Source organism: Salminus brasiliensis, chromosome 15, assembly GCF_030463535.1.
Source record: "Salminus brasiliensis chromosome 15, fSalBra1.hap2, whole genome shotgun sequence".
NCBI lineage: Eukaryota > Metazoa > Chordata > Actinopteri > Characiformes > Bryconidae > Salminus > Salminus brasiliensis.
Genome location: NC_132892.1, coordinates 28,169,126 through 28,232,523, shown reverse-complemented (window position 1 = coordinate 28,232,523; position 63,398 = coordinate 28,169,126). Strand labels below are relative to the sequence as shown.

General features: G+C 40.7%; 1 protein-coding gene across 2 annotated transcripts; it reads right to left on the bottom strand.

Moving 5' to 3' along the window:
• Positions 1 to 3,045: 3,045 nt before the first annotated feature.
• Positions 3,046 to 47,275, bottom strand: itga6b (integrin, alpha 6b). 2 transcript variants are annotated; one of them, XM_072656614.1, is made up of 26 exons: positions 46,989 to 47,275; positions 25,404 to 25,531; positions 24,612 to 24,691; positions 24,198 to 24,459; positions 23,031 to 23,162; positions 19,843 to 20,056; positions 19,072 to 19,265; positions 18,531 to 18,625; positions 17,583 to 17,710; positions 16,802 to 16,891; positions 16,658 to 16,719; positions 15,220 to 15,389; positions 14,819 to 14,959; positions 14,389 to 14,504; positions 13,749 to 13,905; positions 12,413 to 12,496; positions 12,248 to 12,327; positions 11,906 to 11,980; positions 10,687 to 10,789; positions 10,144 to 10,320; positions 9,277 to 9,378; positions 8,730 to 8,840; positions 8,535 to 8,633; positions 7,395 to 7,520; positions 7,148 to 7,258; positions 4,315 to 4,405 (listed from the first exon to the last, which is right to left on the bottom strand). In XM_072656614.1, the coding sequence occupies exons 1-25, from the start codon at positions 47,159 to 47,161 to the stop codon at positions 7,184 to 7,186; spliced, it is 3,174 nt and encodes a 1,057-aa protein (XP_072512715.1). In that variant the 5' UTR covers positions 47,162 to 47,275; the 3' UTR covers positions 4,315 to 4,405; positions 7,148 to 7,183. The 2 variants fall into 2 exon arrangements, with proteins under 2 accessions (XP_072512714.1, XP_072512715.1); XM_072656613.1 differs by lacking the exon at positions 7,148 to 7,258 and having other exon boundaries at positions 3,046 to 4,405; positions 46,989 to 47,273.
• Positions 47,276 to 63,398: the final 16,123 nt, after the last annotated feature.

Genomic DNA, 63,398 nt, shown 5'->3' with positions numbered 1-63,398 from the left:
CCCCAAAATTACAAATTCAAGACACTCAAGAAATGATATAGTAAAAAAGTTTCCTCTTTATTGTTTCTTGTTAACAATCGATTTATACTTTCATCATAAAAAGGTGCTAACTTGCTTCAAAGCTCGTCATTTTACAGTGAAACCTACAAAGGATGATCTGTGTGAATGAATGAATGAATGAATAAAAATGTCTAACAAACCAAACCCTGCCTTTTTTGTCTTTTTTCATATATAGAAAATTTGTATTTTTACTTTATTTTTTATTTTTATGTATTTTCAGCAGCCATCCACCAATTTTCATGGCATCATGGCATTTGTCAGAGCGCCTTAGAATTTCACCTCCTATATCTAGAACATTAAAGGTGCAGGTATTTGTCACTGTACAGTGTACACTGCACAGCGAAATGTGTCCTCCGCATTTAACCCATCTGTGGTAGTGAACACACTCACACACACTAGTGCACTAGGGGCAGTGAGTACACACACACCCAGAGCGGTGGGCAGCCAACTCCAGCGCCCGGGGAGCAGAGAGGGTAAAGGGCCTTGCTCAAGGGCCCAACAGTGGCAGCTGGGCCAAGCCCGGGAATCGAACCCACAACCCTGTTATCGATATCCGGGTGCTCTAACCGCTGCCCCTTTGCCACCACTGCCCCTTTCTCACCCAATGACTAGAGTGATTGGTGTAGTGTGGTGTGTTTGACCGGGCAGAGAAATCAAACACCAGTACAGCATCTGAAAGGCAGTGGTGATGCAACTACCAACTACATCTAGTGGTAATCTTAAGGGGTCCAAGCACCATATTCCATCCATGCTCACATTTCTCCAGCCTTTATCCACATTTATGGCATCATCTGCTAATAACATCCTTCTTGTTTAAGGGGTGGGTGAACCCCGACTACAACATTAGGAGTCTCACCCAAGGACTAGAGTGATTGGTATAGTGTGGTGTGTCTGGAGCTCAGCAGCTAGTCAGTAAGGCTAGCTTAGCGAGGGGCTACAGCTCCAAAACCATGAACAACTTTAACTCAGCGTCCTGGCCTTCCAGCAGCAGTTGCTCGATCAGCGCCTATCAGAGCAGTTTGACGATGATGGATGTAAAGCTGTGCAGTGTTCACTTTGTCACCCTGTGAGCAAATCAAACGCTGTATTTGATAAGTCTGCGGTTTTAAAATAAGGCCTACAGAAGCACCATATTGCTTCCATGTTCATATTTTGCAAATACGGCAAAGCTGGGATTCAAACCCAGGATGTTTTGAGCCACCTAAAATATCTTGACATATCTATGACAAATTCAAGACACTCAAGAAAGGATATAGTAAAAACATAACAACGTTCAATTTTAGTTGAAAACAGGTGATGTCAAAACCTAATGTTTTCCAGATGTTGAATTTTAGTTGGAAATCAAAGTTACATATCTTCCAAATACCAACATTGGGTTGACCTCAAGCTCCAACATTAGACGGACGTAAAATTTTAGTTGAAAATCTAAGTCACATATCCGTCAAAAACCAACATTGGATTAACATCACGCTTCTCTGGTAGCAGACGCTGGGTTTTGATCATCACATTTCACAACTACACGCTGATATTTTACATTAACATGAAGTTGGCGTGTGATGTTTGGAAGATGTTGGATTTGGTTACTCAACTCAACTGATTTGGTTGTTTTGTGGTTTTAAAATAAGGCCTACAGAAGCACCATATTGCTTCCATGTTCTATTTTGCAAATGCAGCAAAGCTGAGATTCAAACCTACAATGTTTTGAGCCACCTAAAAAAATATGAGTAGATTCCCCCCAAAATTACAAATTCAAGACACTCAAGAAATGATATAGTAAAAAAGTTTCCTCTTTATTGTTTCTTGTTAACAATCGATTTAGGAATGAATTCAGGTCAAGGTCAGGGTGAGTTAGTTTTTTTTTACCTGCAGTAAATCTGTCAGTATCAGTCACGTTAAAGGGGAGTTTGATTGTTGAAGTTTCTTCATAGTTTTAAAAAGATGTAAACAACTTCTTCAGGGTGGTTTTCAGTCAGAGTTGTTTACAGTGGTGTTTTTAAATTCATTTATTCATGCAATTTAATGTCAGGAAGATGTCAGATGTTGAATATTAGTTACAAACAGTTGATGTCAAAACCTAATGTTTTCCAGACGTTAAATTTTAATTGGAAAGTCACATATCCGTCAAAACCAACATTGGATTAACATCATGCTTTACTGGTAGCAGACGCTGGGTTTTGATCATCGCAAATCACAACTACATGTTGATATTTTACCTTAACATGAAGTTGGAGTGTGATGTTTGGAAGATGTTGGATTTTTGTTACTCAACTCAACTGATTTGGTCATTCTGCGGTTTTAAAATAAGGCCTATAAGAAGCACCATATTGCTTCCATGTTCTATTTTGCAAATACGGCAAAGCTGGGATTCAAACCCAAGATGTTTTAAGCCACCTAAACAATTTTCCAAAGTGTGTTTTCTGGACCACATCAGATTTAGGAATGAATTCAAGTCAAAGTCAAGTTTTTTCTTTGTTTTGTTTTTTTACCTGCAGTAAATATGTTAGTATCAGTATGGTTTTCAGTCAGAGTTGTTCACAGTGGTGTTTTTAACTACATTTATTCATGCAATTTAATGTCAGGAAGACGTCAGACGTTGAATTTTAGTTGAAAACAGGTGATGTCAAAACCTAATGTTTTCCAGATGTTGAATTTTAGTTGGAAATCAAAGTCACATATCTCAAAATATATCAAAAAACAACATTAGATTAACATCTTAATTAACTTCTCTGGTAGCAGACGCTGGGTTTTATTCATCACATTCTCAGATCTCAGATCATCTTCCAAACATGGCATGTGATGTTTGGAAGATGCTGGATTTTGGGTACTCAACTCAACTGATTTGGTCGTTTTGTGGTTTTAAAATAAGACCTACAGAAGCATCATATTGCTTCCATGTTCATATTTTGAAAATGCGGCAAAGCTGGGATTCAAACCCAGGATGTTTTGAGCCACCTAAAAAAAAAACCTCAAGAAATGATAAATAGTAAAAAAAAAAATTCTCTTTATTGTTTCTTGTTAACAATGAACTTTTTTCCAAAGTTTGTTTGCTGGACCACATCAGATTTAGGAATGAATTCATGTCCAAGTCAAGGTGAGTTTTCCAGTGTTACTATTTCCCCCAATCCACAGCAGTTCATTTGAAAAATCCTAATCACGCCCCTCGCTATCTGTTCTGTAACAACAACATTTCCCACCATGTTTGTGGGCCAATATGTCTGAAACTCCTTTTTTCGTTTGTCATAATATCCACTTGTATTTATATAAAAAAAACACAGGAATGTAAATACATAATACTTTCATCATAAAAAGGTGCTAACTTGCTTCAAAGCTCGTCATTTTACAGTGAAACCTACAAAGGATGATCTGTGTGAATGAATGAATGAATGAATCAATGAATGAATGACTCAGTGAGTGAACAAATGAATGGATGACCTACATGACAGAAATCCTGCAGCTGTGTGTGCCGTTGAAGTATTCAGCTACGTGAAACTGACATCTGTACCAATCTTCACAATTCATTAAAAACTAACTTACAAAACAAGCACTCGGAAGTATGTAACATTAAAAAAACCCACAAATATTTACATTCAACCAAACAGTCCTAAGAAAATGTCAAAAAAAAAAAGAAAGTCAAAGGATGGAGACAGTTTTAGATACCTTGCATAGACCCACAGTCTTTAAAACATCATTTAAAAAAAAGGCACGAAGACTCTTTGGCCTGTTTGCATGACCACGACCCAGTCTCAGAATAAATAGACACTCCTTTGAAGCATGATCAAGTATATACACAACATATGGGAACGACTGGAATGTAATGAAATGCACTAAATCAGGGTGGGAAGACCTGTGTAGCGTGAGCTGGACCACTGAAGCAGAATAGCAATTTGGAGTTAAGATGATTACTAAATCATTTCTGCCAATTTCACCCCCTATTTGAAACCCGTCCCTCAATGCAGAAGGTGCAAGGACCTTAATTTCCATGGCTTTTTACAGTTCCTTTCATTACATCTCTGTGATATTTACACATTTGGACGTTCAGGTGTGTGCAAACATGAAGCACCATGAAGCACCACCCGTGGTCGCAGGGAAGGTGTCTTTGGCTTGTGTTTAAGTTTTGTGTTGGTTGTTTTCTAAAGCAGGTTAGCGAATCATTCGTGTTAGCAGCCACTGTAGCAGAAGGCTAGGAGTAGCTTTCGTTCTCAGTCCAAGATGTCATCCACTGTTTCTTCTCCAGCGGCTGCGGTTGCTCTTTGCCAGGTGTGTTCACTCGCTCTTCCCTCTTTATCCGTACGGCGCTGTAACTCGGCACGCTGTCGTCATATTTGGAACGTTTAAAAAATCCACACTGAGGGCAAAAATGACAGGGATTAATATTTACATTAGCCAAACTGGACAAAGGTTACTAGACTTACTAGACCAGTGCTTCCCAGTCCAGTCCACAGTTTTCCCCTGTATCCAAGCGCTCGGCACAACTGGGGGTGCACAGTATGTTGGTTTGTTGATAAATGGGAAGGTTTAGTTATGATAATATTAATATTAAGAACTCATGTGGATCTGATACAGCCAATAATTATATCTGTACAATAACTGACCATCCCATCCTCCACAACACACCAACTGCTGTTAGATTGGACAAGCTTTACAGAGTGTTAACAGAGTCTAACGGGTCACACTGTTGGGGCAGATCAGCTGGTCATGTAATCATGCTAATGTTAGCATGGTGACAGCATGCAAACTGCCTAGTCCAGCTCGTAGCACAGCATTAAATTAAACTTCCAGTAAACTGAAAACTCATGAAGCGCCACAAAGCGGCTCTGAATAAACATTTTAGAGGTTAGATTAGAATTTCCATGGAAGATGAAATGGTAGTGTTGATGTTTTGTAAAGCTTGACCAGCCTGGCAACAGTTGTTATTAATAAATTTAGGGAACGTTTCATGAGGAAACATGGCTAGGTCGACTATCACGTCTGATTTGACTTATCATGCCTGTGTAAAACAAATAAATTACCCATGTTTATGGTTTTTACCTGCAGTAACTCTGTCAGTATCGGACACATTTAAGGGAATTTGATTGTCGAAGTTTCTCTATAATTAAAAAAGGTCTAAACATGGTCATTCAGAGTGGTTTTGTAGTGGCATTTCAAAAATACATGTGTGAGGAAGACGTCAGGCAGAAGTTGAATTTTAGTTAAAAATAAAAAAACGCTTGATGTCAAAACCTAATAATTTACAGACTTTGAATTTTGGTAGAAAATCAAAGTTACATACCTTCCAAAAACCAACACTGACCTCGAGCGCCAACATTAGACAAACGTCAGACTTTGGAAATCAACGTTACATTTCCATCTAACGCTGTATTTGGTGGTTTTGCGGTTTTAAAATAAGGCCTATAGAAGCACCATATTGCTTCCATGTTCATATTTTGCAAATGCAGCAAAGCTGGGAATCAAACCCAGGATGTTTAGAGCCACCTAAAAAATTATCAGTAATTAAATTACAAATTCTAGACACTCAAGAAATGATACATAGTAAAAATAAAAAAACAATATATATATATATATATATATATATATATATATATATATATATATATATATATAGTAAAATAAATCTTGTTAACAATAAACTTTTTTTCACAGTGGTGTTTTTAACTACATTTATTCATGCAATTTAATGTCAGGAAGACGTCAGACGTTGAATTGTAGTTGAAAACAGGTGATGTCAAAACCTAATGTTTTCCAGATGTTGAATTTTAGTTGGAAATCAAAGTTACATATCTTCCAAAAACCAACACTGGGTTGACCTCGAGTGCCCACGTTAGACAAACGTCAGACTTTGGTTGGAAATCAACGTTACATATTCATCTAAAACCAACATTGAATTGACATCACGCTTCAACATTAGCAGACGTTGGGTTTTGATCGTTGGCATGTGACGTTTTGAAGATGTGGGGTTTTGGTTACTTAACATCACAACTTGTCTATCAAATGTCATCACTGATCTATGTCAAACTGGCATTGTGCTGACATTCCAATTTTTGTTTAGGCACATTAAGTGTGTTGACGTTGGTGGCCAGCTCTATCCAGGAGTTCTATCTCCATTTTTGCTGTTTCTCTTTTTGACATAATGTGCATATGGCAGTTGTTCTTTACATTGCTTCTGAATGTAATAAGTGGACCAATAGAAATGCTCCAAATGACTTATATGTAATGAATCATTTTTTCTTCAATTAAAAGTTAAGAAGGTTTTTATATTCTGCAGTAAAGTTGCCATTTTGGAGACACAAGGTTTTGTGTGACGGTGACAATAAATGACATCATGAGTCATAAATACTACAATAAATGGCCACATTTCTGCTGTATTCATGCTGACCCGCGTCAGTAAGTTTCCATCTCATACCCAAGCCACTCTGAATGACCGTGCAGCACCTTTCCCTTAAAGGCATCAAATGATGTTGTTGTTTTAACCTGGAAATTCTGAATCAGTGCATCTCTACTACTGAATGTTCTTGACTGAAGCTGGGATCATTCTGGGACTCTCTGGGACTGGACCAAACTGGAAAACACTGCGTAAGACCAGTACAAAAAATGTAAACACAGGAATGGTATGTGTACAGCGTGCTAGGCCAGGCAAAAGAGTAACAAGCAGCATTGTTTTCCCCCAAAAGGCAGAAACCTGTCACAGAAAAGAACTGAATGTGGAAAATGGAGCATGCCCAGAAAGCGAAAGTTAGACATGTGCCTGTAAAGGTCCAAGCAAGCTGAAAGGAGCTGCAGTTTTCCCCCAAATCAAGCTTAATGGCTTACAGTCACCATCATGTACACATACCCGAAAGCCTTACAAGAGGAAACAGGACAAATTCATGTATGTAAACCATTTACCCTCTGCAGCGACACCATACATGAAAGGTTTGCGTATCTCGTTAGCATTCTAAACAAGGAAGCGGCCCACCATTGGCCCACCATCTTCCCCAGATCTAGGCAATGCAAGACAGCGTGATGTCCCAGGCTGGAGCGAGTTAGCGAAGGCTAAACCGACTCCCCATGCTAGCTCTGAGCACCCATAAAGCTCGAGTGGATCTATTACCCGGCTTTTGTTTTCTGTGTCTCATTGTCTCTCTCTCTACGCATCAGAAGTCAGTCTCTCTTTCTCAGGCTCGTTTTTGGGGTCTTTGTCGTTTTTGCCGAAGAAACCGCACTAGAAGAAGTAGAGTCGTTTGGATTTCTTGCAAACAAGCCACGTAGACCACATCATGGCATATGACATTAGTGATTGATTTAAGGTATAAACAAGGGCGGTCCTGATAGAATGACCGCGGATGACTTTGTTTTACCTTCCAGAGCAGGAAGATGAGTAATCCCAGCAGAAGCAGCCCCAGTAAGATAGCCACCAGGATGATCCACCACGGTAAGCCTGCATACTGCGCGGCCTTGCGTCCTGGAAACACGGTCACTCGTACCTAATTCAGACGGACAAACACAAACAGAATAATTTGTTTGTAGAATTAGAACGCAGACGCATTCATTCAGCAAAACCTCCCAACCCTGTGTGCTCAGCACTTTGTCAGACCCCTTTTACCAAGCTTTTGTAGTCATCTAGGAGTGGCCTTTCGTTCTTGTTTGGGGGATTTTCACCCATTCCCCCTTGCAGAAGGTTCTTGAGCATGCAATGATCCTTTGAGCTCTATCCAGAGATTTTCAACGACATGTGAGGGCCATGGCTAAACTCTCAGCTTGTATGTTTATGGTCATTATCCTGCTGCAGAAGCTCATGTTCTGTTCATCTACAGCTGATTTACTGACTGTGTGGAGCTTGCTTCCAGAATTTGTTGCCGTTTAATTGGCACTGGCTGCAACATAAGCCTGAAGCATGACTGATCCACCCTGTGCTTAACAGTTGGAGAGGTGTTCTTTTCATGAAATTCTGCACCGCTTCATCAGTCCTCAGGACTTGTTTCCAGAACCATTAGGCCTGTTTAGATGTTTCATTGACAACTTCTAAAGCTGAATTTTGTGGTGAGGACGCAAGTTCAGAAAATAAACCCCTGGAATGGAGTTTGACTGCAGACATGACAATTCTGGCACATTTTAACACTAAACTGCTATGGATTTTTTTTTATATAGTTCAAGTATGCAAATTCACTATATATACACATATATACTGTATATGCCTCCATAACGGTACATAGTGTTTGGACCCCCAGGACTGACACTTAATTTATCATGACAGATTCTGTGTGTATGTTGCCCTAGAGTACTTTTTCATGTTTGTTTTTTTATTATCTTTTTAAGCTTAATCCCTGTCTGGGAATCCTGCCCAAGGGGTCCAAAAGTGTGTGGACACCTGCCTGTCTAATGTTTTCTTCTGACATTAAGGCTGTTAGCATAGACAGTCCATTCTACCTTCTACATTTTACTGCAGTAACAGATGTTTACCTATTATCGGAGGCATGGTAATTATCGAAGGCACTCACCTGTGTGTCTTCATTTCTGAGAACTACGTTTTTAGGTGCAGAGGACAGACTGAGCGATGCTTTCACCAGGATGTCCACGTAATTGAGATCGGAGAAGTCCTGTCAGAAGCAACAGCAGTGTTTTACACACTCTTATTTTAAGTCTGAGCACAATGATTGATTACGTGAAGCATTAATGCCTAATAAAACCCCCACCTCCAGGAAGGTGCTGTTCCAGAGACGAGCCTTCAGCGCTATAACAGCGTTACTGTCCAGTCCCTGAAGAGGACACATAAACTGCACGCAATTCGCCCCATCGCCACACGACTGCGAAAACACAGGAGAGACAGCTGTTTAAAATCAGTGGACCTGGAACAGACGGCTGTGTTAAATGTAGAAATACACAAGAGCTGCTTTTCGAAGCCTAGACAGCATTTCTCGGCTGCTACTGTTTCAAAGTGAAGGACCCTTCATATAGAGCCCAGAAATGCAGCCTACATTCGAGCGTTTTGGAGGAAGTATCCTTCCCTGCCCTTGGTTACTCACAGATAGAGATCTGCATATACACAGATAGAGATCAAGCATTACAGCGCCGGAAAGAAAGAACAGGCAGCACAGAGAAAGTGGTGGGAAACGAAGCCTCAGGCTGCTAAGAAGTAGTTTTCATAGGACAGTCCTACCGAGGACCCTCCGTGCCTCAGCTGCAGCCTAGGCTTTGAAACACAGCTTAGCTGCTCAAAAACAAACGTATACCCAGACTTACCAGAACTTTGGATTTCCTCTTGTCAGTGAAAAGGGAGTATTTGGGTTGATCTGAGCTGGAATCCTGTCCGACTTCCCGTTTGGGTCTTGTCAGTGAGGATTCCTGACGGATAAATAAAGCAAAAAGTACTTAATGCAGCATTAGGTGAGAACTGGGATTTATTTGCTCGTGGGCTCCCTCTATGGGAGAGAGGGGGGGTACTTTTGTACTTTTATGTTTGTGGACACCCCTTCTAATCAGTGCATTTAGGTACTTTAAGTGGCACCTTAATCTGCTGACACAGATTTGCAAATGCACACACATGCACACAGCTTGCCAAGTCCACATAGAGAACTACTGCCAACAGAATAGGACTCTCTGGAGTAGATACGCATGGACCTATTGGCACCATGCTGCCTAATGCCAGGAGTGGGCTAGAGGGGTACAAAGCCCCCCAGCATTGAACTGTAGAGCAGTGGAAGAACTGTGTTCTCTGGAATGATGGTGGTGCTCCATCCAACACTTTTGGGATGAGTTAGGGAGATTTGGGGATGGTGATCATCCAACATACTAATGCTCTCATCAATAAATGCAATCAAATCCTCACAGCAACACTCCTCAAAATTCTAGTAGAAAGCCTTCTTCCATGGACAGTAGAGACATTTACTCCAACAAAAGCAGGATCAACTCTTTAACACCCTTGATTTTGGACAAAACAATAAACGGTGCAAGTGTCCCAATACTTTTGTCCACACACTTTCATACACTTTTTCGTTTACATTACTATCCTGACTGCTGTGCTGGGTTTTGGAATCAGGTATATGAAGTACGATACAGAGTGTTCAGTGTTTTTGAACAGATGAAGAAAGGACTCTGAGGTGTGTGTACCGGTTGGAGTTTGAGGGTGTTGACTTCGTGTGTACTGCCGCAGCCGATCTTCTCCACTCCGGTACTGCTGATCTTCATCAGGTACAGCAGCCACTTTTTCGAGTCTGTGCTCTTGGGCCACTGGATGTTCAGGAACGCTGTGCCGAACGACTTCAGGGGCTTTCCCAGGTTTATGACCTTTAAGAAGAGCCAGAGTTAGTCTATTACTGACACAAGGACAGTGACGCACAGTGTCAATGATGCAAAGCACCAGAAGTGACTTGTGTACAAACAGCAAACAGCTCTCCCTTGTGGAGAATCTCTAGCTTGCTACACCAAAGTGAGTGAGTTAATGAGTTGCAAGTCAGGTACATGAGAGGCTTCCCACTTAAAACAGTGGTAGGCAACCATATTACAATACATTCAGAGACTCTGAGAGGCTGTTCACACCCTGCGTTGACATGTAATTTTGGTAAATTAGCTACTGATAAAGTACCATTATATGACCTACTCTGCTGATACAACACATGTGTGTGTGTTCGCATAATATCACAATCTATTCACCCTGAATTCATAGTCGATCTGGCTGCCCACTTCAGACTCTGTCTTCATAGCACTCTCTCCTTTGACCTGACCAGTGAATTCCAGCTGAGACGGCTTCGCCACCCTGAAGACAAACCAACAGATCCGTTTAACATTTCACATGAAACTTTAATACCTTCATTAATAAATTCAATTATAATCTCTGGAATCTCTTGTTCTAATAATTAATGCTGTTGCAGTTGTATCTAATGACCTAAGGGGGTGTAAAAGAGTTAACAAAAGGTAAATGATAATAATAATAATACTGCACACATCTGTTCAGTCATTTCTTGTTATATGTCTTGATATTTGGAATACTGGATGGAATATTTTGGATATTATTTGTACTATAACTTTATTCATAATGAGATTTTAATGCAAAATAAATAACAACAAAAAACCCTAAACAAAAATGTTAATAAAAGGTATTTGCACAAGAGCACAGACTGGGTGTCAGAAAGCAAAAATGGAATTCCTGTAAAGAAGAAGGTTTTGCTCATATACAGGTGCGATGAGGTGAGATTTGGGGTTTCATTAGTTGTCAGGTATAACCATCAAAATAAAAAGAAATAAACACTTGAAATATATCAGTCTGTGTGTAATGAATGAACATAATATACAAGTTTCACTTTTTGAATGGAATTACTGAAATAAATCAACTTTTTCATGATATTCTAATTCTAATATTCTAATTTTATGACAAGCACCTGTATATATAATATGTGCTATATATATATATATATATATATATATATATATATATATATATATATATATATATATACATAATGTGTGTATACATGCATGGCCAATGGCCAAAATTAGTGTAAATCAGTGTGGTGTTAATGAATGTTTTAGATTTAATTAATCGTCTTAATGCTTAAAACTCCACAAGCTAACCTGCCAATAACCTGGCTTTCTGATTGGGTGCTGTCCTTTTGAATTAACTTCTGATTGGTTAAAAGCATTAACAACATTAACAATATTATATTACAAATAATATTAATATTATTTAACATTAATATTACAAATAACAATATTATAAACTGTAAATACTGCCCTAGTTACGCAAGGCCTGGATTCTGTCAGTCCAGTTTAACAGTCTACTGTGAGGTCCCTGGTCACTGCTAACTGGAAAGACATGAGTCTCGTATCCACAGAGATACTGTGTGTAGATGCATGCAAGACATGAGTAACTCACCCTGAGACGGACAACAACAGCTCAACTAAAACATTAGCCTTCTTTGTTATGCTCAGTGGTGGTTGATCACTTGTCCTGCAACACACACACACACATACACACACATTAAGTTATCACATGCTGTCACTGTAAGAAAACAAATTGCTTTGAAGTTAAATGGATCATGAAAAGTTATCATGTTTTCGTTTTAGATTTATTTCATTTTGAGGTTTATTCACAGCATTTATGAGGTTTAGACTCAATATGCAAATGTGTGCATGGTTGTGACATCACAAATACAATGATTTCAAAACAATAAGATGATTTTCCATAATATGGACCAGAAATAAAAAACACACGTACGTTTTGAGCTGGAGATTTACCGCCACTTCAGTTATGTCTAATGAGATTCCACCAGTGCTCAAAATGATGTAGAACGTCACCTGTAGTGTTCAGAACACAGCATTGGAACGGATCTGCAGATTGGCCACATTTCCAAAAGCATTAGCTGAGTTATGGCTGCCTTACCTCTGCGTCTTTTTTGAAAGGATTCCCCAGCTCGCACTCGGCTTGAGAGCCATTTTGATTGGCCACACAGATGACCTGTTTGTCCTGCAGACGAAGAAGGATGATGTAATGTGTGCTGAAGAGATAATAACAGTATTCTTGCATAGAGTCTGTAAACGACAGCGAGCCCTGGTGTACAGTAAATATGCAGAAACTGCAGAGAAGCAGGCAGCTTTTATCTCCGTTTATTCATTTTTTTCTTTTTGTTACTTTGATAAGAACTTATTTTCACAATAAATAAATTCATGTACTGTAGTTCTTCATGGGCAAACCTCAGAATACACACTATGAGACTAGGAGCCAGATTACCCTTTGGAACTTAGTTTACATTTGAAGACCTATTTAATATCTACTTATTATTCAGTAGCTGCTATAAATGATTCAAAGACTGCTATAAAGTATGCTGTTACTGACAGAAATGATTCAGTAACTGCTATAAATGATTCAGTAACTGCTACAAATGATTCAGAGACTGCTGTGAGTGATTCAGAAACTACGGTTAATGATTCAGTAACTGCTATGAAAGATTTAAAGACTGTTGTGAGTGATTCAGAAACTACTGTAAATGATTCAGTTACTGTTATAAATGAGTCAGTAATTGTTATAAATGACTCAGAGGCTGCTGTAAGTGATTCAAAAACTACTGTAAATGATTCCGTAAATGCTATAAATGATTCAGAAACTACTGTAAATGATTCAGTAACTGCTATAAATGATTTCGAGACTGCTGTAAATGATTCAGTAACAGCTATAAATGATTCAGAGACTGTTGTAAGTGATTCAGAAACTAATGTAAATGATTCAGTAACTGCTATAAATGATTTAGAGACTGCTGTAAATTATTTTAAAAAACTACTGTAAAAGATTAACTGCTATAAATGATTCAGAGACTGTTGTGAGTGATTCAGAAACTACTGAATTCAGTTACTGTTAAAAATGATTCAGTAATTGTTATAAATGCTACTATAAAGTATTATGTAACTGCAGTAAATGATTCAGTAATTGCTGTAAATGATTCAGTAGCTGCTGTGAAATTAATATGTGAATATCTATTGATGAGGAACTGTATGTCTATGCAGTTCAAACATGTCTGAAAGCATTATTAAATTAATAATTAAATCCATTCCCTAAATCCGTTTCATATTTGAACATTTCCTGTAAGGATTATTGAGATTATTGAGTTCAAATAAGTAAACATGCTAGATGGTCAGGGTAAACCTGGACTAGAGTTACATGAATCTGGTCTACTGTCAAATCCCCCTACTCCATTGGACTAACTTCAGTTAGACAGACTTACAGTAGTCTTGGTGCGGGAGGCGGAGTAAGAGAGGGATCCAGGGAACGATCCAGTCACAACCGTCTCGTATGCGTCATCTCCTTTCTTATTGGTCACTGTGACCTCCAGAGCGATTTCCTTCTGGTCGCTAATGGAAATGACTGGAAGTCCATTTACACTAGGAGAACAACAGAGGCACTTCAGGTAAAGAGTCTAGGAGCACTGATGCAGACTAAATTAGTCCACCTTTAGTCAATCAGCAATCAGTGACCTAGCTGAGGTGAGCTATGGCGCTAATGTAGCTAACAAGTAATAAAATCTAGGGATAACATTAGTGAGGTGCTAACTGCTTCCTAAAACCATGTCAAGTTATTAAGCAATCTCTAACAACTTGCCTGAGCCTGTATGACACACTGTAATCTATAAAAACAGACAAAAGTCAGACTTCACGATGGCAGATACCACTACTTTTAGATGAAAATATATGGACAAAAGTATTGGGACACCTGCTCATTCATTGTTTCTTCAGAAATCAAGGGTATTTTCAAAGAGCTGATCCTGCTTTTGTTGGAGTAACTGTCTCTACTGTCCAGGGAAGAAGGAGGTGAGGTTAAATGAGGGAACACACAGAGCATTGATTGTCCTCTTTTGCTGAACTTACATTGGCAGAGGTTTAAAGATGTCACTGTTAGGCTCCCGAGAGCAGAAAATGTACTGCATCATCAGTTTACTGTTGCAAATGTTGTCACTGCCACACCCCTCCTTCACAAAATTCACCTGTGACAGTAGATAAATAAATACATTCATTAATAATCCATAAAACACACACTGATCAATTGATTTTTTTGTAACTGCTGAGTGTAGAGCTCTGAGGTGAGGAACAGAGAGTCTAAGCAGTTTTTCCACTAAGAAAGAGTCAGCGCTTAGACAGTTGGGCCACCAGGGAAAGTAGCTAAGACCCAAAACTAACTGAAGCATTATGTGTGTTGAGCTACAAAATTCTGACAAGTCCTCTGATGTCTATTAATACCAAAATAAGAAAAGCAGTGAAAGATTCTGGATTGGTGATTGGACGTCGGGGTGGTGGTTACCTCACTGACAGATGGTTGACTGGAGCCAAGAACAGGGAGGAGATCACCAAGAGAGGCTTGTCTCTTTCTGCGTCCAGATTGGTTCTGGATCTCCACCGACACTTCGATAGGGATGCCTCTCAACTTATCCTTTAAGGTGTCCTTCACAGAGCGAATGAAGAATACCGTTGTTATAACATATAAATTCATAAAGGTATCTTTCATATTTAATGTAACGCTATACAACCCTAATGGAAACTGTACAGTAATTATAACTGATCCCATTGAAATTACATGGTTATTTAGGCCAGCGTTACCATGTAGGCTAAATGGGAAGGGGTAGCAGTATGTAATCTATGATCATGTTTTTGATCATTATTATTAGACATCATCCAGGGTTAAACTGATCTAAGGTGCCGTACCTGCAGTCTGACAGATTTTTCGACACACTTTTGCTCGTTTGGCTTTCTGAGCTCCAGCACTCCTGTGCTTTCGTAATCTGTATCTGTGGGGAGACGTGGGGTGAAAGCGACACGAGAGGGAAGGCCCAGCTTCTTCCTCTTAGACTCCACCTGGATGGTGTATTTCATTCCTGGGCGAGAGAGAAAGGAGTAAGTAGGTGATTGAGTTATAAAAAAGTAAAAAAAAATATAAAAGACAAAACAATATTTTCAGCTTAAATGTCTGTCCCAACCACATTATCAGTCCCAACACTGACCAGGTTTTTAACCTTCTGTTTACCGACTATAAAGTTTCTGCCATTTCCATCAGTGAAATTTAGCTAAACTGACTTGGAATGTATATATATCTCTATATATATCTACATATCTCTATATATATATATATATATATATATATATATATATACATAATATATATATATATATATTAATATATATTATAATATATAATAATTTCTATACTTTAAATACTACTTTTAATATCATACGACTATAAAAAAGCATTACCAACTATTAGAATGTAATAATTTAATAGATATTTATCATCTAAATTTAAACAGATGACAACTCATGAGCAGTACAAAAAATCCAGTTCTCTGTAGTAGGGTCCAACAAAATCAATCCTAGGAGAAAACTTCAACAGCTGTTTAACAACTGCGCAAATTCCAGAAGTTACATCCAAAATTCTTCTTCTAAGGACCCACATCTACTATAATTAGAGGCCAGTCTTAAAACACGGCTCGTTGTTTGTGCTCCACTGGTTCCATAATGGTGGGGTGCTGGGGCCCGGGCAATTGCCTCTTGCAATGCCATTTAAAGAAGGATGCTCAGCCGTCATAGCTGTTACACCAGTCCTTAACTACACACACATGTTCATGTTCAGGGAATACTATGTGCAATACCCCCCCCCATGTGCAATTAAAAGTCTTTTGCTGTAAATAATATTGTTATTGCTCTTTTAATTCTTATTTATATTGTGTATATAGTGTAAATTATTTATCCAAATTTTTGTAACTGAGTGTCTTGCTATCTCTTTCTGCTGTTACACTGGGAATTTCCCCACTGCGGAACTAATAAAGGACTATCTTATCTTATCTTATCTTATCTTATATAAACGATCGTGTTGTACATAAGATGCTACCCTGGATACTAATACATTTTAGGAGATTGTCTAGGCAACAGACCCCTCCCTCTACTTCCCAATAAATAAATAAATAAACAAATAAATAAATAAATAAATAAATACCACAAGTGGCGTATTTATCATTCAAAAACAGCAACATTTGCACATAAGGAGACTTAAACAATAAGAATAAAAAATATATAGAATCTATATGTTATTTATGCATATACCTATACCCCCATAAGCCTCAATATTATCAGAAAGTCATGGACTCACGAATGACAGGGCTGTAGTCTTTGGAGTTGGACGTGAAACTGAAACAGGTCTTCACCTGAAGGCTAGAAAAACACCACCATCAGTTCCAAATCTGTGCAAACATGTTAGAACACCACAGTATGGGATTTAACAGACCTCACTCACCAAATGCTGTCACCACAGTTCTTCTTAGTGAGGTCTAACTCCTTCGGGTTTGTGGTCACCGTCTTTTGTATGTTGACGACTGGCCTGGCTCTGTAACATGTGGAAAGAAAGGGCGATGATAACTCAGCTGTCAGAGAATTAGTCATGAATTAGTATATATATATATATATATATATATATATATATATATATATATATATATATATATATAACCACGATAACTAGGGGTGGGAATCATTCCAGGTCTCATCATACCAATCACAATCACTCATCTCTATATTTTATTCATTTTAATTTCAATTATTGCTCAAAAAAGCAAACTTTTTTAAATACAAAATGTACACACTGTTCATATCATCTTAATCTGACCACTAACAGAAGCCTTGGAATCACTGAAATGAAACAGCGCCATCTTGTGGACTGTCAGAAATGCATCTTGGTAGTTTGATCACTCTTGACTACAGTGTATGAGCTTAATACACATTAAAATATAAACAATTAAATATAAATACACCGATACTTGATAAATATCTTCATATACTGATACTATTTTTCAAGCCCAAAATATTGCAATATTATACCGTTCTGATTTTACCTTCCTTCCACTCTTAATGATAACTCTTATAACTGATCTATTCAGTATCAAAAAGGGTCCTGTGCTGTTACAAGTCACTGACCTTTTTGGCACATAGAGTGTAGTGGATACTACCATTGTACCCTAGTACCCCTAGGTAGTTTTTACCTCTAGTTTGTAACATGCGATTTGTCAGTGTGATCTCACCTGAACACGGCTACAGTGTCCGACAAGGATCCAATGGCTAGGTCTGGATACTGATTATTGTCTAAATCCATGTTCCCAGCTAGGGAATATCCAAACAACCTAATGTTCTGATCTTTCCCTTTCAGCACCTGAAAAAACCCCAGAAAAACACAAACATGAGAAATGCAAAGGTGGAGAGATCGACAGAAATACCTGAATTGTCTAAAGTTCTGAACAACTTCAGCGTTACTTTATCTGAAGTTAGTCTGAATTACAATTATTTCATTTAAATTAATTAGGCAGGTTGTAAGGATGTATGACCTAATGCTCTGACAATACAGCTGGTAAAATCCTAGGCAGCAGCTATCAGCAATATTAAACAAATATCTCAGAATTTTGCTCCATTTAAGTTCTATTTATGATTTAATTCCCCCTTTTTCTCCAAAATTGATAATTAACCAATTAACCAAATCAGCCAATTAACCCATCCTGTCCCTTCGAGCAATGTCCCCGACATTCACAATACATGTGAAGTCAGTCATTGCTTCTTTTTGCTCTGAGGGTCCGGGTCCCCAGCTCTTCCGCACCAGCTAACAGATGCCTGTGCAGGCCAACATCACAGTGATGAAGGGAGAGAGCGCCATCTAACCACTCGGCGAGATTGTGCTCTCTCTGACTCTGGCTGCTGATGGCAAAGCGGAATGGCTTGGGATTCAAACTTGCGACCCCCGGCCACAAAGGCAGCACATTACGCTGCATTAATTAGTATCATTTTGGAAAGGATTACCCTTTTATCTCCATAAGTCAATTTTAAAAGAATATTAAGCCCATTTTTTATTTTGCTGTTTTTCATTTTGCTGTTTTACTGTCAGTTTCTGGTCCTGAATGCAGCTGTGAGAGCAGACCTTGTTTTAAACTGAGTGATACGAGATAAACGCTGCGCTGATTAGATAGGAGTGGAGTTGGGACCTGAGCGGGTTTGTTTTTGAGGCCGTCGGCTGAGCCGTGGTAGACGTACACACTCCCTAATCCACCTTCATCATAGGGCGCCCCGATAGCCACATCTGCAACAGAGACAGACACTGTTGAAATACATCAGTCTATTATTACTGTTAACATTGCTGCAGCTGTTCACACTATCACCACCATGACCACCAACTTCATAATCCACGTGATTATTAAGATCATCATTATCATATTGTCATTGTGTAAAAAAAAAACACTCTTCGCGTTCTTCAAATGGCTCTTGTATTGGTGTAAAACCTTTTGCTGATGGTTGTGTATAGCACCAAAAAGGGGGTCACTCTTTTCAGTACTACACAGAACGTGCAACATTAATTTACCTGGCTAAAGGTAAACATGGATCCATTATATGTTATAAATCAGGGAACCCTTTTCGATACTACTCAGACCTTTTTGTTTAGAATGTACATGGGAAGCTAGGGGCCTCAGCCTTGTTAAATCAAGGCTCAAATCAAATGACAGTCAAAGAAATGTAAAACTTCCGAACCGTTAAAACCATCCAGGTTCACATCTCCAAGGCTTTCCACAGCCAGCCCAAACATAGAGTCTTTGGCACCATCTATTCTGGTTCGGACCGCCTTGTTCCAGTTTCCGTTCTGATTGATGTAGACGTAGATAGCCCCGCCGATGTCTGAATTCTTCTCAAAGTATTGAGGGGCTCCAACTACAAGATCCTGCCATCTGTGGAAGAGTGATAGGAGAGAGCAGAGGAGATCAGCATAAAGGCCAGATAACGAGCCTTTCTTTGCTTCTACGTATGATAATAAACAGGCTATAATTTCCATGTTTCTCATTTCTGCATAATTCAGTCAATAAGACATAAACTAAATCAGCCAGAGAGGTTTGTTATGAAATACACAATATGGACAAAAGTATTGGGACACCTGTTCATCCACAGTTTCTTCTGAAATCAAGTGTGTTAACAATGTGATCTTGCTTTGTTGGAATAGCTGGGAAGGAGAAGAATGCTTTTTAATAGATTTGGAGCGTTGCTAGTTCCACTTCTCCACAGCGCAATGCTGGGGGGCTTTATACCCCTCTAGCCCACGCCTGGCATTAGGCATGGTGCCAGTAGGTTAATGCTTGACTACTAAAGAGAGTCCTATTCTACTGGCAGTGCTTCTCTACAGGGACTAGACAAGTTGTGTTTGTGTGCACATCTTAACTTAAAGTGTCCGAATGCATTCATTAGAAGGGGTGTCCACAAATATTTGGACACATAGTGTATGTAGGTCCTGCTGGTCCGTGCTGGTCTTACCCATCTCCATTTATGTCGAGCAATGCAAGGTCATAGCCAAAGGATGACGCGAGACCCTCCCCTTCCAGGATGTAGTCAGTGATCAGCTGGGAAGATGTTTCAGACTCCTTCTTCAGAAAGACTACCGCTCCACTGTGATTGGCTCTTGGAGCTCCGGCAACAACAGTTAGCTGGCCCTTTTTAGTCACCATGTGACCAGAGTCGAGAGAGAATCCTGAAAAGAGCAGAGCCAGTCAGAAGAAGTGTTAGCTTGAAGGCTTTACTCTCAGTGTGAGCTGAACATATTCAATAACAGTTCATGAGACATTCCAGCACATGTGATGTGTATGTGACCTAGTGCCCCACCGATATGAACAGTGACTGACAATGGGAAAAAAAACAAAATAATAATAATAATAATAATACAAACCGGATTCCAAAAAAGTTGGGACACTAAACAAATTGTGAATAAAAACTGAATGCAATGATGTGGAGATGGCAAATGTCAATATTTTTTCTGTAATAGAACATAGATGACAGATCAAACGTTTAATCTGAGTAAATTTAACATTTTAAGGGAAAAATATGTTATTTCAAAATTTAATGGCGTCAACAAATCCCAAAAAAGCTGGGACAAGGCCATTTTTACCACTGTGTGGCCTCCCCCCTTCTTCTTACAACACTCAAGGGAATGCTCTCCCATTCATGTCTAATACAGGCCTCTAACTGTTCAATCGTCTTGGGCCTTCTTTGTCGCACCTTCCTCTTTATGATGTGCCAAATGTTCTCTATAGGTGAAAGATCTGGACTGCAGGCTGACCATTTCAGTACCCGGATCCTTCTCCTACGTAGCCATGATGTTGTGATTGCTGCAGAATGTGGTCTGGCATTATCTTGTTGAAAAATGCAGGGTCTTCCCTAAAAGAGATGACGTCTAGATGGGAGCATATGTTGTTCTAGAACCTGAACATAGTTCTCTGCATTAATGGTGCCTTTCCAGACATGCAAGCTGCCCATGCCACAAGCACTCATGCAACCCCATACCATCAGTGATGCAGGCTTCTGAACGGAGCATTGATAACAACTTGGGTTATCCTTGTCCTCTCTGGTCCGGATGACATGGCGTCCCAGTGTTCCCTAAAGAACTTCAAATCGTGACTCATCTGACCACAGAACAGTCTTCCATTTTGCCACAGTCCATTTTAAAAGACCCCTGGCCCAGTGCAACCGTCTGAACTTGTGGAGCTTGCTTAGAAATGGCTTCCTCTTTGCACTGTAGAGTTTCAGCTGGCAACGGCGGATGGCACGGTGGATTGTGTTCACTGACAATGATTTCTGGAAGTATTCCTGAGCCCATTCTGTTATTTCCTTGACAGTGGCATTCCTGTTTGAGATGCAGTGACGTTTAAGGGCCCGGAGATCACGAGCATCCAGTAGAGTTTTACGACCTTGACCCTTACGCACAGCGATTGTTCCAGATTCTCTGAATCTTTTGATGATGTTAAGCACGGTTGATGATGATACCTTAAAAGTCTTTGCTATTTTACGCTGGGTAACACCATTCTGGGTATCTTTCTGCGCAACAATGGTGGAATTGGTGATCCTCTTACCATCTTGGCTTCAGAGAGACACTGACAAGCTCTTTTTATACCCAATCATGTTGTCAATTGACCTAATTAGTGTTAATTGGTCTTCCAGCTGTTCGTTATATGCTCAATTTCCTTTTTCCAGCCACTTATTGCTACTTGTCCCAACTTTTTTGGGATTTGTTGACGCCATGACATTTTGAATCAACATATTTCTCCTTTTAAATGTTACATTTACTCAGATTAAACTTTTGATCTGTCATCTATGTTCTATTATGAATAAAATATTGACATTTGCCATCTCCACATCATTGCATTCAGTTTTTATTCACAATTTGTTTAGTGCCCCAACTTTTTTGGAATCCGGTTTGTAATAATATATATATATATATATATATATATATATATATATATATATATATATATATATATATATATATATATATATATATCCTTTCATTTTCATGATATGTATCACAACAATCTGAAACTCTGAAAAAATATCTATATTTCTAAGAGTGTAGATCCAGTTAAATGAACCAGTTATGAAACACTGTTAGTCAGAGTTCTTTAAATGCTTGTTATATCCACAATGTGCGAATAGGACCATACTGTTTATTACAATAACAACAGTTATAGCGATTAACTGCTGCCATGCTGCCCACCTCTGCATGCAGTCTGCACCAAATGATTGGCCAGAAAACTCCATAAACTAAATAAAACATGAACTCATGTAGTTCAAATGGTCACAAACTCATATTATGAAATCTATAGTCATGTCTCAAAGAATGTGGACGGGAAATTTGGAGTCTTTAGGTATGAAGCTTTCTTCTTTGAGATCTATAGACACTCCCTAATTATCATGCATGGAGAACAACTTTCAAAAATATGGTGGAAACAGCCTTGAAACCACGACTGGCAAAGGTGATTCCATTTTGTCTGAAAAGTTCATTGATAAATTGGAAATTGAATGAAATTGAAATCTTAATTTAAAATTTAGCCCAGTGGTCGGCAGGTGTAGTGGGTAACAACACCACCTTTCCCATGGCAGAGTGAGGATCGATTCCCTGGCCAGGCAACAAGAGTCCTTAGCCAAGTCTCCTAACACTACATTCTCCTACTTGTATAACATGACTCAGACCTTCTCAGACCAGGGTTCTCAAGCATTTACCAGGGTTCTCCAACTTTGCCTGCAGCCTAGACTTTGAGACATGGCTTATAGCTTATAGTTTATATGTTTTGCACAAGACATGGTGGGATATGACTGGAATGAACGATGGCATCATCCAGAACGTCCCACAAACCTAAGTAGCTATTGGCCTTCACACCATCCTCCATGGCAGCATCAACCTGAGGAGGATACGACTTATACAGGAACTCATCAGGGTCGCTGCTCAACACACTAGACATGAACAGTACACCTAGAACCACACACACATATATGCCCACAAACAGACTGAGAAAAGCAAGAAGTGAAGACTAACAGAGAGTCCTTGCACCTCAAACCTGACCTTCATCTACTTCTAACATTCAAACGGGGATTCTGTGAATTTCCGTCTGTGTTTGTTGTTGGTGAGGTTGATGAATATGACTGTGGTGTGATGTAATGATGGCTGGGCGCACCTAAGTAGCTGTTGGCCGGGACGGTAACAGCGTCCAATCCTTCAGCTGTTTTGTACATGACCTCATACGGCCCGTCATCGTAGAAACCCAGCTCCAAGAGGGTGTTGTTCTTCTGCTCCACCCGCACCACGCCTGAAGCCACGCCCCCACAAAGGTATCACAGCGGAGTCAGCGGAGGGGATGAGATGGATGGATGGGTTGATGGAGAGATGAAACCAAGAAAAGAAACAAGCAAGATGCAAAACAACAACTTAAGTGCATGGTCTCTGCTGTCAGACGTGCCGAACCAAATACTGTACTTATCTTGGCATAGTTGAATGAGCGAGGGCTCAGTACAACCTCAGACACTGTCGTCTCTTCATTTAAAAAAAAATAATTCCAGCATAATTAAAGCACAGCTGGAAAACGAGCCAATTCCTAAAACCCCAAAACTTTCATATCACAGTCTTAACTCACTATATTTACGCCCCCATAATTTACAGAAACCCAGCCCACTAGAGAAAGCCATTCATGGCTACATGTGATGGTTACTTCAGGAGAATATGGAAGCAAGGCTAAAAGCTAACATTAGCAGACTCTACTATAATTTAGATACAATTTAAGACACAGGAGTAACTCATTATTCATTAAAATTCATAATTTCTTTTGCTAAAGTTCTAAAGTTTAGGCTAAGCTAGGCTAAACCAGCCAATAAAGGCAGAGCTTATCCATTTTTATTTTCCCACAGGCCCTCCAAAAACAGGACCATCGGCATGTTTCTTTGTGAGACAAAATAACAGGGTGGTAAATGTGCTTGTTAAACAACATCTAAGCGTTTTTCCCTCCAACTAAAGTCACACACTTAAAATTTCTTCATTAAATAACAACTTCAACACTCAATTAATGCATTCTATGGGAACTTTTATGAGGAAAAAAAACACATGAACACATTAAGTTGTGATTGATTGACTGTATGTATGGTAACAAATATCGGATGAGTATCAGTCGCTTATCAGCATTTAGAGCCTTGGATTGGATCAGGGGTAAAAAACCTTAATCTGAACATTCCTACCAAAAAACCTGTGATTAATTCTCATTAATTATAATCATCGTTAAATCCTGATGCTAAAACACTCCACTACAGCAAACCTGTTGCCCCAGCCCACCCACCGTACCCTCTCTGCTAACCTTTCCAGTTAAATGCTCCAGGTGCTCCGAACACCAGGTAGTGGTAGTCTTTGGTGAAGGTGGCGGACATGCCCTGCTGGCAGGAGCCGAAACGCTCGTGGCCTCGGGCTCGACCCTCGCAGAACTTCCAGTCTCCGCCTTCGTCCCCGGTGGTCTCGTCAATGGTCAGGTCCTGACGCAGCACGTAGCAGCGGCCCGTGATGTCGCGGGACTCCTGGGCAGTGTTTACGAAGAAGCGGCGCTGGTAGCGGTGAGCGCACGTCTGCAAACGACACATCCCGACAGGTGCTTACTTATCGACTGATGGACACTAATGAACCGCCCACTTTATAACCTTTGGGTTGGATCAGTTTGGGCGAAGTATTGCCTAAATTATATTAAATTAGAGACAATGCACACACACGCCATACTAACCACAATTTTGCCACCAGGTCCTTGGCTCTGCACAGTGACTCCCATCCACTGGTTACTCTTGTTCTCTGCCTTCACGTTCTCTACACATACACACACACAAACAACAGCAACGTCACATATTTACATAATGTCGCTGTCAAGGACAAAAACCTTCAGCAGAGTCAGCAGAGCGTTGGAGACTTTTCTGCACTGTGCTCTGAGCTCAGCACTCGGCCCTGACTCTGCTCTGTAAGTTTACGTGGTCGGACACTCGGTGGCTGAGCTGCTCTCTGTGGTTCCTCTAAACGCTTCCACTATTCAATAATAATACCACTCACAGCTGAGGGAGGAAGATCTAGGAAGGAGGAAATAATTTCACCAGCTGACGTTGTTGGTGCAACGGTGTCTCCTATTACATACAAAACCATGCTGAAGTTGTAAAGAGCAGTGAGCTCTTTAGAACCACCCATCCTTTCACTAATGTGTGGGAAAAAGGCCTACTGCATGGCTAGGGGCCTGATTTATACACCTGTAGCAATGGGACTGCATATAACACCTGAATTCAATGATTAAGTGGTGTGTCCGAATACTTCTGTCCCCTGTACAACATCGGTCAGGAAATGGGGATACAGTGATGTTTGGAAGCAACACAAAGTTTGTATGAATAAAAATGTCCAACAGAAAACAGAAAGCCCAACTAACTGATCGGCTCCTAGTCATTGTAATGTTATACATTGGCGTCAGAATGGCTACAGAGATGGGTATAGATGGGTCTATACAGAGCTAGAGAGTTCATGCTTACTAAAACCTTACCGTCATTGTCAAAGTTGATTCGTTGGCAGGTATTGCTGACAGAGCTGATATCGCAGTTGTACAACCCTCCGGTTACCTGGGACTGCTGCCTTGGCAATTTATTTGCTTTGGGAGCACCAACCAACAGCCTGAAAGCAAAAGAGGCAGAAAAGAGAAGCCAATAAGATTAAGCCAATCAAGATCAGGATAGCAAATAGTGTTGGGATAGATTACGTCTTTATACATATTGGTATCCAGAGGCGCCATATTGGGGGCTAGGGCGATTCTAAGGGCCTATGACTGATAGGGGCCCTAAAAAATGTAATATTTGTGTATATTTTTTTAGCAGAATTGTTAGAGCTGTGGGGTCCGGTGCAACATTTTATGGGGTCCAAAATCCCAGGAAGTGCCCCGATTGGTGTCACACAATAAAGATTTTTAGTTTAGAAATATTGAAAGAAAGCAAGTACTGGTTTCCATTATGCATGAACCTTGTATCTCCACTTCTGTCATTTTAGCATTTATTTATTTGAATCTGACAGTTTACATTGTGTCAAAGTTCATGATGAATGGACCAACAGAAATGCTTAAAAATGACTTGGAGATACATCTTTGTTTTTTTTGTGACAGCAACGATCAGGCGTGTTGCTTTTATTTTAAAAAGTAAAAGGTAAAGGTGCAAGTATTTGTCATTGTACACACACACCCAGAGTGGTGGGCAGCCAACTCCAGCACCTGGGGAGCAGAAATCTGAGTAAAAGAAAAGGTCAGACTTTTTATCCAATCAGAACAGAGGGATCTGAAGACTAGCGGTAAATGAATCACTCCCACCAATCTTTACATTATTAAACGATTCATTAATAATCAATACTGTGTTTCTGAGAATCCATACAGTACTGCAGAACATAATATTGTGATACTTCGATATATTAATATTTTCGTACACCACTACTGAGAACCACACTATTTAGCTGGCTAAATAAACCAAATGTCAGACACCAAAGGTGTAAAGTTTTCAGTAACGGTGACCAACAAACCTGTGTCACAGGCTTTACCTCAACTTTAGCCTTAGCTATGCAGGTATTGAACCCATGGCCCCCGTTTACACCTGGTCACCTCATGCGTCTTGAGTATCAGGGTTATATCTGAGTAAGGCGCACCCAAGACTCATTCAACCCAGGCGCTAATCCAATCCCTCAGACTACTTCAGGAGGCATCTGAGCCACGATTTACCCATCCGTCTCTCCAAGACACATTCCACAGCCAAAACCCCTCCCAGTACAACCCAAACCCCAGTGACACAACGTGACACATCGAGTGAATTTGCATATTCCGTCCCACACAGCGATCTGATCTTAGTCTGACTAACCAGACACGCATTTGACTGCCCAGTGTGAACACGTGTGGTTAAATTCTTATCAGGATACAAGCCAGACACTACTCACAAGAAGTGACCAGGTGTAAACGGGGTCAGGCTGTTTTCTTCAGGGTTCTAAAAGAAGTACCCAGTGGGCAGTTTTGTGAGCTGGCCTTCAGGAGGCTTAAGGAAACCTCATGCAAGAATGAACACGTCTCTTTAAACACACAACAGACTCCTGCTTGTGTGTGGGATTCCACTGCAGGAGTGATGTCAGGCGGATTAAAGGGGGTTAAAGCTCTCAGTGGGTTTCAGTCACACCTGACTCTATGACAATCACAATGACTCTAAATGATTTTATATTTAGTCTGTTTTTGAGTCCCAAACAGCAGAAGATTCCTTCCTAAGCTTTGGGTTCACTGCATGACTGTTCATAAAAAGACTGGATCTCTCACATTCAGGGATTAAGGATAACCTAAACTGAACACGCCCTAAAACACACGTACCTTAAGGGCAAATTTCTGGTCCACCTTAATTGGTCCAGCAGTATCGGACGTGTCCTAAAGCCAGAATGTAGCTGCTGCATCATTTAGGGTGGAACGTAAAACTAAAAAACCTGTACTCTGTTTTCATTGGCTAAGCACAAACTGGTCTGACACGCCCCCTCATGCACTACTGGATTCTGACGAATAGTCTGCAGACTAGAGAAACCAGCATAGACTCAGCCAGACTGACAATCGGGGCTAAATTCGGGGTAAAATCGCATAGTGTAACCCTGACCCCTTTACGAAGTCTGATGAGTAGCACACTAAACATTCAACTTTTAAAAAATGTAACGCTTAAAACTAATACTAGGCCACAGAGCTGGCCTACAGTTTACTCCTATTTGGTCGTGTTTTAGTGACATGCCTCCAAGTTGTTGAGGGAAGCTTTTCGGCGTGCTGTGCTAAATTACTGATCTTCTGTGTAATAAAAATATGAACAGAATGTGCAATAAAACTGCAAGCCCCAACCAGAAACTAGCCCTGCACATCTGATTTCCAGCAGATTCAATCAAACAATCCTGAGAACTGGGAGTGCTGCAACCCTCAGCACCCCCACTTCACTTCCCACACTGCTGCTCGCAGTGCTCTTATTATCTCCTGCAATTCTGCCCTAACTTTCACACTCGAAAGACGAAAGAGGAATCCTCCTACAAGAGGAGGCACACTGCAGACACTGCGGGAACACCAGAAGCCCTCATTCTGTGTGCTCATAACATGGCTGCCCAGCCTGTGAGCTGCAGCTACAGTAGGCCACACATCACTCATCCCATTCTCTCAGGCTGTCCAGAGGAGAAACAACAGAGCCTTCCTTTTAGCTCCGGCCTGAAAAGAGCGGCAGCAGGACAGAGACGACCCCCAGACACGATCCAGGCTGAGGCCGAAGCTCTGGTTTCAGTGCAGTTGTTTGACTGAAAGGCTCTTTTCTTCTGTCTGGATCGGCTGCTGCGGTGACAACATTCATCCCAAACACTTCAGAGTTTGGCTGCACAAGTTCTCTTTGTGGTGGCGAACAAAAAGAGCTCTGACGGTGGAGGAGACTACGTTACCCACAATGCAGCAGTCAAGAGGCCGCAGGGCAGCGTCAAAGGACACCGGTCCACACCGGTCCCAGTGCTTTGAAATTGTGCAGACTTTGAAATGGATACAGACGGGCTGCACTATCAGACAGCTACAGACAGAGATAGCAACTAGAACAAAGGACTAACAAAGGATTGGCAGTTCCACTAGTTCACATATCAGGCCTAAAAGTCGACAACAAATAAGGGAACAGGGGGTTAGCTGTTACACGTGGTTGGTAGTCACAGTGTTAATTAATGGTACATGAGTGCCTGATTTTGAATGCAAGTACGTTTTTCCAGACAGGGTCATTGTTGCAACATCAGTCAAAATCTCCAGAAAGAAAGTCAATATGTCAACAAAATATTTCAAAAGCTAAGTCAAAATCAAAAATCAAGTCAAAATCAGCCAAAATCTAAGGAAAGCAAACAATGCCAACAAAATCAGCCAAAACCTCCAGAAAATAAGTCACTATTTCAACATAATCAGCCAAAACCTCCAGAAAGTAAATAATGGCAAAAAAATTAGTCAAAAACTCCAGATAATAAGTCAATATTTTAACAAAATCAGCCAAAGCCTCCAGAAAATAAGTCACTATATCAACAAAATCTGTCAAAATCTAAGGAAAGCAAACAATGCCAACAAAATCAGTCAAAACCTCCAGACAATAAGTCACTATTTCAACATAATCAGCCAAAACCTCCAGAAAAAAGTCACTATTTCAACAAAATCAGCCAAAGCCTCCAGAAAATAAGTCACTATTTTAATAAAACCAGTCAAAATCTCCAGAAAGTAAATAATGGCAACAAAATGAGTCAAAACCTCCAGAAAATAAGTCACTATTTCAACAAAATCAGCCAAAGCCTCCAGAAAATAAGTCACTATTTTAATAAAATCAGTCAAAACCTCCAGAAAAAAGTAAATATTTCAACAAAATATTTCAAAAGCTAGGTCACTATTTCAACAAAATCAGCCAAAATCTCCAGACAAAACGTTTGTCAACAAAATCATTACATCAAAATCAGGGAAATTAGCTAAGGCTGAGCAAGTCTTTTTCCAGAAAGTCATTATTTCAACAGAATCAGCCCAAACAAGCCATTATTTGGACAAAAAGCTCAAAATCACAAGAAATGAATTTATTATTTTGACAAAAGGTCAAAATCATGTATCATGTATATGAAGTCGTATATAATTTTTGTTCACAAGCCTGCCGTGAAAGGGACATCAGCGTATTTCATTCTGAGGTAACAGGGTGGTAAGTAGGCTTGTTAAACCACATGCGATAATGCTTCAGCCCAATCAAAAAACATAATATTTATACATCAAACAACTTACCACTAACTCAAAATACTCAAAAATACTTTCTTAATACATTCTTTAGCACATTTAAAGACCAGTACTGTCACCACTACTGATGCAGTGATGGTGCAACACTAATTGTTCTCCTGGTGGTGAACATCTCAGCGGCACTTTCAGGAGAATAATAAAAGTGCTTAAGTTTAAATGCAGTCTCAGATGTGAGCCAGACTATTTCCAGCTGGGAGCGTATACAGACTGTGTCTATATGTATATATATATATATATATATATATATATATATATATATATATATATATATATATATATATATATATATATATATATATATATATATATATTTATCCTGATATATTAGACTGCATGTTGTGGCTTAACCTGTGGCCACTGGCAAATAATACACAAGTCATTTTTCCTCTTTTTATTGTTTTTGCACGAGTAAAAACAAGCAGACTGTTTAAAACCTCAGATAAATCTCACTTTATGTTGGCAGTCAACTCTTTTACATGCCTTTAAACCAGAGCCCATTATATTACTGCAAGGCCAGAGGTCATGAGCTCCGGGTTCACAGCTTCTAAGCGACTGCAGATAGGCCTCAGTGTTTGAAGCAGCAGTGCTAAAGTGTCTAATTCACACTAAGCTCCTTTTTTTTTTATTTCCAGCCTGCTTCGAGGAAACAGACGCTCGCCAGGACGCCCTCTTTCTGAGAGGAATAAAGAGGGAAATGTTTACGGGTCACATTTTCCAGAATACACAGTGAAGAAAGCTGCATGTGTCCGGGCGAGCGGGACAGGCTTCTCTTTGTATTGTAAAACACATACTTGGCATTTGCTTCAGTGCAATTTGCACCGACAGCACAGAGTTTCCAATCATGCGGCTTCTATCAGCTTACAGTGTCCCTTCACTTCGAGAGCTTTACACTGGGGTACTGGCTTGGTCATTATATAGGCCAGTTAGGTCCGTCTGATCAGGTCAATGTGATGGAATTAGTGTTTAATAAGCACTTGAGAACAATACCAATGAGAACAGGGATTAGTGAACCTGGCGTCTAAATGGGCATGTTTTTCTAACAGCATCTTAAATCATACAATTCGAGGATTATGGGATATGTAGTTTTACTTTATACACTGTTTGATTAGCAAAGATTATATCATACACCTGAAAGCATAACACTGGACTTATGTGGTGGCAAGGTGACTTTACACCAGTTATCAGTCACTTACAAGTAAGTGGCTTTGACTATATACGCCATATGTCCAAATGTTTGTGGACACCCCTTCTAATGAATGCATTCAGATATGCAAATACACACGCACACACACACAGCTTTTCTAGAATCTGTAGAGAAGTACTGACAATAGAATAGGACATACTGGCACCGTGCCTAATGCCAGGCGTGGGCTAGAGGGGTATAAAGCCCCCCAGTGTTGAGCTGTGGAGCAGTGGAAGAACTATGTTCTCTGGAATGATGGAGCTCTAGTCAGTGCTTCTGGGATCCCTGAGGTGGGGTGGTGACCATCCAACATCTCGACCTCACTAACGCTCTTGTCGCTGAATGCAGTCAAATTTTCACAGCAATGCTCCTCCAAAATCTAGTAGTTATTTATTAATATCATTATTAGGGATAACCAATGACTTTTAAAACTGTATCCGTGACAACAGATATTCGCTTAAAAGCATACTCAGCACAACCAGCTAGCCATATGCTAATCTGTATGCTAATGGATGTCAGCATGCGAAAATCAATACTTGCAGTTCCTTCTTTGTAAGATCTGATCACCCCATTAGAAACAGGAAAACTCAAAAAATGGCACAGTGGCTCGAAGAGGCTTCCCTGGTATGATGTACGACCCGTTTTTGACCTTCCTCGCAGTTTGTTAACATTAGCTCAAAACTGAAGTGAAGCTCGTCCAATTACAATTCAATTCAAATGTGGCTCAGCCAAACCCATTCTTTAACAGCAGCTATTCGTTCTAAAAGTAGGGACGTCCCTTTTGACCAATAATGATAAATGTCCTCTGCGCTGAGCTGGGCAATGTGACGATATTTTATCGTGATAAATTATGATATTATGATAAATTATGGTATCATGTTACACAATATGCATTTATACGTTTATTGTGGATATCGTCAGTGCTTAAAGAGCACTGGTTATCTGCATGTTTCATTACAAGGAGTGTAATCAGTCTTATTTAATTCAGTGGAGCATATTTTGATGAAAAATCACAGTACTCAGTATTGGAGAGTACGCTGCTGGTGCATTTTGCCTACATGACAAGATATTGCGATAAATATCGTATATATATATATAATAAATATTGTGATATAAAAAATGTCCATATCGCCCAGCTCTACTCTGCTCTTTCTCTTTCTCTCTACTTGACCAACCTTACAACTGACAATCAGACCAACAGCTCTTTGTCATTCCTCTCAGAAAGCTTTGTCCCGACCTTGCTAATGAACTCTGTGGAAAAGGTTATGCATATCCATTACTAACAGCACCCCAGGCCAGTAGATTGCACAGCCGCTAAATTCACAGGAATTCACACGACCCAACTTGCATGCAAAATTGCAGTTAAGGTCAGGGCTTGAGGGACGTTTAGCTCACTCTTTGTGTGTCTCTGCGTTTTTCCTTTTGCAGATTTTACTGCTGAATGCCTCTGGATCCTCTGAATGACTAATTGCTGATTGAGATACTGATGCCGAGCTACAGAACGACAGCAGGACAAAATCAATAACTCTGATTCATTCTTTGGTAAATCATGTTGTCCCAGAGGAGAAGGACAATCCCTGGTGCAAGATTCGTGGCGCGTGGCATTAGCATAATGTGCCACCAGTTTCTGCAATTTCTCATAGCCTGAGCAAGACGGCCCAGGATTAGAATGAGCAGTAGCCTCTAAGGTTCAGTGCTAATTAGCCCAGAAAGAAAGACAGTTCACTATGATGAAATTAACTTTCTGAAACAAAGAAATAAGAAATAGTGAAAAGAAAAAACACAAAGGAAAAGAAACTTAAAAAAAAAAAGATTTAATTATTCAAGAAGTCAAAATGAACTACAGAAATAATAAAGAAAGCATTTTGTTTAACTGACAAAAAGGAAAAATGAATTAAAGAAAATAAAAACAAAGAAATTAATTAATATATCTGTAAATAAATTAATCATTTGTAAATGAAAATGTAAAAAATAATCAAATTAAAAAATAAAATTAAATAAAACTTTATGAAAGAAAAAAGAAAGAAGAGAACAAGTTAGAACCAGCGTGTGTGTGTGTGTGTTTGTGTGTGTGTGTGTAATGTTGCCTGAGGTCGCTGGTGACAGTAAGCATCCATCACCCACATCTACACACAAACATGCAGTAGAGCAGGACACACTGCACATCTGCCTTATCTGTAAACTATGCAGCGCCACGACACAGAAGAGTACAACAATTAGCCTCGTTCTGAAAAGCCTCGTTCAGAAGAGCTTCATTATGAAAAGCCTCATTCAGAAGAGCCTCATTCTACACAGCCTCGTTCTAAGAGACTTGAGCCCGGTTCTGAAGAGACTTGTTCTAAAGCCCAGTCTAAAGAGCCTTGTTATAAAAAGTCTCATTATGAAGAGCCTCGTTATGAAGAGAGACTCATTCTGAAGAGCCTGGTTCTGAAGAGAGACTCATTCTGAAGAGCCTCGTTATAAGGAGAGATTCATTATGAAGAGCCATGTTATAAGGAGAGATTCATTCTGAAGAGCCTGGTGCTGAAAGACTTGTTCTAAAGAGTCTCACTCTGAAGAGCCTTCTTCGGAAGAGCCTCAATATGAAGAGCCTTGTTATGAAGAGAGATTAATTCTGAAGAGCCTGATTCTGAAGAGACTTGTTCTAATGAGTCTCATTCCAAAGAGCCTCATTCAGAAGAGCCTCAATAAGAAGAGCCTTGTTATGAAGAACCTCCTTATGAAGAGAGACTCATTCTGAAGAGCCTGGTTCTGAAGAACCTTGTCATGAAGAGCCTTGTTCCAAAGAGCCTCGTTTGAAGGAGTCTCGTTCTGAAGAGCCTCGTTCAGAAAAGAAACTGAAAAGCCTAATTCCAAAGAGAGCCTTCTTCTAAAGACAGATTCGTTCTGAAGAGTCTCAATCAAAAGAATCTCGTTCAGAAGAGCCTTGTCATAAAGAGAGACCTGCTCTGACAAGCCTTGTTCTGAAGAGCCTCACTCAGGGTATCTGTAGGAGAAAGGAGACTCTGTGCATAACATACTGGAGCTCATGTATCCACATACTTACCCCGCATCCACACAATTACAGAGGCATCCCACCAAAACAAGCATCTACTGTTCAGAGTCTAAGTTTAGCTGCACTTACTCAGGCCGAAGAATCACAAGATGCTTCTTAAGCTGTGCCGTACAGTAAACTGAGTGTGATCAATTCAGACCAGAATTAAGAAGATCAGAGGAAAGCTGGGAGAGATCAGATGATAAATTAAACCGGTGGATGATCTGAAGAGTCTGATCTACTCGTACGATGGTTACTGAGCACTGGAGAACAGGGCGTAAGGAGGCGTGGAGCTGATATAATGGTGGGCAGAGTTCATTCCAAACCAGGGGTGGTCATAATATTCTGATATTACGCAAAGCTAATATTCCCCCCGTATAATGGACCATGATCCTCACACTCATTAGAAGTAAAGTTCAGCCGTTAGCACTGAGAAGCTCTCTGGTATCCACAGTGAGAAACAGCAGCTCAGTAGTAATGAAATTGTGCCCATGGGCAGCCAGGCCTGGCTGAACTCTACCTCAATAATAGATAAACAGTTCTGAGTCAGGTCTGTATGAGTAAAGACCACGGGAGAGAATAACCAGACATGCAGACTTATCAGAAAACGACACACTGTGCGCAATAAACTGAAGATTCCATAAATATTTTTTATATCAAAATGCCCTTTTTTTGCTGCAATTCAGAATTATTTTAGGTACTGACTACACCAATAGGTTGAAGACAATTTGGGTAATAAAAACAATAAATGTAACATATTTTAGGGGGAGTTTAGGTTTAGAAATATCTTTAAAATTTGATATTAGGGGGAAAAAATCAATTTAATTTAATCTACCAAAATTAATCTACCTTCTAATCAACTTGATTTTATTGGTTAATATTAATTTGCCACACATTCTGATGCACACTGACAGAACCAAAAATCAGAAGACGTATCAGAGGCAGCTGCTTTTTAATGGAAGACTGTAGGTGAGATGTAGGTGTGAGTGTAAATGTCTTTAACTCTGTATGTAAGCCCAATTTTTCATTACTGTCATAATTTACAGCAGTTTCATAGGTCCTACAATAGAACCCTGTGGGACCCCACAAACAAATCTCATTAAGAAAACAGCTAAACAACAGTTTCCGCTTTATGATTAACAACTAAATCATTTTCCTCAACGTTAAAGATATTCAAGACATTCATCTGACATAAAGGTTCTTCACCATTTTAAAGGTTCTTCAAGAGTCATCAGATATAAATATATAAGTGACCCGAGACATGAACTAACGCTAATTTCAAGCCTGACATTAAGGCGTTTTTTTTTTTTTAAACCATCATAAGACACACCTTCAGAGTTTCACTTAAACCACCAGTGTTTTGTACCTTTCATTACATTTACATTTATACATTTATACATTTGTGGCATTTAGCAGACGTTCTTACCCAGAGACCATTTTGAGTTGGATACTCTACGGATGTCTACACTGTTTGTGAAACCATAGAGCCAAGGTCTTCAAATCTGGGCCTTGAATCCAGCTTCCAGTCCTGGATCTTGTTCTTGCTGGAGGTTAAAGGGAACAGCTCATGTAACTGGATTACAAATTCCAGGAACGGAAACTGGACTCAAGGTTCAGATTTGATGAAGAACCACTTTTGCTTCCATAATAAAAGAACCTAGTTTACCACTAAATTGGTAATGGTTCTTCACACATAGGCCTGTATCTCTTTTACAGAAACGAAAATGATTCCTCTACCCTTTATAACACCTTCATGTTTACAAGTTTAAGGAAAGTCAATTTGCTGACATATCTAACTGTTTTATAGGTACTGCTCTCTGGAAATTGCTAGTTTTAAGGACCGTGAGTCAACATTAAGCTACAGAGATCTCTAAGTCATGGTGAAAGGTTCTCATTAGCTGCAGCATTAATTATAAGCTTTAAATATGATCCAACCCCAGAAGTAATTTTAGCATTTGAAGATGTGACGGCAGTAAATCAAAATTGCCACACAGCACGTTTACAATCTCCCAATCTTAGAAGCGCAAAACTGAATATTACAGAACTGACGCATCCTGCCACTGCCAAGACAGCAGCCGCCCACTAAGGCGCTAGTAGCAGCCTCACGCTAGGTCTCTCAGAGGTGAGCCGTGTCATGGTTCCCATTACTGACTGACTCTGAATGACTTACAGCTCCAGATGTGCACCATTCCTTTCCAGAGCTCCAGGCTTGAACAATCACTCACACACACACACACACACACACACACACACACACACACACATACATATACATATATATACAAACACTATATGTCCAAATGTTCACTTTAAGTTGCACCCTTTGCTCACACAGACGTGCAAATGCACATAGACAGCTTGTCTAGTCCCCATATTACTGCTAGAAGTACTGCCAATAGAATAGGAGCGGCCTATTGGCACCGTGCCTAATGTCAGGCGTGGGCTAGAGGGGTATAAGGCCCTCCTGCATTGAGCTGTGGAGCAGTGGAACAACTGTGTTCTCTGGGATGACGGTTGGTGCTCCATCCAATGCTTTTTGGATGAGCTAGGAAGTTCTGTCCTGACTTCACTAGTGCAATCAAATCCTCACAGCAATGCTCTGACATATAGCAGACATTCTTCCCTGGACAGTAGAGACAGTTACTCCAACAAAAGCAGGATAAACTCTTTTAATACCCCCGATTGCAGAAAAAATCAATGAATGAGCATGTGTCCCAATACTTTTGTCTATACAGTGTATATAGTGCTAGCATGCTAACTAGCATACAAACATAACCTAACTACAGGGATTAAACAATAATATCGATTATCAACACAGATGATAATGATGGATTCATAGGGACAAAATATCTGCTGACTGAAGGTCGGCTGTCCGACAACCTTGATGAGCCCTGAAAAGTTACTCCACCCCTAGTTCAACAATAGTCACGAATGAGAAGCTTTGGATCCTTACTTAGGCCCAGTTACTGCAGCTTTTGCCAGTGGATTTACCCTCATTCCAGTGGAATTTGCCACAACCCGTGCTTCCATGTTTCAGACGTCCAAATAGGCCAGTTCTGATACGGAATTTTTGTTGATGCCAATAAATAAGGGGTTCTTTGAGTGATGCCATATAAAAAACACCTTTTGTAATGGAGATGTTTGAGCGTGAAGAACCTTTAAACTGGTAAAGAATCTAAAGAAAGTTCTTTAGACCTTTAAAGGTCTTCTGCTATGAGACTTGAGAATGGAACAAGGCTCTCCAGATACTTCCCATTCCAAGATCCACACTTGTGGACTGTCTTCCGAAACTTTTAGGTTTAGGCCAGGGGACTGGAATGGCCAGGGCAAAGGGCCAGTGAACCATACTGAGGTGTGCTTTTGATCATGAGGCTGAGATTCTGTCCGATTCTGATCTGGTATCTCCTGGTACTTAATGGCGTCCATGATATCACGTATCCAAACAAGCTGTGCAGAGCATACAGATCCACCATGAGGTTCTTTTTTCTGTAATTTCCTGTCTTCATCCAACCCCTCCTCTGGTGATTGTCGCCATAAAGCTCTGTTTTGGCCTCATCTGACCATAAAACATGGTGCCACTGAAAGTTCTAGTAACGTCTGGTGAACTGAAGGCACTTAAGTTTGTTGGTACTTGACAGCAGAGGCTTTGTTCTGGCGACCTTCTCGAACAACCTGTGGTTGCGCAGGTCTCATTGGACCTGATGGACATCTGGGAGACAATCTGACCCCAAGACCTAACTAAAGTTTCCCTGCATTCCCTTGAGGTCAATAGACGTCCTTTCTTATTCAGGCAAATTCCTAACATCTCCAGTTGCTTTAACAGTCTCATTTATTGCCCTGATTGTGGAATTGAATACAACGAATGACAGATTAAGAAGATAAGCAACAATGTTTTGGGTTTTTTTTATTTCATTTGATCAGATTTTCACCCATTTTCTTCCTAATCTGGACTGCCAAATAGCTGCCGATGGCTAGCAGCATGACCGGGATTTGAAGTGATCAGTGATACTAGTTACAGATTCTTTGAACCAGTGATCATAGTGGACCACCCAAGGCCCCCTAAACAATGTTTTTTTTAACAATTTGGTTTTTTTTTCCCCATTCATTGTTTATTTGGCTTACTATATTACTATGATATCTAACAGCTAATGATTTTAGTCTGCGTAAAAAATTGTGGTCATTTTAAATTACTGCGATTAAGCGATTATCAGTCATTAAAACACTACTTATAACTTCTGTTTGAATGGGCGGGGCTAACCACTGTATTGTGTATACGCAGACATAAGTAAATGTACTGTTTTTGTTAACCTAATTTTCCTATAAAACTCATAAAAAAGGGGGAATTCATTTTTGTCATTTCCAAAAGGTGAGGAAAATCATATTTAACACCGGCCGCCCGGCGCATTTCTTTATATCACATGCTGAACTGGACCAAAAACGCATTTCGTTCAATCAGATTACTGGTTGCAGTCCTTTGCAGCCCTTGTTCTCCATCACATGTTGAGTGACTATTATTTATAGGCTATTATTGACATTCCAGGACATCACATGCATTCAGTATATCAAGTCAGGCCATCACAGATGTGCTATTGTTGGACAGCACTATCATTTAGGAGTGCACAGAATCAAGGAATTCACATGACCCAACAAATGCAGGCCGAACACCTGGCACCAAAGTTTCCTCTGAGAAACGCTGGTGTCTGCCTGCTGTCGTTTACCACCTTGTTTACCACCCTGTTATTGATGAGTTCTGGTGGTATTGGCTGGTTAACGTCACCAGCCCACAGCAGCATAGCCTAACCAAGCCTAGCCTAGGCTTTATTCCTGAGTGTACACTCTTGGTTGAGTCGGCACTGTGTGTGGTTAGCTGTGGTTAGTCTGGATAGGGTTAGCTATTGCCTGATGTCTGCACTAGGAATGCTTCACCTGACCGGCTAGCGTTAGCGCTTTAGCCTTTTTAACCTAACTTTCCGTATTCTCCTGAAGACAGACGTTGTGATTAGCCTCTAAATGCTTTTTTAAGGGGAATTAAACAAGGCAAGACTGTTACATCACAGTTTGGCAGTTTTGGAATCAGAACGTTTGTCACTTCCATGTACCTAACTCTCATTACTCAGCTATGCCAAGGAACTTTATATTGTGCATTATAATTGTTCAGAATATGGTCATATATATATATATATATATATATATATATATATATATATATATATATATGTGTGTGTGTGTATATAGTCCAGATGCCTTTTTGAAAGAATGTCATTATGCATTATAGGCATAACAGTCAACATACAGAAACTAATAGTAACATTAACCCCCCCCAGCAAATACCATAGACCCCAAAAGCTGGGTGTGTATCTCTTTCCTGTTTTGCAATAGCTGGAAAACATTGAGAGCATTCCCAATTCAGACTGCCTCATTTGGCATGGCCGTATAACTGTACTGAACATTTTAAAGACAGCAGCCAACAGGCGAATGCTTGTGTTTACTGAGGAATGCTGGAATGCATTAGCATTAGCTTAGCAGCCAGATACTGTAGCCTAGTTACAGTAGCTGTATCTGCCCGCAGGAACGTCTTATCATCTGCGCTGTAACGCGGTCGCAATAAACCCAATGCTTCACTTAAGCCCACAAACAAGCCCACCGACAGGAAGCTGAAAGAATCAGAGGAAGGAAGAGGAGCCCGTTTCCCCATTGCACCCTGGGATATTGGCCAGGTTATATACAGCAGGATTGCGGAGCTTTTTTTGGGGGGGTTCTTTGTTATTACTATTGTTCCTTTGTAGTCCACGGCTGATGCAGGTTATGATTGGTGTTTATTATGTTTGGAGCATGTGTGAAGGAAACACCAGTGGATACGCCATATGTACACTACAGCTTGAAACGATTGTCTGAACCCCAAGAGACCGGGCCGGTTACGTTACGTATGGACAACACTTCCCAAGTATGTATCAGGTTAGGGTTAGGGTTCAAATCTCACATTCAGGTTCTCTGCATTTCCTTCTGCTGTAGCTTCTCTTCACTTCCACAAATAAAAGGGGCATCAATGGATGTAAAGGTTCTTCACCAGTACAAACTATTACAAACAGGGTTTTTATGGAACCAAAAGTGGTTCTTCTGTTGTATAACTTGAAGAACCATTTGACACACCTTCATTTTTAAGATTCGCTGTAGTTTTTCCATGTATTGTACCACCTTTATATTAGCATTTAACAGGTGAAGGCCTACATCATGATCTATCAGTCCTCTGAGGATACTTTAGGGGTTCTGCACTGTAGAAACTGTAGAGGAACCTTTCAAGGTGGTCTTAAGGAACCTTTTTCTTCTACAAAAACCTTTCTTGAAGGTTCCTCAAAACACCTTAACAGGTTCCTCCAAGGTTTCTATAGTACAGAACCTCCAAAAACTCCTCAGGGGTCCATTTTTTGGAGCAGTACCATTCGAGAACCACATTAGGTTCCATTCGAAAATTGAAATCCCTCAATTGACAAGTTTGAGTTTGTAGACACCTGCTTCAACTTGTTCACATTTCGTCTGGAATCAAGGGTCTTTAAAGGGAGGCTGCCCCTCCCTTTGCTGTATTATCAGCCTCTACTCTCCTAGGAAGGACTTTACACCAAATGTTGGAACATTGCTGTGAGGATTTGATTGTGCATTCAGCCACAAGAACGTCAATAGGGTCAGGCACATGTTTACTTCACAAAAATCTCAAAGGTGCTGGATGGAGCTCCGATGCTCTGCTGCACAGCCCAATGCTGGGGGGCTTTTAAACCACTCTAGCTGAGTTTGGTTGGGCATGGTGATCCGTGCAGCTTCTCCAGAGAGTCTTGTTCTATTAGCAATGCTAATAGAAATGACTAATTAGAAGGATAATTCTGGATATATAGCAAATAAAAGGAGCAGCACACAAGTAACTGTAGCCCCTGCTGCCAGCACACTGGTTGGCAGACTTTTTTAAATGCTCACATGCCGGTTTTGAGCCTTTTTTAAGCCGCGCTCTAACCAAATCCTTAGCAACAAAAGCTGAATTTCCGTTGCTGTGGTGTAGCTAAACCAGCAGTGCTAAACATTTCTGACAGCTCCCATTCTGGCCAAAGCACCAGCCCAAAATAATCGCCTTATAAGCTCTCCCAGGACTGGCCAGGGCACAGGCAAGTCAAAACCAATCGATTCCGAAGGCCCGAAGCCGTTCTCAGCCAGCTCTTTATGAAACCTCTGCTCTCTGGGGAACTCTGGGCCAAGCTGTGATCCTGATTTACAGTCTCAACATTCTTCACGCTTGAGCTTTTCCCGTCATTCTTTTTTCATGTTGCTTCACACAGCCTCAACTTTTAGCAAATGTTACACAAACTTTGCGGCCTATGGCAACAGTCTACTGCGAGAGCGGCTCCAGGGAAAGGCCAGAACTCCAGCCGCAATGCTGAGCATGATCCTTTCAACTTTCAATAAACATCGAAGGGTTGTGCCAGTGCATACGGCATGCCTTTTACAAACAGGGGAAACAAGTAGAAGGGAAATAACTGAACTGCAACAGTAGTCCTTGTTGTACATGTGCAGAAATAGACCATCTGTCGCAATGGCACCTGCCTTTCCTTTCACTCTTCCATTTCCGGACTCTGATCCAGGCTCACGGTATTTCTTGACTTCTGCACAGATATAAGGTCTGGAAAGCCCTATAAAAACAAGGTAGTGAAGCACGCACACCCGCCGGCACTAAAATAACAGCGAATGACACACAATGAAGAAAAAAGAAGGTGCTTGGCCTGCAGACTCTTGGTTTTTCTGGTATTGGTGGAAATATTGCTTATAATTTTTACCTGTTTTGAGTATTCCTTTTAAAAGCAACATAGTGTAGCAGTTTTACCATAAAATGGAAGCTTCAGAGCCATGTTGAAGCTCCACAGACCGTAACAGGGAGAGTTAGCGTCCAGGCCGGAACTACAGAACTGCTGTCTAACGTCATATTAGTGTAAAACCCTGTAGTATTACTCTAACGCCTCAGGCCACATGCTTCTCTACCTTCAGATTCTGCTTCTGGATCTCTTAGCTTGTCAACAAATGCATGTGTACAGGGGGTGTTTTTATTTACAGCACTGGTGTAAAAGTGAACTACACTCTCCACCTGTAGGGGGAGCCCAGGAACAATACAGATTGAACAAGTATTTTACTGTTGATTAAGTACTATTACGGCTTCCAATGACAAAAACATGTCAAATGTAGGGCTGACATTTGATTTTAGAGCAGTGCCGAGCGCAAAATCCTGAAAAACAATCTACTGTGCTCATGGTTTAGATTTTAATATAAAGTAAAAGTTATGAAAATGGCTTGATGCATTATGATGTTTAAACCTCTGGAGTCTATGAACGCGCCGGTGTGTCAAATTCAATGTTCCTTGATGTTTCCATTAATATCTTTGCGATAATACAGCGAAGAAATATATACGACCCAATATAAATAACGACCCAAACCCTTCCTGAATCTGTAGAGACCATCCTTATTAAACAATATTAAGCAAATATTAAATTAGATACATTTTTTTTGTATTTTCTTTTTATTTGTATTTCTTTAAATTTCCATTCAGCTCTTTAGCTCAGCACAGTTTGGCTCAGTAGATGCTTATTACTGTTGACCTCTATTGACCTCTATTATAATATTACTCAATAATAAGCATGATGCTGAATAACTGAACAGGAAGTCTAATAAGGGGTTAACAGATTTGTTATTGATAGAAGCTTTTGGTTAAGTTGGGAGTGTGTGTGTGTGTGTGTTTCTGAGTGTGTGTGTGTGCACTCTTGACTCATATCCTCAACTGCAACATAAGGGCGAGGCCGGCTGCTCGTCAGTCATAAAGGTGTACCCTGCAGGCAGGTACATGCGTGAGTGAGTGAGTGTGCGTGAGTGTATCTGTCAAAAAAAGAGAGATTCACATACCTGCAGGCCAGGGCAGGGCACTTTGGGGTGTGTGAGTGAGTGTGTGGATTGGAAGGAGGGGGTGGTGTGTGAGCTGGGTGTAGCATTCCTTATCCTGTCATGGCTAGTGAGAGAGAATGAAGCGACTGTCTGTCAGTGTGTGTGTGTGAGTGTGTCTGTATGTGTGTTTGTCTGTGCATATTTGTGTAATTGTGTGTCAGTACAGTGAGATGTCCAATCAGTATATGTGTGTGTGTGTGTATCTTTAATAAGTTCATAAACACTGTTAAGGCTTGCAGAATTAAAGCCCTCCAGCAATTGTTATTTGCACACACACACACACACACACACACACACGCATACTGAGCTTCAGGGCAGTCACCAAATACCTCTCTTTGATTTTCACTGCTCCTCCTTCAAAGCGAGCTGCATACAAAGCAGGGAGAAAACTGAAGGCTAGTAGCTCCAGGCGTTCTAGGCACTGATACACTCCTAAGAACCACAAACCACATAGTCTCCTGGCGGTTCTCAGCTTGGGTATAGAGTTCTAGGAAAGACCTTTTATATGGAGAAAAGTATTGGGACACCTGCATCATCCCAAAAGTACTGGATGGAGCACCATACATCATTTCAGACAACACCGTTCCACTGCTCCACACCTCAATGCTAGGGGCTTTGTACCCCTCTAGCCCACGCCTGATATGGTGCCAATAGGCTCATGTGTATCTGAATGTAATAATTAGAAGGGGTGTCCACAAACATTTGGACATACTGTGTACATGACACAAGTTTTGATTGATGGGTTTCTGTGCTTATTCTATGATACAGGTCCAGCTGACTGAAATTATGCGCTACCACTATGGCCAGGGGGTCGAATCCCCAGCCATGCTGCCTTGCCATCAGTGGCCGGAGTCAGAGAGAGCACAATTGGCCATGCCAATCATCCCCTCATCACTCTTAAGCGATGTTGGCTAGCACAAGTGTCGTTAGCTGGTGCGGTGGCGCTGGGGGCCCGGCCCTCTTCTCTAAGCCTGGCAGTTTAAAAAAAAGAGGCGTTGTCTGGCTTCACATGTATCAGAGGAGACGTGCGTTATGTCCTTACCCTCCTGGGGAGCTACGAACGGGTTGGTTAATTGGGAGTAGCGGATTGGGGGAGAAAGGGATTATTCCATTAAGGGGTTACGCTGGGCAAGGGGTTACATTTTAGCTAATTTGCTAAATTATCCTCCATAAACGAGACACAGTTTACTGCCTAATGTGAACAGGCCTTCAACCCAAGGCCCAGGAGGATACGCTGCTATTGTAGCCTTTTTTTACAGCGTGTCATAAAAGCTTCAACACAGCACTCTCCGCTACAGAGCACCATGTTCTCAAAAAATAACAAACATGGGCGTTAGGTACAAGAGTGTTTAAAGGATAATCAAGGGTCAATATGTTGCGTACACACACACACACACACACAAGTATGTCATTTTGGGGGTCTAGATCTGTACTAGTGGTTCGGCTCCTGCAGTGCTTTGCTACTAGGCTACTTCTAGTCCCTTTTAGGTGAGGCACGATTTCACTGAAGTAACAGCATTTTTACAGGGGTGTGGTTTTTAGCCACTCTACCCACCTCTGGTCATGACACACTGCATTTCAGACTGACCTACACCCCCCCTTCACACAACCAACCCACCCCCCACCATCTCTCTCTCGCTGTCTCTCTCTCTCAGGAAAACAGCAGGTTGGTTCTGGCTGGCTTCTCTATCCTGTTGCCAGTCTGTAGGCTTCAGGAATGAATCACGGCCTTCCTCACACATTCCTTCCCTGAGCGCCTGGTGCTAGTGTCTCAAACAGGACTATTAGAGTTTAGTCCACCATTAGAGTCCGTTATAGAATCTGTCCTGATATCATCTTTGAACATAAACCTTCTTGAAAATTTTAGGGGTCTGCATAACTACAGTGCTTTTACATTAGTCCCATAGCAGCCACCCATTGTACATAGTACTAATAGTACACGCCCATAGCCATTCACAGTAGTTACATAGTAATTAAACATGTATTAGGATTAAAGGATCCGTATCACACTAAACTGAACTAAAAAACTATTTTCAATTCATGCTTTTTTTGATGTCACAAATATGAACACACCGACACTATTAACTACACACTGATATTAAATATCTGCAGCAGTTGAGTGTGTGAGTGTTTCACTCAGAAATGCTTTCAGTGATGGATTACAGGGCAGCCAATCAGAACAGAAGTCATTAACATATGCCAGTCTTAAAAGCCCGGTAACCAAAATAGTCTTCTTCATTCTAAAGGATAGAGTTTTAAAAATGGTGTAAAATATTTGCATTTTTTTTTTTTACATACAGCTCCTTTAATACCCAAATCCAAGGGGTTAATGCACTGTCCTTATGAGAAAGCATGGGAAAGCCAAACGGCTGCACATGCACTTGATCAGGGCGGTGCCCGGTCCCCAAAGCAAGTAGGGGAAAGTGGATTTCAGCTGCAAAGACAGAGGCTAAGGAGGTGTTGCTCAAACCATCTCCAAGAAAAAGTGCTGATACTCCACGACAGAGCTGTGAAATCAGAAACTAACAGTAGTGACCAAATCAGGAACTGAACCAACACAGCAGAAACTGAACCAACAGTAGTGACCAAATCAGGAACTGAACCAACACAGCAGAATGACACCAGAACTGAAGGTCTAAATTGTGCCTCTGGAAAGAACCCTTAGCATGTTAAAATGGTTCTTCGCGTGGTTAAAGAGCTTTTCTTTGCAGATGATGCTGTATAGAACTTTTTAATAGGTTCTCAAGTATTAGTATGGGGTGAAGAACCCTTAGGATACTTAAACGGTTCAGTTCAAAGGTTCTTCTTGTAGATGGTGCTGAGCAGAACATTTTAATAGATTTTCCACTATCAGTATGGGTTGAAGAACCCTTAAGATGCTTAAAAGGTTCAGCTCACGGGTTCTTCTTGTAGATGGTGCTAAGCAGAACATTTTAATAGGGGTTCCACTATCAGTATGGGTTGAGGAACCCTTAAGATGCTTAAAAGGTTCAGTTCAAGGGTTCTTCTTGTAGATGGTGCTAAGCAGAACATTTTCATAGGGGTTCCACTATAAATACGAGTCAAATAACCCTTAGGCTGCTTAAAAGGTTCAGTTCAAGGGTTCTTCTTGTAGATGGTGCTAAGCAGAACATTTTCATAGGGGTTCCACTATCAGACTCAAGTCAAATAACCCTTAGGCTGCTTAAATGGTCAAATTAAATCGTAAGTGGTGCTATACAGAACCGTTTAAAAAGGTTTTTCTATCGAACCTTTTTTGAGTGGAACCTTAGACTTGAGCCCCAACAAACTGTACTTGCCAACAAAATTGTCCAGAAACAGGTGTCTTTGGTTCCAGACCAGAAGGTTATGAAGGATTACCAAAAGTAATGAGCATGACCTGCTTATTATGACCATTCATACGCCAACTGGTGATACTAGCATAACATGAGAGTACTTTCCAGTTTTACACACATATTAAATACCAGCTAGTCCGCCAGCTTGGTCATGCTGGTTGACCAGGCGTACCCTAAGCTGAGATGTCCAGGCAGGTTAACCACCTTAAAGATCTGGCTGGGTTTTTTTTTTTGTTTGTTTGTTTGTTTTTCAGCAGTTAATAGCAAGTTGTGTTTGTTTAGTGTCATACAAATGACTTAACAGTTCTCAAAATGTTAATTTTAGAACTTTGTTATATGAGAAATATAAGAGATGGTGCACCTTCAGAACCGTTAGAAAGAATCGTGATGTTAAACTGTATCAGTATCGTCCAGAGCTGGCCTTGCTGCTCTGTGGGCTGCAACCTGTCAGCAGGTCGTTGTAAAACACCTCGAACTGAACGACCAGGCCAAGTAAAGAAAGAAAACTAGATGAAAAATAACTGTAACATGGAAAAATGGCCATAAATGCGCATTACAAACTTCAACGCATGTGAATTGAGCCAACTTCCAAACCTGCCCATGCCTCCAGACCTGCCCTTGCTGTCCCACGGAGCTGGGGTCAGCCAAGGAGACCCCAAAAAAAAAACAACCCCACAACAACTAGTAGAAATGTGTTTTTCCTTCCAATAACCTCCAATAACCTGTAAGCAAGTGCAAAGGTTAGCTCTGAAAACCTAAAAACAACAACAGGCGCTTACATTCTCTTGTCAGCCGGGACCAGCTGCCGGTGCATGGCGAGGGAGAAGCCGAAGAGGCTGCCCGGATCTCCGCTTTTCTTTATCACATTCTCCGTGTCCAGGTTGAAAGCCCACATTAGCCTGAAGTCCATCACACAGAGCAGCGATAAGGTAACAGTCCAGTGAAACGCCATGGCAGCTCTGCTCAGGACAACCTCAGCTTCGTCTTTGCTGCTTTCCCTGTGCTCTCTTATCTGCGGAGCTGATAAACCCCACAGTCAGAGATGGGCTGGAGCGCTTTGCTGGTGTGAGGGACACGCCTGGCTCCACCCCAGAGCCCGGAGCTCTTAATAGCCGCACCTCAGCCTACCTGTAGGAGCTTGGGGGCTGGGGGAGGGGCGAGCAGTGGGGTAGGAGGGAGGGGGTTAGCATGGAGGATGTTTGTTTGGCTAATTCTTCATTTAGTGACGGTAGCGTGTTTTAGAGTCAGCTTGAAATGAGATCTTTTAGAGTCAGCTTGAAATGAGACCTTTTAGAGTCAGCTTGAAATTAAATCTTTTAGAGTCAGTTTGAAATTAGACCTTTTAGAGTCAGCTTGAAATTATATCTTTTAGAGTCATCTTACAATTAGACCTTTTAGAGTCAGCTTGAAATTAGACCTTTTAGAGTCAGTTTAAAAAAATTAGATCTTTTAGAGTCATCTTACAATTAGACCTTTTAGAGTCAGCTTGAAATTAGTCCTTATAGAGTCATCTTACAATTAGACCCTTTAGAGTCAGCTTGAAATTAGTCCTTATAGAGTCAGCTTAAAATGAGACCTTTTAGAGTCAGCTTGAAATTAGACCTTTTAGAGTCAGCTTGAAATTAGATCTTTTAGAGTCATCTTACAATTAGACCTTTTAGAGTCAACTTAAAATTAGTCCTTTTAGAGTCATCTTAAAATGAGACCTTTTAGAGTCAGCTTGAAATTAGTCCTTATAGAGTCAACTTAAAATTAGACCTTTTAGAGGCAACTTAAAATTAGACCTTTTAGAGTCAGCTTGAAATGAGACCTTTTAGAGTCAGCTTGAAATTAGATCTTTTAGTGTCATCTTACAATTAGACCTTTTAGAGTCAGCTTGAAATGAGACCTTTTAGAGTCAGCTTGAAATGAGACCTTTTAGAGTCATCTTGAAATTAGATCTTTTAGAGTCATCTTACAATTAGACCTTTTAGAGTCAGCTTGAAATTAGACCTTTTAGAGTCAACTTAAAATTAGTCCTTTTAGAGTCAGCTTGAAATTAGACCTCTTAGAGTCAACTTAAAATTAGTCCTTTTAGAGTCAGCTTAAAATGAGACCTTTTAGAGTCAGCTTGAAATTAGTCCATATAGAGTCAACTTAAAATTAGACCTTTTAGAGTCAGCTTAAAATTAGACCTTTTAGAGTCAGCTTGAAATGAGTCCTTTTAGAGTCAGCTTAAAATTAGACCTTTTAGAGGCAGATTGTGGTCTTATAGAAACTAGCTTCTTCATGTTATGTCCTTAAAATACATATTTCGTCATATATGTGATGTAATACACAAAATATGACGTTGTCTTTTCATTCCTGCCATCATCCATCAGAGGCTGAAAAATAAAGCGTTATCAATAGCATCGAGTTTCACCTCCAACGCCCACCATCCCCAACTTTCATCTGGCCAAGCGTTCAGAGACCCCCGTAATACCTTACCTACAGATTAAGGACCACCATGTCCTCTGTAAGAAGAAGGGGTCAACAGAAATGTTCCAAAGCTTCCACATTTCCCCGAAAGTCAGTGGATTCCATAAATTCCAAATTGCCAAGAACTATTTTCATTTTGGCCATATTTAATATTTTGACATCATTTGAATCTGGTCATTGTTCTTTGCATTGTGCCCAAATGTCATCATGTCATCATGAATGGACCAACAGAAATGCTCCTGTAAAGTCACTTGCCACTTTAGAGACAAAAGCTTTCTAACTCAGAAGACACTTGTAGGTTTATTGGTGTAATAATTAAGGCCTAGATACACTATTTGCACAAAAGTATTGGGACACCTGCTCATTTGTTTTTTTTTTTTCCTAAATCAAGGCTAAAAAAAAAAGAGTTTATTTTTTAATTGCTTGCTTTTGTTGGCGTAACTGTCTCTACTGGCCAGTAGGACAGGCTTTCTACTCAATTTTTGAGCATTGCGGTGAGCATTTGATTGCATTCATCAGCAAGACTGGCAGTGAGGTCGAGATGATATATAATCCCCACCCCACCTCATCATCCCCAACCCTTCAACTCATCCCAAAAGCACTGGATGGAGCACCACCATCATTCCAGAGAACACAGATCCTCCACTGCTCCATAGCTCCATGCTAGGGGGCTTTATACTCCTCAATCTCACACCTGGCATTTGAGTCCTTTTCAAATGTCAATACTTCTCTACAGGGACTAGGCAAGCTGTGTGAGTGTGAATTTGCACATCAGCAATCAGCAATCGGTGCAACTTAAAGTAGCTGAATGCATTCATTAGAAGGGGTGTCCACAAATATTTGGACATTATAGTGTAATAAGGAAACAGAGCAATCTGGCCTTTAGGCATTATAGCAACATCTTTGCCTACAGTGCCTACAGAGTGTTAGCATTAGCTACCAATCAACATAGATAACAAATAGCTAATGAAAGGAACCGAAAACACCCTCTGGTTCTTTGTTCTGCGTGAGTTTAGCATGCTTGCACGTCCTTTCGATTAAGACGTCAGTAAGGTTTCTTTCAAAATCAACTGCAGCCTGACGGGTTGGAACAAAGTGGACTTCATGTGTCCAAGTGGGGCAGTGAAACAATGTGAGCTTTGTGGCCACCTTCTAGAATAAATCTGCACTCCTCTTAGCCTATCAGAGAAGAGAGAGACTCAGAGGATGAAGCACAGTAAGAAAAAGAAAAGAAGAAATGTGAGCGTTTACTGTCTATAGCACCATACAAACACTCACCATACCAACAGACAGGCTCTTTGGGGTGGTGCTGTAAAAAACCCACACCTTTTAGTTCCCTAAATCAACCATCAACCATCGGAATATGGAAAAATAGGATCTTAGTGATTCTGATTGTTGGTGTCAGAAGATTTTTTCCTTAAATAAATTTGTTTGTCCTGTTATTTTTTTTTTTTCATTTTTCTCCCAAATTAGCTGATGGCAAAGTGACATAGCTCAGGATTTGAACTCCCGACCCCAGTCCAAAGTGGCAGCCCAATAGACCGCCCAACACTGGTTGAGGGCTGGTTTGAGTATTTTTAGAACTGCTGATCTTCTGGGATTTTCATCATCCAAGAATGCACAACAACATGTCCAAACCTGAGGCGAATGGACTCCTGATGGATGGACCCCTGATAAAGTGCTTGCTCGGTGTGTGTGCATTGTATTAGGTACTAATACTAGGAAGGGCCTCCTTTTGCTCTCAAAACAGCCTTAATTCCTCATGGCATGGATTCCAGCCTGGACTGTTGACACAAGGCAGGTCGGGACCATGGATTCATGTTGTAGGTCCCCAATTCTGACCCGACCATCAATGTGCTCCAAAGAAAATCAGGAGATTCATCAGGTTAGGCTACATGGTTCCAGTCTGTTGTTTGTGAGCCTGTGCCCACTGCAGCCTCAGCTTTCTGGCCTTGGCAGAAGGGGAGATCATCCCCCTCCAGATTTGACCTCTTGTATATTTTTGAGATGCTTGATGGTTCTTTTGGGAACAACCTTTTTCAGCAGTTGTAATGGTAGATTCCCCACAAGTAATCTGTGCAGATGCTGTGTGGAGTCACTGTAGAGCCATATTTGAGAGCACACTGAATCCTACATCACATGTAGTCAGCCCATCTTGATCAGGGCATTATGACTGATTTTACAGACAAGGAGAAGACCAAAGGGTCTATTATCAGGTAGAGCTAATGAACACAGATATACGGACGATTAGCACAACAGGCTATTTGGAGTGCATGTCTGGGGAGGATTTCTTTGCCACACTAATTCAATCAGCAGAGATACTACAGGAGCATGTGGACGCGGTCACATGTGCTGCATTCAGAGCTTTATTTATGTAATCAGCTCGGACCTGTGCGTTGTTCTCGGAATAACCCTGGCAAATATACAATGCCATTTTTAGTAAGTATATAATAATGTCACTGATGTATTACTAAATAATAAATACTCAATCAAATACTGAATATGACGTGTAAAGCAGAGTGGGGGTCAGCTCGAAGCAACACTAAGGGAAATCGGCATGTTTACATTTACGGCATTTAGCTGACGCTCTTATCCATATTACAGAAGTGGGCCAATGCAGTGTTAGGAGTCTTGCCAAAGGACTCTTATTGGTGTAGCGCACCCAGACTGGGAATCGAACCCGGGTCTCCAACATGGTGTAATAGCTCACTGGCAGCTAGTGGTTTTATCTGTTGCGCCACACCAACCACTGGCACGCCCTGCTTCCGGGCTTTTTCTCCACTCATGCTTTAAGCCACCACTGAAGGACACGTTTTCTGGACAAGCTAATGCTTTCGGTCATCTTCTCATTCTTTATAATAACATCATCTGTGAATTTTTTACCATATTTGGACAGTGGTTTACCTTTCTAAAATCATTAATCTCAATCTCTCTCTCTCTCACTCTCTCTCTCAGGTGTTGAAACACTGTGCTGCAGGCTATGAGTGTTCAGTACAGTGGCTCTGGGTGTGGACCTCAATCAGAGCCAGCAATCACGTCTACTCCTTCATCAACCCCTCCCTCACTCACTCCATCTATTTCTCCGTCTGCTCCTCCCCCATTCCTGAAAAGAGCCGTCTCTCCAATCTCCTACTATCTCCCTTGTCTTCCTTTTCAATAAACTTTGCTTAGATTTCTTTGGCAGGGCTCGCCTGACCCACACTATATACATATCAGCCGTAACATTGGTACCATAGGGAAACATGAAGGGAATAACAGCTAGCCTTCACTCCCTATATGCATCAGTGGGCCTTCTGAGCGCATGACCTTGTTGCTGGTTCACTGGGTGTCCTTCTATAGAGCTCTTTTTGTAGGTACTGGGCACTGATTACAGGAAACACCTCACAATACCTGCCTGATGTTTTAGAGATGTTCTGATCCAGTTGTCTAGACATCCCAGTTTGCTTTTAACATCTCACCATCAAGATCCCACCTCTTCACATGTGCCATTGGAACCAGATCATCAGTGTTATTCACCTCATCATCAGTGGTTTTGATGTTGTGGCTGATAGGTGTATGTATGTGCACAATAAACATAACATGTTAATTCCTATAATGATCATAACTAGAAAATTAAAAACTGTATACAAGTATTAATATTCATTAGTACAACTGTAAATGGCAAGAAATCCCAGTACCACAATCATCCAGATGAAATCTCAAAATTACCTTAGGTTAGCAGAGTTAGCCCTTCCACTATGATCCGAGGATCGCTGGTTTTAGGGGTGCTTACCATCAGCCATCAGAGTCCGAGACAGACTCTCAGGCACGTCCTCCTCAGGCACAGCTAATGGCACAGTGGCACCCCACATCTCTCCAGGCGTCTGTTAGCTGTTGTATCGGCGCTGGGGAGCCGGGGAGCCGTTGGCTACCTAGTGATGCTGCATCAGGTGTCTGTGTCGAAGGAGACGTGCTGGTCTTCACCCTCCTAGTGTTGGGGGGCATTGCTAGTGATAGGGGGAGTTCACATGAATTGGAAAGGAAAACTAAAATTCCCTGCCCTTGCTGGAAACGGTGGGAAACAGTAGAAGACATTAAAACATTAAAACATTAGAAGAATTAGAAAGAAATTATAAACAAATCCCTGCCCTTACTGGTAGAAAATGGGGAAAATTTTGAAAAACAAAATCCCCATCCTTACTGATAAACAGTCCTAGTTAAAAGTCCTGGCCTAGTCCGGGGTAGAAAATGGGGTAACATTAGAAGAATTAGAAAGAAAATAGAAACAAATCTCTGCCCTTACTGGTAAAAAATGGAGTAACATAAAAAAAGAAAACAAAATCCCTGGTAGAAAATGGGGTACAATTTAAAAAACAAAATCCCCATCCTTACTGGTAAACAGTCCTAGTTAAAAGTTCTGGCCTAGTCCTGGGTAGAAAATGGGGTAACATTAGAAGAATTAGAATGAAAATATAAACAAATCCCTGCCCTTACTGGTAAACAATGGAGTAACATTAGAAAAAAACTCCCTTTACTGGTAGACAATGGGGTACAATTTGAAAAAAAGAAGAAAAAAAACACCCTACCTTTACTGGTAAAAAAATACTATTAAAAAAAAACCTATTCAAAAGTCCTGGCCTAGTCCTGGGTAGAAAATGATTTAGAAAAAAAAATAGAAACAAATTCCTGCCCTTACTGGTAAACAATGGGGTAACACTAAAAAAAAAAGAGAAAAAAAAGAAAAAAACCTCCCTTTACTGGTAGAAAATGGGGTAAAAAAAAAAAAAGAAGGAAAACACCCTACCTTTACTGGTAAAAAAAAAATACTTTACTGGTAAACAGCCCTAGTTAAAAGTCCTGGGTAAAAATGGGGTAACATTAGAAAAACACACCCCTGCCCTCACTGGTAAACAGTGGGTAAACAGTCCTAGTTAAAAGTCCTGGCCTGTCGTTTCTTCAGCATATTGACTGGATTGATCCGGTCCGTGGGCGGAAAACAGTTATGAGTAATGCATGAGGACTGGACCTACTGTCACCACGGAAACCAAAGCACCCAATCCAATTTACAACCTGGGGCAATGGAATTTAGCACAGCCTGTGGTGAACTGAACGTCAAGACCAAAACACAGCCCATATCCAGATGACACTTTCTACAGTATTTCTTCAGTGCAGCTTCTACATCTACGTGTGTGTGTGTGTGTGACCACGAAGTCATGCTCTCCTGAGTGTTTGAAGTGAGAACATGTACGCAGGCCTATTGATTTGTTTTGTTGTTAAGGTTGTGTTGATTTATTGACTGATGATTGATGTCTCTCTCAACACAAATCAACAGTATTAGGTGTCAGCACACACATTCATCTGAAGAATGTCCCCACTGACCCCCAAACACACACACGCACACACACACACACACACACACACACTGTGAAGTTAGCAGCGCAATCAGATTGAATAATATACACCATATGGACATAAGTACTGGGACACCTGTTCATTTATCGTTCCTTCTGAATCAAGAGTTGATCCTGCTTTTGTTGGAGTAACTGTCTCTACTGTCCAGGAAGGCTTTCTACTAGGTTAGCATTGCTGTGAGGATTTGATTGCATTTAGTGGCAAGAGCAGCGTTACTGAGGTCAGTTGAGTGACCACCACCCCAACCCCCAACTCATGGATGGAGCATCGACCATCATTTCAGAGAGCACAGGTCCACAGCACAATGCTGGGGGGGGGGGGGGGGGGCTTTATACCCCTCTGGCATTAGGCATGGTGCCAATGGTCCATGTTTATCTAATCCAGAGAGTCCTATTGGCAACATGTGGACATCATATATATATACACACACACACAGTCATATCAGAAGATTATGACCACCTACCTAATTGTGAGAATAACTACCTTTGGCTTGGATGACCCTAGCGAGATGTTGTGACCTGGACTGTGGTGGAAGGTGATGGAAGGTGTTCATCATAAAGGTTAGATGCTCCACAGTGGCACATTGATTGCTCTGTACCACTTGCCGGAGTCTTCGTTCCCCTCTGGTCTCTATGGCCCACTCAGCATTCAGTATACCATTCTCTGTATACTTTCAACACGGCAGCTCTAGATTATCTCACAAACTTTGCAGTTTGGAGATGCAACCACCCTTCACCCACTGCCACAGTCATATCAGAATATTATGACCACCCCTGGTTTTGGACTGAACTCGGCCCAGGACGTCACCGATGCCATGAGACGTATAAATAAGTGAGCCCACCAGAGTGAAAAAAACGATCGCCATCGGCAAAGGCCGTGATTTGACTGATATGATGAACACCTTCCGTCACCTAATACAGTCCATGCCAGAGTGTGATTACTCTTATTGGTTATATCGATGCTGTCCAGTATAAAAACATGTATCTCCATTTTTGTCTGTGTTTTACTTGTTTTACATAAACGTCCATTTAAAGTTAAGACCATTGTTGCTTTCACCTGGAAAGTCGTCACTTTGAAGATACATGTTTTTATATTGGACAGAGGCAATATAACCTAATATTACTATTAGGGAGGTGATCATGATCTAATATGATGATATGATATGAATATATATATATATATATATATATATATATATATATATATATAGACACACACATTTATGATCCTACATCACGCAAATGTGTGTGTGTGAGTCTGTGAAAGAGAGTGAGAGAGGTGAGTGCAAACATAAGCAAGGTGACCTCTAATGGACGTCATGACTAAACACACATGCAGACAGAAACACACTCATACACACTGTCTGTGTGTGTGTGTGTGTGTGTGTGTGTGTGTGTGTGTGTGTGAGAGAGAGAGAGAGAGAGAGAGAGAGAGGGAGGGAAAACACTGAGGGTCAGTGCCATGGCAACAAGAAACAATACTACAAGAATGTGCAGCCAGAATGTGCGCTTGGCAGAGTGTTCGCTCGAGTGCGTTCAAGACTTCCCTCTTCACAAAGCCTCATAAACTTTCTCCGCTCAGACTTTCACACTGTTTTTCCTTTACCACGAACATTTGTGCTGAAAACAGTGGGAAAGTGAACATGCAGTCATGGAAAAAGGAGCCAGAAGGGGGATCCACCTAACGCAGTTCACCCCAAAATTTGGGGACATTCTGACACCATGGGGACATTTTGGTGGTTTATTTATTTACTTGTTTGTTTGTTTATTGGCTTACGTATTTAATAACCACCACATAACAAACAGATTTGCCCAAAGAGTTCGTTTGGCTTCTCTAGGTCAGGGTCATTTAGCCACCGCAAACAACCCTCATAGACTTGTGAAGGATGGATGGAATCCACTTGTGAGTTATTAAGGTCTTTTAGCACTTTTCGTGTCCTGAAAGGCCATTCTGACACTCGAGGTTATTTAGCTTTAAGGGCTTTTATCTGAGAGCGGTAAAGGGGGTGGGAGAGTGGAGGCGTTAGCCCCTCCTCCTCAACGCCACTGAACCTGAAACTGAACCCAGTTGTAGTGAATAGAAGGGATGAATGGAGAATCCTATCAGTAAATAGTAAATAGTAGTGTCACGGTCAGCTCTGTGCAGCAGAACATCTGAGACCAGAGCGGTTCTTTGGTAAAATTGGAGGGTTGGTGACTTCTGAGCAGAAAAAGAACTCAGGGTTGATGGCATATGGACACGCTCATGCTTCCCCATTGGCTACGTCTCACTGATGTTTGTAATGGCAAGTAAACTCAACACGGCATGATTTTAGCCCAGTTTTTTTAAATTGGCATCAAGACCCTCTCAGACCAGCCAAAGGGGAGTGCATTAGGGCCTGTGACCAAAAACCCACGCCCTAAAACATATATATTAAAAGAAATAAAAATAACATCCAGAAAAAAACATCCAGAGCTTCAGTCCGCTCAGGTGTGAACTGTAAGCAGTGCGAGCAGTGCGCTGTAATTTGGGAGGGAAGCATCGTGTTGCATGTAAAAGAAAAAAAATCTAGAACCAGAAACGTAAAGAAAGAAAACAAAGACAGGCCGAGTTTACGTTTCACTTCCCTTTATCTGATATTTAATCAATGCAGGCAAAGTATTTCAGGCTATTCATACTTAATGGGTTGTCCCTGCCTTTGCCCTGTATCGGGACATGCGGAAGCAGCACTGTCTGCCCCCGTCCCCATATCACAGCCCTACTCCTAACTGAAGGAGGTGAGCAGCACTGTGTTGAACAACTTGTCAATTAGCATAATTTCAGGAGTGGGAGTTTATTTTTATTATTTTTATTATTTAAAGAATAATAAATAATTTAAATATATTTATTTAAAGAATAATAAAAATAATTTGCTGTTAAATTCTTAAATAACAATAAAATCAACACTACTAATTACCGTTCATACCATCCTGGAAAGCAAAAGTGGACATTCGTGCCTTTTATCATCAATCAAATTTAGTTGTACTGCACTCTTTACAACTGTTGTTGACTCAAAGCAGCTTTACACAATCAGTAATTAGTAAAACACAAAAATCAATAACATAAAAAGATGAAAAATCTAAGACCCCCAGTGAGCAGCCAACGCCGACAGTGGCAAGGAAAAACTCCCTCAGAGCTGGAGGAAGAAACCTTGGGAGGAACCAAGACTCACAAGGGGGACCCGACCCATCCTCCTCTGATCAGAACTATTTATTAATTATTAATAATTAATTTAACCCATCTGTGGTAGTGAACACACACACACATACACACACTAGTGAACTAGGGGCAGTGAGTACACACACACCCAGAGCGGTGGGCAACCCGGGGAGCAGAGAGGGTAAAGGGCCTTGCTCAAGGGCCCAATAGTGGCAGCTTGCCGAGCCCGGGAATCGAACCCCTGTTATCAATAGGCTGGTGCTCTAACTGATGAGCCACCACTGCCCCTAGTTCTCAACTAAGTTGCCAAGGACCCAGTGTAATATTTTTACATGGGGGCCAAAATCCCTTTAGCTTAGTGACAGAATGCTGCTCAGAGGTCTGGGGAGTGTGTTATTACACACACACAGTAACACACTGTAACTGTACACAGAAGTCACTAGTGTGGTAGTGAACACACACACACACACTAGTGAACTAGGGGCAGTAAGCACACACACACCAGAGTGGTGGGCACCTAACCCCAGCACCCAGGGAGCAGCAGAGAGGGTGAAGGGCTTTGCTTAAAGGCCCAACAGTGGTAGCTTGCCAAGCCTGGGGATCGAACCCACAACCCTGTCATCAACATCCCAGAGCTCCAACCAGCTGAGCCACCACTGTCAGTTGTTCAAGGTCCACTTGGTAGTAGATAGCTTTCTTATAATGGTGTCATTGCTGACTTTGCCTTAGGAAAATGAAGAAAAGCTCAATTCTAAAGACCTGAGTTGTTTTCAGTAAGCCTGACAGAAGACCTACTGACCGTACATGATTTATGATGTACTTTGGAAGAGGATGTAGAGGTGGTTTAGATGAATGGGAAGCCCTTAGTCAAACTTAGGACCACTGCACTGAGTACAACCCCAGCTTAAAGTGAGCGAGGGAGGATAGTTTGCTTTGGGCCTTTTAGTCTTCACTCCAGATCCAGTGCAGTGCTTGCTGGGGCATGCTATGATGTTCTACCTACCTTCCACTTTCCCACTGAGGTCGGGCCATGTAGAGAAAAGCACTGGAAGGGAATCAAAGCTCTGGTCAGATATGTAAAACAGCACCGCAGCAGCTCTCCAGCTCTGTCTGAGTTTACTAACAGCAAGCTTGAGTATAAATAGTGTGAATGTCAGGCTCGTTGTTATCTGAAGGCCAAGTTTTTTTCTGCAAACTGGGTGGGATGCATTTTTCACAAAGCCTCAAGGAAACTCCCTGAAGCTAAATAGAGCTGAGATTTTTTTTTTTATATTAAAGGAGTATCAGTGCAGTGTCAGGGACAAAATATTGACCCAAGTGTGTAATAGGTAAAGGACTAGAGCAGAAAAAAAAACAAACTGATGTATCCATGGTACACGTTGTTTCATAGCAACTGTTGCTAGGTTGGACAAGCTTCACAGAACGTTGGAAAACATCCTAATCAATCTAATAAGATCTTGATGAAATGGCCATGATGAATTTGACACCATGCTAAAGTTAGCCTTCTTGTGCTCTCATAGCAACGTCATCTGCTTAGCAACTCAACCATCCAAAGTAAAGAAATATATAACAGTACATTTTTCGCACTTTTTAGATGCACAGATTTATCAGAAACATAAAGGCGCATATTGCCATGGCATACTGCCAAGCAAAAATTATAACAGTAATAACAATAATAATAAAAAAAGGTATCACCAAATGTTGTGTCATAATTCTTAAACGCAACATCTCGTTATTATGAGAAAATATCTTATTATGAAATCATTTGTTGTAAAAATAACTTAAAACATCTTGTAATTATGCAAAAATGTTGCTAAGTTGCAGTTATATGTGTAATTTGAGTAATTATGAGGCAATATCTTAATATGATGAGAAGTCAAAACATGATGGCTGATCACGTCATACATATGACAATATCATCTTATTATAAAATTATATGTTTAAAAAACATATAATCTCATAAGTATCTTGTTATGATATATTATGGCATAAAAACAACACATTATGTCCTAATAATGACATAGAACATCTTGATATTATGAAAAAGTGTCTTGTTATTATGAGAGGTCATCATAATAGCATCAGAATTATAACAAAATGTAATTTTTTCATCATATTATCTAATAATAAGGCGGCATTTTCTCATATTTATCACATGTGACACATCTGGTAATTAACATTATCTCGTCATAAAAATATATTTTTTTATAATTACAAGATGTATGTCATTTTTCCGTGTCATAGTTATGGCATAACAGGGCTCTGAGTGGCTCAGCAGTCTAATGTGCTGCCACTATGGCCCAAAAATCCCAAGCCATGCTGCTTTGCCATCAGCAGACGGAGTCTGAGTAAGCACAATTGGCCGTGCTCTCTCCAGGTGGGCAGATAGCGCTCTCTCTCCCCTCATCACTCTTAAAGCAATGTTGGCCAGCACAGGTCCCTGTTAGCTGGGGTGGGTGTTAGCTGGGGACCCACCGTGCAATCCTCGTGTCGGGAGCAAGTTATACTACAGATGTCTTAATTCATTCTAATTTATATATATATATATATATATATATATATATATATATATATATATATATATATATATATTCATTTATTGTGGCCTAGCTGTCTGTTATAATTACTAAGAACTTTCCCCAACGTTTCACAAAGCTTGTTTACTTAACCCTGACCCAATAACGCATGGACAGGTCAAGCACAGTGGAAGTGGACAATGAAGAAGAAAAAATAAATGACTGGACAAGACTTGAATAATGAATGGCATCCTGCTTCTGAGCAAATCACACACACACATTTCCCACCCTACAGTAGGCGTAAGGTGCTGTGAAAGAGACCCTGCCACTGGTTGGCCCACTAGCACAAGAAGGACAGCTCAGTCTGCCAAAGGCCCTAATGGAGGTCGTCCCACCGTACCTATTGAGTTTCAGTGTGTCTGCGTTTCTGTGCAGGCTTCCCCAGATGTTCCCTGCTTTACACAGAAGTCGAGACTTCCTTCCACTTGTTTTGGTTGGAGGCGAGTGGCCAGGGAGGCATTGTTGTTTAAAAATAAAGTCAAAAATCCTCTGGAAAGAAAGAAAAGACAGAGTGTCTCTGAAGCAGCATTAGTCATTGGGGCAGATACAGACATGCATTCAGAGGTAATGCCCAATAACCAGCCTCCACACACGCACACAGGGTGGGTCCCCAAAGATCAGTCTGCTTTGAGTTAGGCTTGCAAAACGTCTAAATTGCTCTATGAGTTCTTACCCTCATCTCTGCCTCTCGTCACCGAATGACGGCCATCTCATCACGGGCACACAAAAACCTTGTTTCTTCAATTCTGCCTCCGTCTTTTTCCACTGTTTTCACACAGTGTGAATCTATTCTATACATTGTATCAAAATTCCATCAAGAATGGACCAATAGAAATGCTCCAAAATCACCTGGTACTAAATCGTTTTACACTGACATCCACTGAAAGTTAACTCTCCTGTTCAGTTGTGGGTCAAACCCATTTTAAATAAAAAAAATATGGGAAGAATAATTGTAACAAATTTTGGAGAATGAACACACACACACACACACACACACACACACATATACAAATATGTTTTTTTTTTGTTGTTCAGGAATTCTGTTGGAAAACAAAATGTAATTGTAAAACTATTTAAATTACTTTTTTAATGTAATTGTAATTAAAAGGGTCAATTTACCTTAATTTGTCTGTTTGCATTAATCAAGGTGACACCATTGACTATATATATATATATATATTTTTTTTTTTTTTCCGATATAATATATATATATATATTAACATTATATATATTTTGATATAAAATATATATGTGTACATATATATTTATATATATTTATATATACATACATAGAAAGAAGTCTGAAGCATTAAAGGTGCTACAAAGTTTTCTTTGAGAACAAAAGAAGAAACAATTTTGGCCTCCATAAAGTACCTTTTTTATAAAAATAAATAAATAAATTAATTAATTAATAAAGTTGAAAGAAAAATGTATATTTGTAAATATACAAATATATATATTTTACAAAAATGGTTCTTAAAGAAACCACCAATGGTTCTTCTAAGTTGTAGCACCCTCATTTTCAATAGTGCACTACACTCAATCATTTAAATGTAGCTCATTATATAATTAATAATGCCATTCATTACATTTCATTTACAGTCTATAGCAGCAAAGTCTATAGCTGACCTCTCTTTGTTTTATTTCAATTACACAACACTGTCAACAGGCCTCTAGCAAAGTACAAAGTACAATTCTTCAACAACATCAAAAGTTCTGTGAAAAATCAAATGAAATGTTTTATCTCTGAGCCCAAATGCAGTGGATCAGTCGAGACATATTTGATGTTTGATGTCTGACTCTTTAGTTTTAGGATGGGAGATGGCAGGCTAACATTGCTAACAAACACTGGTCCCACAAATGTCTCTTAACCTACTTAAAAATGCATCCATGTGCTTATTTGTTTTGCTGAGATAAATCGCTATGGTTTAAGAGCACAGTGTGTCTTACTTTTACAGCCTGATTAGTCCTGTAGGATGGACTGTTTACAGCTAAACACCAAAAATACCCATAGCCTTCTAGAGCCTAACGTCATTCACGTGAAGCCAAATCTAATGAGCACTGCTGTTGCTGGTCTTCACGAGACTGGATCAGAGAGAGAGAGTATGTGAGACTAATTGCTTCTGTGTCTCTCTGTGTGTGTGTGTGTGTGTGTGTGTGTGTGTGTGTGTGTGTGTGAATTCACTCAGATTTCCTCTCTCTGTCCCTGTTATTTGGTGTAAAAGGGAAAAGGGAGGCCCACCCATGTCTGAAAGTTCCTTCACTGTCAAACCGGTTTTCCCCACAGCAAGACAACAAAGAAATCACACACACACACACACACACACTTGCTAACTGAGATGTACCCTCAGGCCACACATGCCAGCAGGCAGCTCACCACTGTTAGGGCATGTAGATGGAGAAGCATGTCAAAGCTTTGAGAGGGAGTTAGCCTGTCTCCAACTGCTTTTCTGCACCCCAGTCTCCAACTGCTTTTCTCCACACTGTTCACATACATACATATTATTATTATTATTATTATTATTTATATTATTATTAGTAGTATTATTATTATTATTAGTGATCATGATTGGCTACAGCTGGCAGCTTCTCTGTTCCTAAATAAAAAGGGTGTGTTGACAGCACTCTGAACTGAACTGACCAACACACAGTACAATGGGAAAGTCCAAGGAGCTCAGTGCAGCTGAGAGGGATGATCATAGATTATTGGAGCCATTCCTCTGGAATGATGGTTGGTGCTCCATCCAATGCTTTTTTGGGATGAGTTGGGGAGTTGGAGATGAGGTGGGGAGTTGGAGATGAGTTGGACAGTTTGGGATGAGGTGGGGAGTTTGGGATGAGTTGGGGAGTTGGAGATGAGGTGGGGAGTTTGGGATGAGTTGGGGAGTTGGAGATGAGTTGGACAGTTTGGGATGAGGTGGGGAGTTTGGGATGAGTTGGGGAGTTGGAGATGAGGTGGGGAGTTGGAGATGAGTTGGACAGTTTGGGATGAGGTGGGGAGTTGGAGATGAGATGGGGAGATGGAGATGAGTTGGACAGTTTGGGATGAGTTGGACAGTTTGGGATGAGTTGGACAGTTTGGGATGAGGTGGGGAGTTGGAGATGAGGTGGGGAGTTTGGGATGAGTTAGGGAGTTGGAGATGAGGTGGGGAGTTTGGGATGCGTTGGACAGTTTGGGATGAGTTGGGGAGTTGGAGATGAGTTGGACAGTTTGGGATGAGGTGGGGAGTTGGAGATGAGGTGGGGAGTTTGGGATGAGTTGGGGAGTTGGAGATGAGGTGGGGAGTTTGAGATGAGTTGGGAAGTTTGGGATGAGTTGGACAGTTTGGGATGAGTTGGGGAGTTTGGGATGAGGTGGGGAGATGGAGATGAGGTGGGGAGATGTAGATGAGGTGGGGAGTTTGAGATGAGTTGGGAAGTTTGGGATGAGTTGGACAGTTTGGGATGAGTTGGGGAGTTTGGGATGAGGTGGGGAGATGGAGATGAGGTGGAGAGATGGAGATGAGGTGGGGAGTTTGGGATGAGGTGGGGAGTTTGGGATGAGGTGGGGAGATGGAGATGAGGTGGAGAGATGGAGATGAGGTGGGG

What these genes read in the sequence shown, in the direction of transcription:
- itga6b (XM_072656613.1), bottom strand. Translation starts at nt 47,161, where the DNA reads ATGGCGTTTCACTGGACTGTTACCTTATCGCTGCTCTGTGTGATGGAC. An exon ending in GACCTGGTGGCAAAATTGTG is followed by an intron (nt 24,460 to 24,611) that starts GTTAGTATGGCG and finishes TGTCGTTTGCAG; the next exon opens with ACGTGCGCTCACCGCTACCA. An exon ending in AGAGGAAATCCAAAGTTCTG is followed by an intron (nt 8,841 to 9,276) that starts GTAAGTCTGGGT and finishes GTGTTTTCGCAG; the next exon opens with TCGTGTGGCGATGGGGCGAA.